This window comes from Phalangium opilio, unplaced genomic scaffold, assembly GCF_054372755.1.
Source record: "Phalangium opilio isolate 3A_F unplaced genomic scaffold, DU_Popi_V2 ptg000390l_1, whole genome shotgun sequence".
In the NCBI taxonomy this organism is placed as follows: domain Eukaryota; kingdom Metazoa; phylum Arthropoda; class Arachnida; order Opiliones; family Phalangiidae; genus Phalangium; species Phalangium opilio.
The window spans coordinates 9,887,344-9,959,432 of record NW_028324234.1 but is presented as its reverse complement, the minus strand read 5'-3'; the positions used below and the strand labels follow the sequence as shown (position 1 = coordinate 9,959,432).

The window sequence follows — 72,089 nt, the reverse complement described above, 5'->3', positions numbered from 1 at the left end:
TCTGTACAGTGCCTCACCAGACTTTAAGAGAATCTTTGACGTTTCACCTACGTCACTTCATGACAAGCTCTCAGAAATCAGTGACAAACCTGTGGAACACATATGGTATTAAATAAAAGTATAAAAGCTCTTCAATGCTCCTTTACCAAAACAAGATTATTTTTGATGAGATTTTTACGTTGGGGTATTCACAGGTATTATCCCATTGGACCGAATCCCATTCGACCGAAACCGCTTTTTGGTTTTTTATGGAGAATTTATTTAAATTTCCAGCCCAATGGCGGGTTTCTGCTGAATGGGAATTTATTTGAAAGAATTAGTTAATTAAATGTCTGTGAGGATTTCGAATCACAGCAGCAGCATGGTAGAATATCAGGCTTTTAATTCAGAGGCTCGGGTTCAAACCCAGAGAAGGAAATTGTAAGTTAAGTTAGGTTAATAATATTTTATAAATCATTTAACTATTCTACGCCTTTTCTAAAATATTTATGTTTAGCTTCATTGACTTCTCAAATAATATGCCTTTTCCAAAACATTACTGTTATGTTTGGTTAGGTTTGGTTTGGTTAAGTTAGGTTAGTAATATTTTATAAATCATTTAACAATGTTACGCCTTTTCCAAAATATTGATGTTTTATACCTTCATTGACTTCTCAAATAATATGCCTTTTTCAAAACTTTACTGTTATGTTATAGGTTTGGGTTCGTTATGTTAGGTTAGTAATATTTTACAAATCATTTTACTATGGTACGCCTTTTCCGAAATGTTCATGTTTAGCTTCATTGACTTCTCAAATAATATGCCTTTTCCAAAACATTACTGTTATGTTAGGTTTGGTTAGGTTAGGTTAGGTTAGGTTAGGTTTGGTTTGGTCAGGTTTGGTTAGGTTAGGTTAGGTTTAGGTTAGGTTTGGTTTGGTTTGGTTTGGTTTGGTTTGGTTTGGTTTGGTCAGGTTTGGTTAGGTTAGGTTTGGTTTGGTTAGGTTAGGTTAGGTTAGGTTTGGTTTGGTCAGGTCAGGTTTGGTTAGGTTAGGTTAGGTTTGGTTTGGTCAGGTTTGGTTTGGTCAGGTTAGGTTAGGTTAGGTTAGGTTTGGTTAGGTTTGGTTAGGTTTGGTTAGGTTTGGTTTGGTTGGGTTAGGTTTGGTTTGGTTTGGTTTGGTTTGGTTTGGTTTAGGTTTGGTTTGGTCAGGTTAGGTTAGGTTAGGTTAGGTTTGGTCAGGTTGGGTCAGGTTTGGTTAGGTTAGGTTTAGGTTAGGTTTGGTTTGGTTTGATTAGGTTAGGTTTAGGTTAGGTTTAGGTTAGGTTTAGGTTAGGTTAGGTTAGGTTAGGTTAGGTTAGGTTTGGTTAGGTTTTGGTTTGGTTTGGTCAGGTTTGGTTAGGTTAGGTTTGGTTTGGTTTGCTCAGGTTTGGTTAGGTTAGGTTAGGGTTAGGTTTAGGTTAGGTTAGGTTAGGTTACTTCTATTATTCGAACCTTACAGGAGGGATTTCTACAATTATAGTAACTAGTTTTATCCTTTTTCTTATTCAATTGAAACAAGTAGCCATTATTGATGTAAAGAAAGCCGCCTTTATTAGCAATTCTCTCCGTTATCAATCACTCTTAAAGTTAAATTTTGCATTTCAAACATCAATATATATATACAACGAAAACTGTAGGGTAAAAAAAGCCTTAAAAAAAGTGAAAACGTTTGCTTTTTAAATTTTGATATATATTTTCCCCACACCGCACATTTGGGCTGTTTTCGATTGAATGGGAAACGCGTTCGGTCGATTGGGATTCGGTCGAATGGGACACAAGCGTTGATTTAGGACAGGTTAGATTAGGTTAAGTTAGTAATATTTTATAAATCATTTAACAATGCTACGCCTTTTCCAAAATATTGATGTTTAGCTTCATTGACTTCTCAAATAATATGCCTTTTCCGGATTAATAATATTTCCGTACACGTTTACCTTGTTACAAAAGACCTAGGAATGGTTTAAAGTTACACGCTGGGCTAGTCAAAGAAAGGGATAAAATACATACATTGAGAGAAAGGATGTGTCTCGATTAAAAAAAGCACCCATAGATTGTTTACCTGTCCAATTTTTTATATTACAAGGAATCCCAGCTGAATATTATGCCAGAGGTAAACCTCTGAAATTGATGCCAATAATAATTACGTCAATCATAGAGGTGATTAAATTGAATATGCTGTAGAGAATGGAGGGTGTCTTAAAAAACTATTACTTAGTGGCTGATTTTTTAAGCTGTAAAATTAACGTGTTAAATAAATCTGCTTCCTTTTCTATGTTTATACTAGAGCTATCTTTAGAGTCTGTAATAAGTATACATGCCTCTAAGTAAAAAATATTATAGGATAATTCATTTACTGTTTTGTGACTTAATTATAGTCCTTCTAGAGATAATTTTATAAATTTACCGAAAATGAGCAAGCGTTACTCTTCCAAACAAAAAAGAAACATGACTAGAAGTGTAGATAAATATTAAAATAAGCTAGCAAATCATTTTTGACAAGTTATGTATTTTGAAATATTATTCTAAGGTAACGCAAAAGAAAAAATCTAATGTATTTGTGGTTGAAAGGTGAAAAAAACAAAGCGACTATAATAGAGAAAATTCTTGACATGTCCTATATGACAAATTAATTGTAACACTGTTTCGTGTGTTTCTCAGGTTTTCGAGTATTAACTCACACATTTTGATTTATCGCAAGCAAAAACACCTTGTATAATGGGAGGAGAAAATCCTAAACTTTCCGCTAACAAATTCATAATTGACTTTTACATATATATATTTATAAAGTTAGAAATCTCTATTTAGCTCAAGGTCCTAGTTTTTTGTACGCAGAAGCTTGTTTGGGTGTGTTTCGAATAATTAAATTTGAATAAGCCAATACTTTCAAGATTCTAAAATTCAAAATAGCAAAAAACTAATTAGGCCTAAAATTAGAAATCTCTCCAAGGTCTAAGTTTCTTTTTTGTATGCAAAAAAAATTGTCTAGGCATAATTTAAATAATTTAAATGGCATTAAATTTGAATAATTTGCATGAGATCGCTTTATATAAGAAAAAACAATTTATTAGTGAAGGTTAAAAGTAATTACTTTAGGAAGAACAGAAATTGTTTTTTTAACATGAGTTAAATCTAAATAAATATATATTAATATTGAAATATTAGAGTTATTTTTTATATAGGTACATATACTAACACCCTTTATAATCTTTAGTATCAACTCCACAATAAATAAAAATGTATTTTTGGGGCGTAAATAATATCAATTTTTTGGAGTATTTAAAGACCAGAGTCTCGTTACTTTCTTCATTCGAAAATTTTCTAGTAGCTCTCTTTCGCTTTACAAGCTCTTAAACACTTGTAAGTAATGTCTATTTTAATTCCATACGGTCGCTCAATGATATGGAGGGTGAATAGAAAGCTCTATGACAATCCTGATTTAAAGAATTTTACTTGGGATGATTTATTTAGAGATGTTTGGGATAAAAATACTTTCACGGACGCTCAGAAAAGGAACATTTGGCGTAGGGTGACAGGGGCATACAATGCCTCTTTCCTAGTGTTTACGATTCAAGACGTCTATAATCACCATTATAGACCTGACGCGAATTTACTCCACGCTCTCGTTAGAGGTTGTTCCAATTACACGGACCATATGTTTTTTAAAGTCGAAAACGATGGTATCTTTACTAGCTGGTGGTTTAGCCCCAACGCAGACAAATTTTGGTTTTTAAACCCATTTTGCGTACAGGAGAGAGAAGAGCGCAATAGAATAGAAAGCTTCGAAATACAATACGATATGGCAGTTGATTATACCTTCAATGCGCTGGAGGATCTATGCTGGCTGAGACTATTTCGCCAACATAGAATCCTGGAAAAACCCCATGTCCAGTATGCATTGCGTTTAATTTCTAAACACCTTTTTAACGGTCGCGTTTTTTTTCAAAACAGTTAATTCTATACAAAAAACAAGTTGGGAAAACCAAAATATTACCTCTCCGAGTCAAGAGGTCTACTACAACAAACTTATTTACATGGATATGGAATTATTTCTCTTTTTTGAAGTAAAAATTTACGAAATATTGAAGCAGTATTCCAAGCATAGCGAATAATACAGTAAAGCAGACGATATTTTACATCCAATAAGGATAAATCTTGGACACATGGAAATCAGTCAATGGGGAATAAAACTGGAAATGAAGTCTACGCTTCAGCTGTTTACCCTATATTCTGATAGCTACATTAGTAGTTAACCCACCGAAATATGGAGAGTTAATTAGGTCATTTAAGTGTGCCGCCAGCCTTCTAGCGCGCTAGACCCGCGCGTGTATACTCGCGTGTGTCTAGAGTGGGGGAACACCGGTTTTTTATCCGGGGGGGTTTCTCTGAGTTCGTTTATTGGTCGAGAGTGGGTTCGCCAATTGATTAGGTCTTTGTTAATTGGTTAAAGGGTTAAGGGCGTGAACTTGTCTCTCTTTAGTCGTGACGTAATCGTCAGTTAGAGTTTGTCTGATAAGACATTACTCTCTTTATCTCGGTTATTCGCCTTGAAGAGAGCAGTGACTTCTAATGGATCTCTTCTTACACACTATGCGTTATATAGTGACGTATCAACGATTCAAAGGGCGCGAGGATTTCCAATATATGGTCGCGTATCTTTTAGATCAATGCACTATGTATACAATATGTTTCGAACACCGAGTATCTGAAAGTGGGAAAATCGCTCGTGTTACTAAGAAATGCACGATATATGAAGATAAACCTCCTGAACATCAAGATATCGAATACCAGAATCAGGTGGAAATTTTGAAGCGATTAATATTTCATAGTAGTGACATTATTTTGGAGGATTTACATGACGGACTTTTATTTACCCGATTGGGTCACGGTATAAATCAAACAAGAGCCAAAGCCCCGGAAACGGATTCACCGGCGCCATTGTGTTTAGAAGAAAAAGCCGAATTTTACGGAAATGACTTTATAAAATGTTTACGGGAAGAATTGAGGAAATTAGGGACTCTCGATAGTATCTACGAGGAATATTTATCCTTTTTATTTCCCGGTAGTCGTTAATGTAATCTATTCTATAACCGTCAATTGATTAGGTCTTTGTTAATTGTTTAGGGGTTTTTAGGACGTGTCTGTACTTGTCTTTAGTCATGACGTAATCGCCAGACTTAAGAGAGTGTTCGCTTATGTATTATCTGTTAACGTCTCGAATTTCACTCGAGACAATTTTCTTTACTCCTACATATTATCCGTTACTCGGTCGTTGCGCTAGAAAGATATTACTATCAGAAAATTGACTAAACAAGATGTCGCGAATACGTTTAATGGTATTAACAGCGCTGTGTTGAAGAGAATCCCTATTTATCATATATAATAACGTAAATAAAGGCCTTTTTTCGGCGATAGGACAAGTTAGTTATAAATTAACAAAATTTAGCCCTATGGTTATAAATGAACAAGTTGGATAAAATAAAGAGATATGGTTGAAGACTTTAAAAGATGAAATTTAATATCACTGTATATGTACAGATATAATGATGAAAAAATAAAGGCGTTCATCGGCGATGGGAAAATTTTATAAATTGTTTATAACTAAGTTTAATCTTGACCCAAGGTTTAACTCGAACTAGTTGGATAAAACTAAAGAGAAGCAGATATGGTTGAAGGTTTAAAAAAATTAATATTATTGAATCCATACCCCCACAGTAGCGATAATAAGTAATATGACTCCGCTTAAGTGTAATCAGAAAGAGCTATTCATACCCTTACATTAAAGGATAGATATCTTTGACTTAAAGCTAGAAAAGAAAACGCTCATTTAGTATAAAAGATCATACTTAAAGGACGAGATTCATTCGTACCGAAAAAATACTTTACTAACAATTTGCGATAACACATTTCTATAAAAAGGTGAGTACTTTGTTCTTTTCAAATGGACTGGAAAATTTAGTAAAAGGGAAATAGTTAATTTATACAGCGAATCAAAGTAAGAGACCGAAATGGAAGAAGAAAATATAATAGAATCCCCGAGAAAAAAAAAAAAATAGAAGACGTTAAAGTAACATCTTTACAAGATATAGCTATAAATAATTTAATGCATGTTTTTAAATATAAGTTTCATAATGAAAGATATTTTAATTTTAACGATGTAAAAAATTTCATACCGAAAACCTTTTGGGGACACATAGAATCAGTCTTTTTTAAAGCCGCCGAAGTAGATAAACATCGAGCACCTGGAACTTTCGAAGATTTGGATATAAGTATATCAAAATCGTCTATAGAGAGAGAAATAGTGTTCGACGAATTCAGTCCCTTAACGTTCGAAGAATTTGAACTAGTGCATCGCAACCGGATAGAAACGCCACCATTTATCTTATCAAATGAACAAAATCATTTACATTACCAATATTACGTAAAAATATGCTATTGTGGTTGCCCGCAAAATTATAGACGAATATGTCCCGCTTGCTATTTTCATCATAGTTTAAACGATTGTTTAAACGCTAAATATGAACAAGTAACTGATCACTATCAGGTTAATAGTAAAGACGTGCTACGCAATTATATCTGGAACTATAATAAAAGCTGGTGTTCCAACTGCATTTTACAACCATTATTCTCATTAAAAGATGCTGACGATTGCGAACAAACTACTGATTGGCATAGTCCCTCAAATAATTATCCCTTCGAACACGGTTTTATCGGGGAAGACATTAACCGTAACACTGTTCCAAGACCTACAATAGAAGATGCGTTCTAACAGTTAATCACATACAGGCTCCGCTCCAACTTGGTGCTATTTTAAATATCTTAACAATGGATTCATTTTTACGGTTCGAGCCTCGTAACCAGAAAAGGTTCCATTGAGGAGAAGGAAAAAGCCTGGGTTTTATTATTGGTTAGTAACGCCCACGCTTTCTCTTTCTCCCATACGGTTCTATAATCATCTCTTCGAAAACGGTTTTATCGGGGAAGATATTAATCGTAACATTGTTCCAAGATCTAAATAGAAGGTGAGTTCTAACGGTTAAAATATATAAAAGAGCGGTTTTAACGGATGAAATTCATTCGTGTCGAAATAACGATACTATCAACTATAGTTTTTAAGATTGGTGAGTACTAAATATTTTCATTGGATCATTAAATTTCTGGGAAAATTGGTATTCATTTGCTTTCGGAAAGAAATATAGATTTGAAGTTTTTTCCCGCTAAAAAATGTCGGACACTTCATCGTCGGACACTTCATGGTCAGACGATGAGGTTAAACCAGTCGATTTAGCTACTAAATTTCGACCAGAGCTATATTATACGATAGATAAAACATCAAACCGGGTATCTAGGAAATATAGATGCGTTACAACCGAATATAACGTTAAATTCCGCAACTTAGAAGAACTTAAATTAATAAATATTCACGATCAACTTTCCCAAATTTTGAATTCTCTCATAACTCATGTTACGCGAAATGCTGAAGAATATAATTTAATAAGATTCGCCCTGAGCTCTGACGCTTTAGAGAACCCTATCAATTTAAGATTCATGGCTATAAATGAATTAACTTCTGATCGGTTACTAGCTAGTATTGAAAAGGTGGCGCAGTCTAAGCGTAATCTTATACTTGAGGGTACCCTAAAAATTGATGTTATTCTTCTAAAATGTAAAGTTCCAATGGCAAGTACCTTCCTTATCTAGTTTTTGGGCTTATATGTTAAAGATATTTAAATCATCAAGACCCGTCTGCCACGTCAAATGAGAAAACGGACCACTAAACATCGGGTCACGTTTTCCCACCTTGTTAAAGTGAGAGTGATACCGTACGAAGATCGAGTCAACTACGAGTTCATAGACGATATTAGAGAACGTTTTAAAAATGGAGAACGGGTTAGAGTATCGCCTCCGCTTAGAAACACCGATGACCATTTTACTGGCTGGTCCAAGCAGCTCGGGGAAAACAACGTGGGTAATAAATTTACTCAAATATAAAGACATTATCATGGACAAACCTCCTGATAGAATAGTCTATTGCTATAGCGTTTATCAGGACATTTTTGATGAACTGAAACTCTTTTTACCTATTGAATTCCACGAAGGACTAATTCCTAATGATTCTGATTTTTTTGATAAACGAATAAATAATCTTTTAATCCTAGACGATCTAGCTAACACCTGTACCAAACAGGAGTTTATAAGTAATCTTTTTTGTGTCGGGAGTCATCATTTATCTTTAAGCATCGTGCTGCTGTCTCAAAATGTCTTTAACCCAGGTAAATATTCTAGAAATATATCATTGAACTGTTCTTATATCGTTATGTTTAAAAATCCTAGGGATAATAACCAGGTTCGCTATTTAAGTCGTCAGCTTTTTCCTACAGACACCAAACGCCTAACGGAAGCGTACGAAGAGTGTACCGAAAAAGCGTATTCTTATATCTTAATAGATCTAAAACAAAGTACCGATAATAGTTTAAGACTTAGGTCCAATATATTCCCTAATGAAGGACCGATGGTAATCTACGTTAGAAAATAATAATCCATAAAATATAAATCTCAATTTATTTAACCTCATTTCGAGACATGCCTTTACCCGTATCGGTTAGGAACCAATTACCCTTTTTAAATCTCTTGCGTAAAAGCGGTGTGAAACAAAGAAAACTTTTAATATCAAAGTGTACGCGACCCCAATTGGATTGTATAAGCGGTATTTGTTATAATTTGAAGAACGGAGGTATTCCATTGAATCGACATAAAAAGAAAAGACTTCAACGTTACAAAAACGTTATAAGGTATTTATCCAAGAGAGGTTTAAGCGACAAAAAGAGGCGACAGGTGTTAATTAAACAGGTAGGAGGATTCTGGCCGGCGTTGCTTTCAATGTTAATACCGACAATAGCTTCGGTCTTTACTAGATAATGAAAAAGTGCGTTTTAGTACCAGCGGCTTTACTGACGGACAATCAAAAGGAAGTTAACAGTTTAGACAACGCCATTAAAGAGGTACTGAGAAAACCTGGTACTGCCGAGGAAAAATTGAAGGAGTACCTTTTAACTCTTCAGAAATATTTATCTTTAAAGAGTTTAGCGGAGCCACCAAGCGTTACTATCTTGCCACCTACAACGAGTTCGTCTTTTCCAGCACCCGGAGTGTCGAGTAAAATACAGCCTCTAAGTCCTTCATCCTCGTCTTGGATTCCTCCATCGTGGCCTACCCCTATCCAGAATATACCTATTAATATCTCTACCCCCTCCCAAATTGTCCCTACTAATGTCGCTACCCCTTCCCAAAGTATCCCTTTTAATATCTCCTCGAGTCTGACTACCCCACAGCCTATAATGAGTAGTACAGCAATGGGTCAAACACCGGCGATATCGTTTACTACGCCAGCGTCTCTCTCTCGAACGACCAGTATGCCAATTTTAACACCCATGGGACCCGTGGTACCGAAACAGTCCGGGACGTCTCAAACGCCGAGTATGCCAGTTTTAACACCCATGGTACCGAATCAGCCCGTGACGTCTCAACAGGCCTTATCAACGAAGGGCGCTTCTGGTTCAAAGTTCCGGAAACTTAACCCTAACGATGAGACTTCGCCGAAAAAAAGACTCGCGAAAATTCCATCTACGAAATCAAAACCGTACCCTACACAAGCCAAAATAAAAAAAGATCGCGAAGCTAGTTTGAAAGAACTTCAAAAGCCCGAATCTAAGATCGAATGGGTAACTTATAGAAAGGCAAAAAAATAACCTTAATAATGATTATTACATTAAAAGCATCTAACTCATTATATTGAAAAACACGTATCTGATTATATAAAAGCATGTATTTGAGTATATAAAAAAGCTTGTATCTGATTATATATAAAAGCATGATAATTACAATTTATATAAAAGCATGATAATTACAATTTATATAAAAAATTATAATCGAATAATAAATATATTTATTCTCGCATTCAATACAAGTGTATCTGATTATTAAACATTACAACTTTAATATTTTATTGATTACATTTTTCATATCTATGTCTTAACAAGTGAATGCAGATATTCCATAAAGATAAAGCGTCGTTAATTTCCGTTTTATTTTCATACATTTTCAGAACTCTATGAAACGAATTTCCTAGACATCTTTGAATAAGGAAGAATATACAATGAGGTCCGCAACAAAGGGAGAACATATCTTGAATTAATTTATCGTTATATATCCATCTGGACGCGTATTTGGCCAGGTTAATTTTATACGTATCCGGGCTCTGCCCGTAGCTGCAGAAAAAATTACCTTCATTGTTTTCAACGTAAATGGCTACCCAATGAAGTCCAGGATCCTCGGCTCTCTCCGTGTTCAGAACAAAACAAAATTTCTTCTTTCTAGGTTTCCTGGGAAGCATGTCTCTAGGAAAAGTACCTAGGTAGTAGGGTTTTGTCCTCTGGTCGCATGATAATATTTGATTTATTTGTAACGTATTCATATCACTTTAGATAGTTCGTATTCGTAAAACGTTCCTTTAATTATCTCGTTATTTTTGTCTTTAACGACGTATACTGGAGGATTACGGTATAAAACCTTATCAATAATAAAGATCTCTTTTGTAAAGTAGCCTTTATATCCCTTTGAAAAGGTTTTTTCAAATTTACTCAACCTTACTAAATCACCTTCTTTTAGCTTTGGTTTTGTCCCAGGTTTAATGGTACCGAAAAGACGGTACCACACCTTATGCTCATTTTGTAGATTAACATTGACTGGCGCGATACCAGTTGAGCGGTGTATCGAGTGATTGTAAGCCTTAACTATTTTTGGTAACGCACTCAGATAGCTACGAGTATCAGCGCTAGTTATGAATTTGTGTATTTTCTCTTGAACCGTTCTGTTAAATCTCTCGCAGATCGCAATTTTTTTATTCCCGTAAGCTACGTAGTGGTGAATACCTTTCTCTTTAAAATATTGCTGAACTGGTTTAGCTAAAAATTCAGAGCCAGCGTCCGTATTTATATTCGTGGGTACAACATCTTTATGTATTATTTTAAAAGCTCTTATAACTTCCGCGGAAGTCTTGTTTTTAATAGGTATAACGTAGGCGTATTTACTCAAAACATCTATATTACTTAACAAATATTTCATACCCTTGTTGTATCTGGAAAGTTTATCTAAAACTATTAAATCAGCCTGATGAGTCTCATCCATAGATGTCACTGTAATTTTGTTGCGAGGAAACTTTAATCGACGATAACGATGAATAGTATAAGTGGGTTGTTTTAATAGAAAACTCTCAACTTCTTTCCTCGAAGACTGAGGAACTCCTTTCGTTAATTTATCCAATCCCGAAAAAGAGGAGGGATTTTCGGGGTCGTAGTACGCGTTTGAGAGAGACATTTTTTCTAAACAAGATCGAAAATGATATCTGATAATATAACGTAGTTGTAGGGTATTATATAAGAGGGAGAGATATAATTTTCTGGAATATTTTCTAAATAAGAAAAAAATTGATATATAACGTAGGTATAGGAAACGCAACAATAAGAGTAATTTATATTTTATTCGGTTACTTAAAAATTAACAATACATTGTTTTTAGACCGACAAAATTTCCAAGAATATATTTTAAATAGATACGTCATTAAACACTGGATCATTTAGGACATTAGCTTCGGTAGTGGTTGTTCTCTGGCGAATATCTCCTGGTCCCTTGGCACCGTTTATCGAGTAATTTCGATATTAAATTCATTTTGCTCTTCTCCGAGGTAACGCATTCCAACGATTTCAAATCCTCTCGGAATATTTTCAGACGCCTTAGAGTAATCCATGACCCAATACACGCGAGATAAGAGTGACATATATTTTAACCGTACATTAGTTCAGTTTTTAGACCGACAAAGTTTCCGAGAATATCGTTAAATAAAATTGAGACGTCGTCTTCGTAATCTCCGTATTCCCCGACAAAGGATTCTAGAATTCTTTCGTAGTTAAGCAACGGAATAGCTCTAATTAGGTTTTTCTCCACTCTCTCGCTGCAATTAGTATCCGTGGGTAAACAAGTGATATCGTGGGCGATTTCGTTGTGACAGCTGATATTTTCGCACGAATCAGTGAAATTAAATAAAATATTGGTCAAACTGTCCAAGATAATTTTCTTCATTATTTCTCTGGCCTCTTCTTTTCGCTTTAATTCGCTACCAATAACATTTTTCAAGTTCTTTAACCTTAACCAACTGTCTTTATTTAATGAAAATCCTTTCGATGTTGAGAATAGAATATTATATCTATTATTCGATCCTCTAATATATTGACGAATATCAACTATTTTTCCTCTCTGACATACGAAGCATTCTAGCTTAACTCTCTGAGTACCGTCAACTAACCAAGTCAGAAATCGTCCCGTTATTCCGTTAAAGAAAGCGTCAATATCCGCTTCGAAAGTCCATATACTATTCCAAATACAACTGTCGAAAGACGCTTCGGTTTTAGTATCGAGTCGTTTGACATTGAAGACGGGAAGAATTCCGCTTCCAACGTAAATGTTTTGCTTCTCCGATAGGTAGTGTACTTGATTCATCTCTAACCGGTTATGAGAGAATGCTTCTTAAATCAGAGGTTATATAGAGCCTTTTTACTCGGGATTAAATAACACCGAGCGATCCCTAGTTATCATGATAGAATTTTCAAATTCGGAATAAATTATGCACGTGACATTGTGTGGTAAATTGTTTTTAAATTTCATATTGATACGTAGATTTCCTTGTCGGGGCAAAGAAAGATGACTAGCCCCCGCATTTTCATCCGGGCTTAAATCTAGGCAATACAAAGCGTAACCTTTTTTGTACTCTTCGTACGTGATAAAATTTCCCTTGTTTTTTCTGTATGTGTTTAGAGAGGTGAATAACGACATGTACTCTCGAGTGTATAGATTGTTTTCGTAATCAGGCGTAAAGGCTTCCGAAGGATAGGTATCGGTACCGACGTTGACGGATAGGTAATTAAGATCAAAGGTTTCAAAATTAAAGGGGTTTAAAGAATGATTACCATTAAAGGCCGAGGTTCGAACTAGACCTATGATTACTCTTTGAGGTATTTTACCTAAGAAGACGTTTTCTCGATTAACGTCGTTCATTCCAGCTGGAATTGAAAAGGTTTTCACGACTGTTTGATTCAAAGGATAGATGGCGCTGGTTTGCTCTAATACCGTAGCGTGGGCTAACATTATTTCGGGATTTATTTTTAGTCTTTTAACGTACAATGAGGCATTATCGATAACCACTTTATATTTCTTATCAGCGGCTTCTTTCGATATTACGCAAAACTCTGGTTTGGATCGAATAAGCCTAAATCTAACGTCTACATTATTCAATAGGAAACGATTTAAGCGACAAATATCAACGTGTAACGGGGCGTATAAATCTATCGTACTCGATACCTTGGCTCTCTCGGCTCTTCTTAATATCCCATTGGTAGTAAGATTTTTATTGGCTGCCACCCAGGCGGAATCGGGATCGATCGGATTATCCTTATAATACAACCCTAGATTTAGTTGGCTTTCTTTAGCATCTATACCGTAATTTAATAAATTCTCGAGATAAGCGATATAAGGGGCTCCTTGGTTAGGGGACTGAACGCTCGTGTTTCCTAAAAAGACGTCTATTTGGGAAAAGAGGGCGGCGTGTAAAAGATTAACCGGAGCTACTTTGGTTTCAGCGGCTGGTACTTCGGTGCCGTCCAAATGAAGCACCCTGACCTTCAGCCTTAACCTAGTTTTAGAAAGGTCGACATAATGTTCGCTCGTGCCAGGGACAAAAAATTCCAAAGGTCCACTATCCGTTACGGAACTTAAAGGTTGATAACTTTCGTCGCTACTAGTTATAATATTAGCGTTCAAAGGGGGTGTCGCGAATAGGTCTAATTCCCCCATCATCCCTTCGAATTGGGCCATCTTGTTTTATGATAAAAAATCGGCCTTTGATCTACTTTTCTTCTTGCGTATCTTCTGACGTTTCCGTCGAATACCAGACCCGTACTGAGAATTAGCCAGACTATCACCCGCTTTATGAATTAAATTTGAGCCGGCTATTTTTAGATTCCTTTTGAACGCTCTCTTGGGTTCTTCTCCAGCGCTTAAATCTTGAATAAACCTACCACCGAGTCCTAAAGCTTCTTTACCCACGCTCTTAGCTATCGGTTTCGCTAGAGGAGTTAACATTCTCATCAAAGCTCTAAAAATTCCGCCCAACCCAGATCCCTTTTGCACTAATACACCTGGTGGAGATCCGAGGAACTGATCCTGATAATAGGACACGTACCTATTAGGTCGAGACATGTCGTCTAAAGTGAATTTTGATAATGATGCGATCCGATATAAAGGATATAGGAGCGTCGGCCTCGTCTCTAATATCAATTTTGATAGTTTCTATTTCGTTGGATCTTATAGGATAATAGTCTATAGTATCGTATGTGATAATTTTCTCCGACGTATCGTTTTTAGTGGGAATGACGCGTAGAAGAGGTTTGAAACCAGAGCCTATAAACTGGGGGTATATCAGATCAGTGTAAACGTATAAATATTGACTGACTAAATCCGGTTTGAAGTTGGCGTTTGCAGACCCTAATAGACGATTAGTTTGGTCACCGAATCCTAACATAGAACCTAATTTGTTACGAACGCCTCTAAAAAGCACGGTGCACTCCTTATCAGTCGTTATTCGAACGGTACCGTTATCGTTTAATGAGAAATTAAACCGAGATTGATGAGCTTCGGGTATCGCTCTATTCATAGCTTCCAATAGGGCGTCGACGCTATAGGGTCCCTCAGGAATCTTTACCGTTACCATACGATTTTGAAGTTTTAATGTTTTTTTCAATTTTATCTCGATATAATTATTGGTGTAGTTTATCGTAATATTTCTAGCTTGTTGAGACAATGGAATGGGACAAATGTATTCCCCAGTAATGTACTCGTCCGTTTCGAATCCTAAAACCTGAGCCAGAGGGCCAGGAGCTAGCCTGGCCTGGTGACCGGCATCGACTGATAATTTAACTCTCTTGATAGGAGGCCCAGTCGGGACTGACATATCTATAACCTGTATTTTCACGGGAAAATTCTGTTTTTCAAGCTGAACGGTTAAGTCACGCACCAGTTTATTCTGCATTGAAAAAAATACGGCGTTTCCATTTTTATCTTTCGAACCTTCGTACTTTTGCGGTATTAACTCCACTCTTCTAACGTCCCAGCCATCATTCGTTAAATATCGTTCAGGTACCTGTATTTCGAAAGAGTTACAGGTATTGTCTATTACGGTTGAAATTTTCGGTGTTAATATTTCCGATAAACCAATTTCCCATTCGTTTGAAAGAATAATTGGTTTACCTAATTTGACCGTGAAAGACGATTGTGAATTATCGGGATATTCATCAGTTTTATCACTTAACAGAGTAACGAAAAAAGAATTTACCGACATAATTGATATTTTATTTAAAAATGAATGAGGATTTACACGTTATCCAATTTTATTTAGAAATAAAAGGTTGAACTCGATGTGATGGTTAGAGCGGGGTTCGATCTCGCGATCTATTGATTGGCGAACAAACGCGCTAACCACTACACCGAGAGCAACCTTAATGGCTTCTTACGTTATAGAGGAGATTAACAAATACTTGGAAATAAAACGGGTAAATGTTCATGATAAAAACTATCGGGAGTACCGAATTTACTCATTTCTTCCTGTATATATTTTATGAAGTCATTTCCGTAAAATTCGGCTTTTTCTTCTAAACACAATGGCGCCGGTGAATCCGTTTCCGGGGCTTTGGCTCTTGGTTGTTCTATACCGTGACCCAACCGGGTAAATAACAGTCCGTCATCTAATTCCTCCAAAATAATGGTACTTCTAGGTAATATGAATCGTTTCAAAATTTCCACCTGATTCTGGTACTCGATATCTTTTACTTGAGGCTCTCTATCTTTAGACATCGGAGATTTCTTCGTAACACGAGCGATTTTCCCACTTTCTGATTCTTGGTGTTCGAAACATATTGTATACATAGCGCATTGATCTAAAAGATACGCGACCATATATTGGAAATCATCGCGCCCTTTGAATCGTTGATACGTCACTATATAACGCATTCTGTATAAGATATCCCTCGGAAGTCACTGCTCTCTTCAAGGCGCTCGTCGAATAACCGAGATAAAGAGAGAGAGCGCTCTCTTATCAGACAAACTCTTATCTAGCGATTACGTCACGACTAAAGACCAGTACAGACACGTCCTAAAAAACCGTTTAACCATATAGAGGGAAAATTTTTAAATTATTTCCAAATTTTTGGATTCATTATCGCAGAATTTAATCATGATGTAATCAGTACATTGTTTTTAACATTTTATTTCAAAATTTGATTTGTTTTTTACACCATTGACATTTTCGTTTGTTTATATATATGTCAGGAAATAGTGAATATGGTAAAAGTAAAGGATAGAGACCAAAAAGAGCAACTACTGGGTTCATCGTCAACATTCCCAAAATAATTCCTACAGGTACAGTTATAGGAAGTAGAATAATATATGTTCCAGCTATAAAAGAATATTTGATTCCAACCTGTAAAACCCTCAATATACAACATCTATTATTACAATATTCTTTAGTCTTGGATTTGTTTGTACTTGAAACGTATTTCTCCGTTACTGACACATCTCTCCCAGACTCGTCGTTAGAACAATTTATAGGTATGTTACATGTTGAAAACCCTTTAACAAGCGGACATTCCGGGGAATATTTTCGATGCTCCTCATTCTCCATTAGAAGTCACTGCTCTCTTCAAGGCGAATAACCTCTTATCACTCTCTTATCAGAGAAACTCTATCTGGCAATTACGTCACGACTAAAGAAGTTCACGCCCTTTAACCAGTTAAAAAAGACCTAATCAATTGGCGACCCCCACCCTCGACCAATAAACGAACTCAAAGAAACCCCCCCGGATAAAAAACCGGTGTTCCCCCACTCTAGACACACGCGAGTATACACGCGCGGGTCTAGCGCGCTAGAAGGCTGGCGGCACACTTAAATGACCTAATTAACTCTCCATATTTCGGTGGGTTAACTACTTACATTAACAACTGGTTTGCAGTGTAAACACTATCGTCTCGTCTCACCTCAACAATAGTCTTTGTTTGCCAACATGAATGTTAACGTTAAATAACACCAAAGCTAAATTGTAGCTAGACGCACTAAAAGTCAATGCGCACCATAAAGAGAATAATAAGTCTGTAGCTACTACCCGTTTACCATTAGCCCTTTAACTAATCTAATTGCCACCATGATCTTTAATTCTATTATAAAATCTTAACCTGATTATTTAAGAGTGTATTTAACTTTCGGCTCACTCTGAACCGTTGATGTCTCTTCATTTCAGACACGAAAATCAAAGCCAAAAGTTTACTTCACCTTAGGCCTCAAATATTTACTCTTTGTTTCACTAAGCCTATTGCGGATAATGATTGATATACCCGCTGGAGTCTAGGTCTTAGCTTTCTTCAAGAAATCATTAAACCCAGGGTTATTCTATATACAGATGTAGTATAGCTTAAGTAATATATAAACAGTCATTTCAAATAACAATATTAAAATAAAATCTTTGGAATATCAAAATGAAACAGAGCTTTAAAGCTACAAAAGTACTAAATGCACCATAATTATCAAAAATATTTCCACATATTCACTTTATATTAAGGAAAAAGGGAATATTAAGGTTCTGTAAGATTTCTTAACACATCAACACAAGGCTAACTGCTAACGCGACGCACTAGTGTAACAATGGACGGACACACACAGACAAAAGCATAGACTGATTTTTAACTCTTTCCGTATTAATTTTGAGTTGAGAAACAAGATTATCTTAAATATTAAAATAAATATAATTAATATTAAATATTTTCTTCGTTAGTTGTTTGCCTTATTGAGCGTTACATCATTTTGATAAAGAACAATTAAACATTCTTGAGAGACTTGATTAATATTGGCGTTTGAAATGAAGCATACGCCTGTTGCTTCGCCTTACTCAAATAGGTATTATATAAGGGTGTCGAACTACAGTTAAAAGCAAGAACAACCGCAATTGCGAAAACCTTTGGTGGACAACCCACCCTAGGGAGGCTAGACGTTTCTTGTAACCCTAAATGATCGCCACGAATGTCTTAAGCCAAACGTTGACGATGGAGTTAGAAGCCAATGAGACAGATTGGTGTCTATGTGGAATAGACGGAAGACCAGTAGTTGGTGGTGTTTAGAAGCCAGTATGTACAGACTAGTGTCCAAGTGGGATGGACAAAGACCAGAAGATGGTGGTGATTAGAAGCTAGTATGTACAGACTAGTGTCCAAGTGGGATGGACAAATACCAGAAGATGGTGGTGATTAGAAGCCAGTATGTACAGACTGGTGTCCAAGTGGAATGGACGAAGACCAGAAAATGGTGGTGATTAGAAGCCAGTATGTACAGACTGGTGTCCATGTGGGATGGACGAAGACCAAAAGATGGTGGTTATTAGAAGCCAGTTAGTACAGACTGGTGTCCGTGGGGGATGGACAAAGACCAGAAGATGGTGGTGTGAGAACTTAAGAAGAGGAGCCATTTCCGTGACTGTGAAAGCAGTTCGGAAATGGCGAACACGTTTGCTCCGATTTGGAAACTGCGAACGCGGTCACGTGGGTGTAACAACAGACACACATACAGACACACAGACACACACGATCGTTACAGAACCTCTTCGTGACATACGTCACTCAGAGAGGTAATAATATTGTTAATATGAACTTATATTTAACGATTTTTTTAAATATATGAATATAGAATGTATTTTTCTGTAAATAAACTTTGAAAAACACTATAATTTATTGAAAATTTATTGAATATCTTGAATACATGAATTCTTTGATCATCTCATCATTTCGATTTTTATTTTTTGAAAATCTAGACACGATATTAAACATTTTAACACGTTCTACTAAGATTTCCTTGTAATTGTAACGAGTTAAAAGTCACAGTTTTACTATTTCTTTCGACAAAGTCATTAAAACGGAACATATCAGGTGGATTTCCCGTACGAGTCGAACATTTCGGTAAAGGCATTTCTGGAGAAATACAAGGCTACCCAGTGCTGACCAGCACCGTTTGACGTATCGGTGTTCACGATATAAAGAGACGGAAAAGTCGTCACAAATTTTGGTAGTTGGTCAGCGGCAAACACACCCCGAAATAAATTTCTGGTGAACTTATCTTTCCCCAAAATTCTCGTTAGTTGTATCGTATCCATTCTAGTCGAAGATTACGGTTCTGTTTTTATCAATTTCAATCAAACTCTGGAATTCGGCGTATACAATAACGCGATGGTTTCTTTTAACGCGGAAGCGAATTTCATTTCTAGTCTCAAATTTCCATTTTTAACGAGATGAAAATGGGTGGCATTGTTTATTAAATCGGCCGTCAAATCAAAGACAAAAAGACAGTTTCCCCCAGGGTAATCGTCGCGGCTTATTTGATTTCCTTCGTCAATATTCCACTGACCCGTTTGAAGAAATAAATTAGCGTACGCTTGGATGTAGCTATGTTCTGTAAAGTTTGGCGTCAGCGGTTTATGTGGTACGCTACTTCCGTCGGCGAACAAACCAATGTGATTCACATCAAAGGGCTGGAAATTATATGGTGACAATTTTAGATCACCCAAAAACGCACTTTGTTCGACCATCCCTATGACGACTCTATTCGGTTTCTGCCCATTAAATAAATGATCCTGCACGACCCTCATGTTGCCTTTTGGGATCGAAAACGAAGTAACTTCCGTGCGGGTAATTGGATATTTCGCTCTCGACATTTGTAACACCTTCGCGTGTGCAAGCGGGATTTCAGGTGTCAATTTGACTTTCCTCAAATATAACGATGCCGCTTCAATGTTCAATTTACACACCAATCATATCTATAGTTCCTTTTTGGGCGAATTTAGCTCTCTTCAAGAGACCCTTGTTATTCGCAACATCGTTGAACTTGCACGATAAAATAATGAGCTCGTTAATTGACTATTTTTAGCAGAGTCTCCAAACGTTAACAAAGTTTGAATCATACTTTTGTACGGGTAATTTTGAGCGGAAGGGGTAACCGATTTCTCGTTTAAAAATAAATGCACTTCGGGAAAGAGACTATGCAAAAACAAATTAACTGGGGCTACATTATCCGCCGAAGTAGTAACTGTACCATCCGCGGCAATCACGGCTGCTTTCGGGGAAGATCCATCGTCCATTTTCACATCCGCTTGAACATGAAGCAGAGTTTGGGACAAATCCGTGTAGGATTCGGAATTTCCACTAATACAGAAAACTAAGTTTGAATTGTTGCTGATGCTGGAAATGGGAAGGTATTCGACCCATTCACCACTGATAATTGCCGTTTGCGTTAACGGGACTTGGAAAATATCCAATTCGGAATTGACGCAGCCACTAGAGTTAGGATGCATCAACGCCATATTCTTGGGCTTCAGGAAAATATATCGGAATAAGAACGACACGATGTTTTCCTCTTCTTAGCTTTAACCCGAGAGACTTTGCGATGCACCCTACGCCTCTTTTTAATTCCGGATCCTGTCATCTCCTTAACCACATTCGCAGCTGACAATAAGGTTTCTTTACCGGCGCTCTTCGATCCAGTCACTAGAGACTTTTTAATTGGAACACCACTAGCAACGTCCGTCACGACTTTCGCTCCGGTATCGAGAAATTTTCTTCCAAGAAACTGAGCACCACGTTTAAAAAGGGGCATGGCGCTCCGAAAGGCCGAAGCCAGTATGTTCCCTAATTCATACCCTCTTTGCACGGGAACACCCCGATATACAGGCATAGATCCGAAACCAGCTTGGTTTAAATAGTAGTTCTCATAATCGCTTAGGGCGGAAATGTAATAGGGTCGTCCCATGATGTTTGTCATTCGCCGCTATTCACTGAACTGAAAGTCACCCGTTCCAGCTCGTATTATTATAAGGCGAGCCAGGTTCTCCGCGGTCTGAAGTGTAGAGTAACGTTCACCTTCCCTCGTTCGAATTGTATAGGGTTTCCAGTTCATCCATAACGTTAATTTCAATAGTTTGTATGTCCGAAGAAGGTACAGGCAGATAATGAGGTCGAGCAAATTCCACATCGACAGTTTCTCCGTCTTTTCCTTTCACGCTGATTATTCTCAAATGGGGGACTTTACTATCCCCTACGATCGTATTTGTAACTACGTCAGAGTAAACAAACAGAGAATGTAAGCCAGCATCCAAATCCACGATATAAGGCGCCATCATGGATTCCGTAATTACGTAATCTTCATTTGAGTCAAGCGTAAATCCCATCATAACCGCGATATCACCAGGTATATTTATCGTGTAATTATAGTCCATAAAAACGGATACGCGTTTTAAACTAGCAGTATACTTGAATTTGATTGTGCTATCATTGAATAACAGCATTCCGAGTAAATCTTGAATTGATAAGAAACTCCCTTTTGGAATAACAACTACCGTTTCCATAGTTTTAGCGTCAGTGGACCAAATTCTTATAGATCTTTCTCCCCTCACATTATTCCAGGTTCCTGGATAACTGATTTCCGTCAATCCAACTTCGTAATGGCCGATAAGTTTTACTACTTCTGGAAGATACGTCCTAAATTTACTCGTAGTATTGTTGGGAAAGTATTTTGTGGATGAATCGGAAGGTAAAGTGATATAGAAACTCATTGTAAGTCAATTTCCTGCACCCAACTGTCAAATTGAGGTCCGTATCCACTCCAACGCACCACCAATTTTACGGTATTATCAGCTTTTTTTCTCTTTTTCAGCACTTTTTCAATTTTGAACGCGCACGTCTCGAGATCTTTTCCCACCTTTTGTACTTCCTCTTTGTAAAAAACTCCCAAATGGGTTCCGAATTTAACGCCTCCAGTTTATATACCGGTGGCTGTCTCGGTATTTGCTTAATTACTCGAAATAATTCTTCCGAAAAATTAGGGACGTATCCTTTCTCAAAAAGCCCTTTGTTTTTGTTTATTCTGATAATGTCTCCGATTTCAAAATCGTACTTCACAGGGGGACTAAAGTCAATATCTCCGTATAAATTTTTCCAAATGATTTTGGAATTTTGAGGTGTTACTTCTATAGGTTTACATTTAATTGAACGACGGTAACTGTTATTATAAGCCCTAACTAATCTGGGGAGCACATCAACGTACGTATAAGTATTTTTCGATACATCCTTGATTTAAACGATCTGATAAATCGCTCGACAATGCTGGCTTTCACTTCCGAGTTTGTCGCGATAAACTCAATTCCTCGTGATTTTAATTCAGCTTGAACGGCTTTACACACAAACTCATTCCCATGGTCACTCTGTATTCGCCTTGGTTTTCTTTCACCATCCAGTATCTTTTTCAACGCCTTTACTATAATATCTCCTTTCTTATCTTTCACCGGTTCAACGAAAGCGTATTTACTAAAAATATCTATACAAGCAAGTATATATCGATGCCCTTTGTTTTGTTTCGAAAGTTTCTGGAGGTCAATGAGGTCGGCTTGCCATTGATCGTCTATACCGTATGCTATCGTCTTATTTCGTTTATATCGCCACCTGGTATTTTTATGTAGAGTATAGGTATCCTGCTTTTGTAAAAATTCCTTGACGTTTTTTGTCGTCACTTTGAGACCCTTCTCTTTAGCTGAACGAAACAATCTACGAATACCAGCGTACCCACCAGAGTCAGATACGTCGTAATAAATATTTTCTAGCTTATCCATAAATGGTACTTTTTCCGGATGTGCGTGTTGCATAGTACAATATTAAGAAATCGAAAACTTCGATTATTACGAAACAATATTATTAAGACGCCGGTTAATATTTTTGGATTTTTTGAAAAGGATTCAAATAATCTGGACATGATACCTTCCGCTACAACTTCTGCACAACCATCCATATTGAGATATGAAACGGAAATAAATATTCATAACTAGTGATAAACGTTTTATTTGTAATTATAATCAAACCGTCACCCATTGATTAAGTTTGGGTGGTGTCGCGTTAAACAATAATGATTTCAATACACGCGCTTTAGTAGGGTTTTTGATAAATTTTTTCTGTTATTTTGCAATATTTCGTAGAAGCTTTTGTAACCCGTTGGGTCGGTATTTGGTATGGTTTTTCTAACCGCATCGTAACTTAAATCGACTACGTTTGATCCGGGCACGACCCTTCCCCCAATTTCCATTTCACCAATTTCGTTCCACGAAATATACCTCAATGTCCAAGTATACAACGATATCGCGTCAGGAAGCATGCTCGGTGGGATAGACGTTGCAATTTCTTCGTACCAGGTTTTTTTAACCGATGTCTGTTGTTTTTCAACTGGTTTCCTATTAGATGCAATGTGTCGTTGCAAAGTTTGATTATATAAAGTTAATTTCTCCGATTCGCAAATACGAGGGTTGTCGAGAATAGTTTTCATTTCTTAATCCAAGGATGGTATGTCCGATTCGAGAGCGACATCTTCGGTGGTAGTATTCTTTATTCGACGTAAAGCGTCCTCGGACACCAAAATTATTTTCCGAGCCATTTATTTATTTATGGCACGATTTATGGCAGAGCCTGCAACTGAATTAACGATTGAGAGTAACGGTGCTAATAAAAGTGGGACAAAAGCTCCTTTCTGAACTAGAATCTGTTTTCTCTTAGCGAGAGGAATTTTTCTACAAAGTTTATGCAACACATTACGGTGTTTCTTCAATTGTATCTTTTGCCCGTCTGTTAGTTGAATGTTACCGCGTAGTACATTTATACAACATTCGACTAAGGCTATTATAGCGTCACGATTCGATAGTTTGATGATAGCCTTCCTCTGTTTCGCGTTACAAGTGCTCAAAAATTTAAAAAAATTCAAGTTTTTACACACCCGTTTTGATGTTGATATAGTCATTTTATTTCGGTACAAAAATAGCGGCTTCTTCCCCTGGTATTATTCCCATTCGCAGTCGATATTCATCTGCAGTGTTTGGCTTCAGGTCGATGAATAAATAACCGTATGGTTTCGCCACGGCTTGACGAAATGCATCGACAACAAACTTGGTATTAGAAGGGGAAATTTGTTTAGCGATATTTAAGACACTGGAGACGTCTCTAGCCGAACGAAAAATTACGAGGTATTGGGAATTTAAATTGAGGGTCCTAACTTCTTTCCCGTGATAAAACAAATTTTGCATTAAAATGAGTACCGAAGTGTTACGGTTATGGGAACCTCGAATAAATAAGTTAGTGACGTCTTTGTTTTTAGCTATTTCGCATAATAGATCGTCGAGGATTATAAAATTTCTAACCTCGGGATTCAAATTGCTCGGGTCTAATAAACCCTCGTGAAACTCAACGTTAGGATTATTTTCCAACACGGAGTTAAATAATTTCTCTTGGTGCTCAGTATAACACCAAACTATTCTTTGGGGAGGTGGAGAAATGCAGTACGCATTATGCTTAATTAATTTCGCAATGAAATGGGACTTGCCACATTGCGTGGGACCTGAGACCAGATCAGTGAATGGATGCTTCATAACTGGGTCCATGATTTTAAATGATCTACGATTTAGAGAATTGAGACTTTAATACTAAATATTTATTGTTAAATTTAAAAATCTTCAGTTTTATACAACATCTTTTTAGCGTTACATACAATGTAAGACATAATCGCATAGCGAATATTTTCATTTAAAAAGGTGTCAATTTTATGGGTAATTTCGGAATAACTAATAGTTTCCATCGCGTCTACAAAATACGTGTCTAAACGGGTGTTCCAATCAATCATCAGACAATCGTGTTGTTTTTGTGAAGGATGATCAATTTTGCAACCATTGCATTGCTTATCCACGTGTTCAGTAATATGGTCCAGTACGTCTCGTTTGATATTTTTGAAGACCCGTTTCACTTCGTTGTAATACGCTATGACTTCGTCGTATTTGTCCATCAAGGTCTTCCAAGGGTATTGCGAAATGGTAAAACCCCTTTTGGTTAGGTACTGCTTTCCATAATTCGTCACAGTTCCGAGGATGATTTCTCTCACGTCCACCACTCTCCGATTTTGGAAAATGCTTAGCTGGACTCGTCTTGTTTCTGATCCTTCGAAGAAAAACGAAGTGTTTTCAATGGAATCACTTCCCAAAAATGAAGATATTTGATCGTTCTTGTCCCGAAGTTGTTTGAAATGATTTTCTGTTAAAGCGATGCCCACACGTCCATCCAAAGTTCCGATAAAAATGTTACAATCTGGAGTAACCGTTACCCCTTTGGTGGTAGAAATAGGGAAAGTCTTGAGAGGATTCCTATTAGTTTCGAAAATATCTTGTAAATACTGTAAAATATCAAGGCATAGACTACCATACTTACATCATATTATTATGTAAATTCTGAGGTGTAAGAGACTCGCAGAAGGTATTATTATTATTATTGATGAGGAGGGTACGCGCCCTAGCACCGATGCCAAAGGCATATTGTACATCCTCATATTCAGGCCTTGAATAGGCCCGTAGCTGCAGCGTAGCGAAGAATTCGCTCCACCGTAATAGAGGAGACCCTCGAGGGTTCCAAAGTATGTGAATCAAAATATTCTAGTCTAAGCGAGGCGAAGCAGTCGCACTCGCAAAGTACGTGAGCGGATGTTTCTTCCTTCTCCTGACACGACCTACAGAGAGGGTCGTCGGCAAAACCCATCAGATGGAGGTGCCTATTAAGCCGACAGTGCTCGGTCAAAAGACCGGTGGCCAGCCTAATATCCCATCTGCGGAGCGAAATTAGGTCTCTGGCACGAGACCTGCAGGGACCATTGACAAAAAGTTTTGTCTGTCTCTGGCCCTCCAAGTTATGCCAGAGCTGGTTTTGTATGACAGTCAACCTGTCATGCAGACACCGTTTGACGTGCCTGTAGGGGATGGGGATGGGGACGGCCGGCTCCGGCCCCAAGAGCTTGGCCTTCGCACCCCTTTTCGCAAATCTGTCGGCTTGCTCATTGCCATGATATCCGCTATGCCCTGGCACCCAATACAACAGAACCCTGTTGCAGGATGCCAGTCGCGCTAGCAGATCAAGGCAGCTGCGCACCAGTTGAGAGGTAATCTGACACTGGTTCAGCGCGTTCAGGGCGGCCTGACTGTCAGAATAAATTCTCTCAGTCCGTCCGGTATACCCTTTGTTAATACAGTAATCTGCGCAATAACAGATCGCGGCAATTTCCGCCTGGAACACACTAGCGAAGGTGCCGAGGCAAGCAGAAAAGCCGACCCTTGTGGTTTGGCAGTAATAGCCGGCGCCAGCGCCGGAATCAGTATTGGAACCATCGGTGAACCAAATAGTTTCACCCCCAGTGCCAAGAGGCAGCAGGTTAGTCCACTCTGCCCGACTGGGGAAGTGGATGCTGAAAGGCTTAGTGAAATCAAAACTGGTAACGGTTTTGTCAGAGCACATCGTAAGCGACGGCTCAAGTGCGGCGTACTCCCGAAAGAGCTTCGTATGGCTGTAATCCCAAAGTCTTGGAACCCAGCAGCCACTAATGTTGAGCCTGTAGGCTCCCATGACAGCCTCCTCCTCAATGAAGAGATGGAGAGGAAGCATGTCAAGGAGCACCTCCAGGGAAGCAGTTGGGGTTGATCTCATGGCCCCCGTAACACAAATGCAGGCAAGCCTTTGAAGCTTGCGCAGGGCAGCCTGCACCGTCTTAAACCGGACCCTTGTCCACCAGACAAGTGCCCCGTAAGAAAGTATGGGTCTGATGATCCCAGTATAGAGCCAGTGTACAGCCTTGGGGTTGAGGCCCCAAGTCTGGCCGACAGAGCTCCTGGTCCTCCAGAAGAGCATCTTGGCCTTCTTAATACACCGATCAAGATGCGGCTTCCATGTGAGTCTGCAATCAAAGGTCACCCCCAGGTATTTCACCTCGGAGGACTTTGTCAGGACCTGGCCAAAGAAAGAGATATCATTGAACAGATCCTTAGTATTCTTCCTTGTAAAAGGAACAAGGACAGTTTTATCAGGATTAACGGTGAGGTTAACCGCCTGACACCATTGCTCCACGCTAGAGAGAGCAGATCTCATAAGCGCGGTAACAGTATCCGGGAACTTCCCGGTAAAGACTACCGCTACATCGTCCGCATACCCGAAGCAGCTACAGCCCCCAGCACCCCCGAGCCTCCCCAAGAGTTCGTCCACCACCAGGCACCACAACAGGGGGGAGAGCACTCCACCCTGAGGGCAGCCCCTGCTGGTAGTTACCCCTAGAGAGTCCCCAAGGAGGGACGCCGACACCTCGCGGTCGGTAAGCATGGACTTGATCCAGCGGCCAAGAGTGTCGCTGATGCCAAATCTCTTGACAGCTTCAGTACTAACCGAGCTAGAGACCTTGTCAAAGGCCCCCTCAATATCGAGGAAGACGGCCAGTGAAATTTCCTGAAACTCGAATGCCCTATCCAGGCAATTCGTAAGGCCGTGAAGGGCCGTCTCAGTGGATTTGCCTATTTGGTAGGCAAATTGTGAAGAAGAGGGAGGAGTTACCGAAAATACCTCGTCTCTAATGTACCTGTCCACCAGCTTCTCCAGAATTTTGAGGAAGAAGGAGGTCAGGCATATGGGCCTAAATGCCTTCGCCTCGAGATAGGAAGCCTTCCCGGGCTTGGGAATAAAGATGACCCCTTGAAATGACTAAATTGGTACGAGCAAAGAGCGTTTGTAGTGCGGACCTGACAATGTGCGTGCAGATATTTTCTATACCAATGATTTGGAGAAGTTTTCTAGGGGCCCGAACCATTGCCGTTCCCGGGGCCCGCAAAGTCTCTCGACGGGCCTGCGCTTCTGACACCATGTTAGGCCTTGAACTATGCAATATGCGAGACTACAAGTAACAGTAGTTAAGAGATGTTTATTGCGGCTAAGCCAGAGCTCGAATGAATTAGTACAATCTATGTTACTATACAAGATAACTCGGGTGCACATGCGCGCCCTCTATGTACACGTGACTTTTTATGTAACAGATGGATGGTATGAGGTTGGGATTCCAGTGACTCAAGGACTCGTGTACATCGGACGTCCGCGTCAAGCTGGGTGTCAATATGGTCGACTTCAGGTAGCTCATGGACCACCAGGTTGTTCTAAGGAGGGACAAAACGACTCAGGGCGGTAACGCAGCAGGCAAAGGTTCCCGCATTCGGCAGTGACGGGATAACGTCTGAGAGCGAGCTTCGAGTCACAACGCAACAAATACGACTGTACACGATTCTTATGTCAGTTTTTACACTTCAGATAGTTATTTTAGCTTCAATGTTGTTATCCTTGCAAAGTTTGAATTGTTTTATTCGAGATAACTTTGCAGCTGGGAGTTGTGGCGTCCCCAGTAATCCAGCCCTTTGGAAGATAGAATCTATGGATTATGGATGAAATGAGGTTGGGATTCCTGTGACTCAAGGACTACTGTACATCGGACGTCCGCGTTAAGCTGCATGTCTATGTGGTCGTCTTCAGGTAGCTCATGGACCACCAGGTTGTTCTAAGGAGGGACAAAACGGCTCAGGGCAGTAACGCAGCAGGCAAAGGTTCCCGCATTCGGCAGTGACGGGATAACGTCTGAGAGCGAGCTTCGACTCACAACGCAACCAATAAAACCGTTCACGATTCTTATGTCAGTTTTTACCTCTCCGTGTGACGTAGTCCAGGAGAGGTTCTGTAACGGCTATGTCTGTGTGTCTGTCTGTCTGTCTGTCTCTCTGTGTGTCTGTCTGTCCGTTGTTACACCCAAGTGACCGCGTTCGCAGTTTGCGTATCGGAGCAAAGGGTTCGCCATTTCCGAACTGCTTTCACAGTCACGGAAATGGCTCCTCTACTTGAGTTCTCACACCGCCATCTTCTGGTCTTTGTCCATCCCACTCGGACACCAGTCTGTTCTTACTGGCTTCTAATCACCACCATCTTCTGTTCTTTGTCAATCCCACATTGACACCAGTCTGCACTTACACTGGCTTCTAACACCACCATCCACTGGTCTTCCGTCTATTCCACATAGACACCAATCTGTAACATTGGCTTCTACTCCATTATCATCGTTTGGTTTTAGGATATACGCGGCGATCAGCTAGGGTTACGAGAAACGTCTAGCCTCCCTAAGGTGGGATCGCCACCAAAGGTTTTCGCAATTGCACTTTTTCCTTACTATTATAATGGAAACAAATCGTATATATACCCCAAAATTTGAAAAAAGCGGGCAAGAGGGTACCCTTCACTTTAAACGTCAATATTAGCAAAGTTTCAGAAGATAATAGGTATAACTTTATTTTAAACGATTTAACTATTATTAATGTTAATTGTTGAAGATTAAAATAATTAAAAATAATTAAAAATAATTATATTTATTTAAATATTAAAGATAAAACTCTCGTGCAAAGAGAGAGATTATCATTGCCTCCTATATCTACCAAGGCCTGTGCATGCGATATATTTCCTTCATTGCCCGATATATCTATCAAGGCCCGTGCATTGTGATATATTTCATTCAGCGCCTCCTATATCTATCAAGGCCCGTGCATTGTGATATATTTCATTCATTGCCTCCTATATCTATCAAGGCCCGTGCATTGCGATATACTTTTAAAAACAACAACAAAAATGGGAAACCCCAACTCAGAAACATAATAACGTTTTCATTGGATACTTAAGTTTAAATAATCTTCTTGACACGGAGAGGTAATATTTTGGTTTACCCAACTTGTTTAACTTCAAATAGTGATTTTAGCTTCAATGTTGTTATCCTTGCAAAGTTTGAATTGTTTTATTCGAGATAACTTTGCAGCTGGGAGTAGTGGCGTTCTCCTGTAATCCAGCCCTTTGGAAACTAGAATCTATAGATGGTATGAGGTTGGGATTCCTGTGACTCAAGGACTACTGTACATCGGACGTCCGCGTTAAGCTGGGTGTCAATGTGGTCGTCTTCAAGTAGCTCATGGATCACCAGGTTGTTCTAAGGAGGGACGAAACGGCTCAGGGCGGTAACGCAGCAGACAAAAGTTCCCGTATTCGGCAGTGACGGGATAACGTCTGAGAACGAGCTTCGAGTCACAACGCAACCAATACGACCGCCCACGATTCTTATGTCAGTTTTTACACTTCAAATAGTGATTTTAGCTTCAATGTTGTTATTCTTGCAAAGTTTGAATTGTATTATTCGAGATAACTTTGCAGCTGGGAGTTGTGGCGTTCTACTGTAATCCAGCCCTTTGGAAGCTAGAATCTATGCATGGTATGAGGTTGGGATTCCTGTGACTGAAGGAATACTGTACATCGGACGTCCGCGTTGTTGGGTGTCAATGTGGTTGTCTTCAGGTAGCTCATGGATCACCAGGTTGTTCTAAGGAGGGACGAAACGGCTCAGGGCGGTAACGCAGAAGGCAAAAGTTCCCGCATTCGGCAGTGACGGGATAACGTCTGAGAACGAGCTTCGAGTCACAACGCTACCAATACGACCGCACACGATTCTTATGTCTGTTTTTACCTCTCCGAGTGACGATGACGTCAGGGAGAGGTATTAAACTGGACGTGTTTGTCTGTCTGTGTGTGTGTGTCTGTCACACCCCACGAGACCGCGTTCGCAGTTTGTGTATCGGAGCAAACGTGTTCCCAATTTCCGGACTTCATTGACAGTTCACGGAAATTTGGAAAATTGTGTTTGTCTCCGCAGGCTATTTTACTTGAGTTCCCACACCACCAGTTTTGGTTTTCGTCCACCCACATGGAAACTAGTCTGTACTTGCTGGCTTCCAAGCACCACCATCTTCTGTTCTTCGTCAATTCCACATTGACACCAGCTTCTATGCACCACCATCTTCATGTCTTTGTCCATTCCACATGGACGCCAGTCAGTACGTTCTGGCTTCTTTTCCTTCGTCACCGTTTGGTTTCAAGATATACGCGGCGATCGGCTAGGGTTACGAGAAACGTCGAGCCTCCCAATGGCAGGGCTTCCACCATCGGTTCACGCGAATGCGTTTTTTATCTATTATGATAAAGGAAACGAAACGTATATATACCCCAAAATTTGAAAAAAAGCGGGCAAGAAGGATACCCTTCACTTTAAACGTCAATATTAGCAAAGTTTCGAAAGATAATAGGAACAACTTTATTTTAAACGATTTAACTAATTTAAAAGTTATTTACTGGCGATTAAAATAGTTAATATCATTTATATTTAATTAATTATTTAAGATAAACTTATTTCTAGGTAATGACACAAGTGAGAGTTTATATAGAACGAGTAATGAAGATTGCATCCGAATCGAAACACTACACGCATATCAAAATTAACTTAAAGCGAGTTGGATTATAAGATCTCTTACAATACGATAACATTTCCTTTTTGCAGAATATTAAATGGAAATATTTTAAATATTTTTCGGCATTACGATTCTTTTAGTAGTTGTGTAGCTATAAAGCTCTGTTTCATCTCAATATTCCAAGAACATCTTTTGATATTAACATTTCAAATTTGGTATTTACTTTTTAATTCAGCTTTACTACATTTATATATAGTGTAAACGCAACTTTTAATTACACTACATAATATGGATCTTAATACATCGTCTCTCTATAAGTGTTGAAGCGATTGGATCAATGAAATAAGATATCCTAGATTTAAGCCTGAATTGGCCTTGTTTCGTGTCCTCTTACAAGAGGTGTTAACGGTTCATAGTGAGCCGAAAGATAAATACACACTTCAGTGATAGATATGAGGTCCTCATTAGAATTATGAGAATACACAGGGATTTGTTAAACGATTAAACCTTTAAAAATGACCTTCGCAATATCCCGCCAATTTGAGATACGTATTTCCGGTTTTTCTCATTGGTTGGTGAACCCATGGACGAAGAAATACTGAAGAACCAATGGCAACCCATTACTAAGCGACTAAACAACCAATGTAAAGCTTACTTCCCCCTTTTCAGCCCAAAAATGGAGGGGGTTATGAAAATTCGGAGTCAAATCCCGGAAAACGCTAGCGCCATCTAGACAAAATAAGACATTAGCTGCTTCCCTCGTTAGAAATTTGATTCACCCACTATCCGGTTTGCTACTATCTGCCGCTAGAAGGCGAATTAACAAGTATTTCTCAACTTTCTCCCTCTGCCATCCGTCCTTCACTATTGGTTCGTCCATGGTGGACCTGTGTTTGGAAAGTAAATTCGTCAAGACTCGGAGAGGTTTATTTTGGTTTCCCAACTTGTTACACTTCAGATAGTGATTTTAACTTCAATGTTGTTATCCTTGCAAAGTTTGAATTGTTTTATTCGAAGTATCTTTGCAGCTAGGAGTTACCCCTTTGGTGGTAGAAATAGGGAAAGTCTTGAGAGGATTCCTATTAGTTTCGAAAATATCTTGTAAATACTGTAAAATATCAAGGCATAGACTACCATACTTACATCATATTATTATGTAAATTCTGAGGTGTAAGAGACTCGCAGAAGGTATTATTATTATTATTGATGAGGAGGGTACGCGCCCTAGCACCGATGCCAAAGGCATATTGTACATCCTCATATTCAGGCCTTGAATAGGCCCGTAGCTGCAGCGTAGCGAAGAATTCGCTCCACCGTAATAGAGGAGACCCTCGAGGGTTCCAAAGTATGTGAATCAAAATATTCTAGTCTAAGCGAGGCGAAGCAGTCGCACTCGCAAAGTACGTGAGCGGATGTTTCTTCCTTCTCCTGACACGACCTACAGAGAGGGTCGTCGGCAAAACCCATCAGATGGAGGTGCCTATTAAGCCGACAGTGCTCGGTCAAAAGACCGGTGGCCAGCCTAATATCCCATCTGCGGAGCGAAATTAGGTCTCTGGCACGAGACCTGCAGGGACCATTGACAAAAAGTTTTGTCTGTCTCTGGCCCTCCAAGTTATGCCAGAGCTGGTTTTGTATGACAGTCAACCTGTCATGCAGACACCGTTTGACGTGCCTGTAGGGGATGGGGATGGGGACGGCCGGCTCCGGCCCCAAGAGCTTGGCCTTCGCACCCCTTTTCGCAAATCTGTCGGCTTGCTCATTGCCATGATATCCGCTATGCCCTGGCACCCAATACAACAGAACCCTGTTGCAGGATGCCAGTCGCGCTAGCAGATCAAGGCAGCTGCGCACCAGTTGAGAGGTAATCTGACACTGGTTCAGCGCGTTCAGGGCGGCCTGACTGTCAGAATAAATTCTCTCAGTCCGTCCGGTATACCCTTTGTTAATACAGTAATCTGCGCAATAACAGATCGCGGCAATTTCCGCCTGGAACACACTAGCGAAGGTGCCGAGGCAAGCAGAAAAGCCGACCCTTGTGGTTTGGCAGTAATAGCCGGCGCCAGCGCCGGAATCAGTATTGGAACCATCGGTGAACCAAATAGTTTCACCCCCAGTGCCAAGAGGCAGCAGGTTAGTCCACTCTGCCCGACTGGGGAAGTGGATGCTGAAAGGCTTAGTGAAATCAAAACTGGTAACGGTTTTGTCAGAGCACATCGTAAGCGACGGCTCAAGTGCGGCGTACTCCCGAAAGAGCTTCGTATGGCTGTAATCCCAAAGTCTTGGAACCCAGCAGCCACTAATGTTGAGCCTGTAGGCTCCCATGACAGCCTCCTCCTCAATGAAGAGATGGAGAGGAAGCATGTCAAGGAGCACCTCCAGGGAAGCAGTTGGGGTTGATCTCATGGCCCCCGTAACACAAATGCAGGCAAGCCTTTGAAGCTTGCGCAGGGCAGCCTGCACCGTCTTAAACCGGACCCTTGTCCACCAGACAAGTGCCCCGTAAGAAAGTATGGGTCTGATGATCCCAGTATAGAGCCAGTGTACAGCCTTGGGGTTGAGGCCCCAAGTCTGGCCGACAGAGCTCCTGGTCCTCCAGAAGAGCATCTTGGCCTTCTTAATACACCGATCAAGATGCGGCTTCCATGTGAGTCTGCAATCAAAGGTCACCCCCAGGTATTTCACCTCGGAGGACTTTGTCAGGACCTGGCCAAAGAAAGAGATATCATTGAACAGATCCTTAGTATTCTTCCTTGTAAAAGGAACAAGGACAGTTTTATCAGGATTAACGGTGAGGTTAACCGCCTGACACCATTGCTCCACGCTAGAGAGAGCAGATCTCATAAGCGCGGTAACAGTATCCGGGAACTTCCCGGTAAAGACTACCGCTACATCGTCCGCATACCCGAAGCAGCTACAGCCCCCAGCACCCCCGAGCCTCCCCAAGAGTTCGTCCACCACCAGGCACCACAACAGGGGGGAGAGCACTCCACCCTGAGGGCAGCCCCTGCTGGTAGTTACCCCTAGAGAGTCCCCAAGGAGGGACGCCGACACCTCGCGGTCGGTAAGCATGGACTTGATCCAGCGGCCAAGAGTGTCGCTGATGCCAAATCTCTTGACAGCTTCAGTACTAACCGAGCTAGAGACCTTGTCAAAGGCCCCCTCAATATCGAGGAAGACGGCCAGTGAAATTTCCTGAAACTCGAATGCCCTATCCAGGCAATTCGTAAGGCCGTGAAGGGCCGTCTCAGTGGATTTGCCTATTTGGTAGGCAAATTGTGAAGAAGAGGGAGGAGTTACCGAAAATACCTCGTCTCTAATGTACCTGTCCACCAGCTTCTCCAGAATTTTGAGGAAGAAGGAGGTCAGGCATATGGGCCTAAATGCCTTCGCCTCGAGATAGGAAGCCTTCCCGGGCTTGGGAATAAAGATGACCCCTTGAAATGACTAAATTGGTACGAGCAAAGAGCGTTTGTAGTGCGGACCTGACAATGTGCGTGCAGATATTTTCTATACCAATGATTTGGAGAAGTTTTCTAGGGGCCCGAACCATTGCCGTTCCCGGGGCCCGCAAAGTCTCTCGACGGGCCTGCGCTTCTGACACCATGTTAGGCCTTGAACTATGCAATATGCGAGACTACAAGTAACAGTAGTTAAGAGATGTTTATTGCGGCTAAGCCAGAGCTCGAATGAATTAGTACAATCTATGTTACTATACAAGATAACTCGGGTGCACATGCGCGCCCTCTATGTACACGTGACTTTTTATGTAACAGATGGATGGTATGAGGTTGGGATTCCAGTGACTCAAGGACTCGTGTACATCGGACGTCCGCGTCAAGCTGGGTGTCAATATGGTCGACTTCAGGTAGCTCATGGACCACCAGGTTGTTCTAAGGAGGGACAAAACGACTCAGGGCGGTAACGCAGCAGGCAAAGGTTCCCGCATTCGGCAGTGACGGGATAACGTCTGAGAGCGAGCTTCGAGTCACAACGCAACAAATACGACTGTACACGATTCTTATGTCAGTTTTTACACTTCAGATAGTTATTTTAGCTTCAATGTTGTTATCCTTGCAAAGTTTGAATTGTTTTATTCGAGATAACTTTGCAGCTGGGAGTTGTGGCGTCCCCAGTAATCCAGCCCTTTGGAAGATAGAATCTATGGATTATGGATGAAATGAGGTTGGGATTCCTGTGACTCAAGGACTACTGTACATCGGACGTCCGCGTTAAGCTGCATGTCTATGTGGTCGTCTTCAGGTAGCTCATGGACCACCAGGTTGTTCTAAGGAGGGACAAAACGGCTCAGGGCAGTAACGCAGCAGGCAAAGGTTCCCGCATTCGGCAGTGACGGGATAACGTCTGAGAGCGAGCTTCGACTCACAACGCAACCAATAAAACCGTTCACGATTCTTATGTCAGTTTTTACCTCTCCGTGTGACGTAGTCCAGGAGAGGTTCTGTAACGGCTATGTCTGTGTGTCTGTCTGTCTGTCTGTCTCTCTGTGTGTCTGTCTGTCCGTTGTTACACCCAAGTGACCGCGTTCGCAGTTTGCGTATCGGAGCAAAGGGTTCGCCATTTCCGAACTGCTTTCACAGTCACGGAAATGGCTCCTCTACTTGAGTTCTCACACCGCCATCTTCTGGTCTTTGTCCATCCCACTCGGACACCAGTCTGTTCTTACTGGCTTCTAATCACCACCATCTTCTGTTCTTTGTCAATCCCACATTGACACCAGTCTGCACTTACACTGGCTTCTAACACCACCATCCACTGGTCTTCCGTCTATTCCACATAGACACCAATCTGTAACATTGGCTTCTACTCCATTATCATCGTTTGGTTTTAGGATATACGCGGCGATCAGCTAGGGTTACGAGAAACGTCTAGCCTCCCTAAGGTGGGATCGCCACCAAAGGTTTTCGCAATTGCACTTTTTCCTTACTATTATAATGGAAACAAATCGTATATATACCCCAAAATTTGAAAAAAGCGGGCAAGAGGGTACCCTTCACTTTAAACGTCAATATTAGCAAAGTTTCAGAAGATAATAGGTATAACTTTATTTTAAACGATTTAACTATTATTAATGTTAATTATTGAAGATTAAAATAATTAAAAATAATTAAAAATAATTATATTTATTTAAATATTAAAGATAAAACTCTCGTGCAAAGAGAGAGATTATCATTGCCTCCTATATCTACCAAGGCCTGTGCATGCGATATATTTCCTTCATTGCCCGATATATCTATCAAGGCCCGTGCATTGTGATATATTTCATTCAGCGCCTCCTATATCTATCAAGGCCCGTGCATTGTGATATATTTCATTCATTGCCTCCTATATCTATCAAGGCCCGTGCATTGCGATATACTTTTAAAAACAACAACAAAAATGGGAAACCCCAACTCAGAAACATAATAACGTTTTCATTGGATACTTAAGTTTAAATAATCTTCTTGACACGGAGAGGTAATATTTTGGTTTACCCAACTTGTTTAACTTCAAATAGTGATTTTAGCTTCAATGTTGTTATCCTTGCAAAGTTTGAATTGTTTTATTCGAGATAACTTTGCAGCTGGGAGTAGTGGCGTTCTCCTGTAATCCAGCCCTTTGGAAACTAGAATCTATAGATGGTATGAGGTTGGGATTCCTGTGACTCAAGGACTACTGTACATCGGACGTCCGCGTTAAGCTGGGTGTCAATGTGGTCGTCTTCAAGTAGCTCATGGATCACCAGGTTGTTCTAAGGAGGGACGAAACGGCTCAGGGCGGTAACGCAGCAGACAAAAGTTCCCGTATTCGGCAGTGACGGGATAACGTCTGAGAACGAGCTTCGAGTCACAACGCAACCAATACGACCGCCCACGATTCTTATGTCAGTTTTTACACTTCAAATAGTGATTTTAGCTTCAATGTTGTTATTCTTGCAAAGTTTGAATTGTATTATTCGAGATAACTTTGCAGCTGGGAGTTGTGGCGTTCTACTGTAATCCAGCCCTTTGGAAGCTAGAATCTATGCATGGTATGAGGTTGGGATTCCTGTGACTGAAGGAATACTGTACATCGGACGTCCGCGTTGTTGGGTGTCAATGTGGTTGTCTTCAGGTAGCTCATGGATCACCAGGTTGTTCTAAGGAGGGACGAAACGGCTCAGGGCGGTAACGCAGAAGGCAAAAGTTCCCGCATTCGGCAGTGACGGGATAACGTCTGAGAACGAGCTTCGAGTCACAACGCTACCAATACGACCGCACACGATTCTTATGTCTGTTTTTACCTCTCCGAGTGACGATGACGTCAGGGAGAGGTATTAAACTGGACGTGTTTGTCTGTCTGTGTGTGTGTGTCTGTCACACCCCACGAGACCGCGTTCGCAGTTTGTGTATCGGAGCAAACGTGTTCCCAATTTCCGGACTTCATTGACAGTTCACGGAAATTTGGAAAATTGTGTTTGTCTCCGCAGGCTATTTTACTTGAGTTCCCACACCACCAGTTTTGGTTTTCGTCCACCCACATGGAAACTAGTCTGTACTTGCTGGCTTCCAAGCACCACCATCTTCTGTTCTTCGTCAATTCCACATTGACACCAGCTTCTATGCACCACCATCTTCATGTCTTTGTCCATTCCACATGGACGCCAGTCAGTACGTTCTGGCTTCTTTTCCTTCGTCACCGTTTGGTTTCAAGATATACGCGGCGATCGGCTAGGGTTACGAGAAACGTCGAGCCTCCCAATGGCAGGGCTTCCACCATCGGTTCACGCGAATGCGTTTTTTATCTATTATGATAAAGGAAACGAAACGTATATATACCCCAAAATTTGAAAAAAAGCGGGCAAGAAGGATACCCTTCACTTTAAACGTCAATATTAGCAAAGTTTCGAAAGATAATAGGAACAACTTTATTTTAAACGATTTAACTAATTTAAAAGTTATTTACTGGCGATTAAAATAGTTAATATCATTTATATTTAATTAATTATTTAAGATAAACTTATTTCTAGGTAATGACACAAGTGAGAGTTTATATAGAACGAGTAATGAAGATTGCATCCGAATCGAAACACTACACGCATATCAAAATTAACTTAAAGCGAGTTGGATTATAAGATCTCTTACAATACGATAACATTTCCTTTTTGCAGAATATTAAATGGAAATATTTTAAATATTTTTCGGCATTACGATTCTTTTAGTAGTTGTGTAGCTATAAAGCTCTGTTTCATCTCAATATTCCAAGAACATCTTTTGATATTAACATTTCAAATTTGGTATTTACTTTTTAATTCAGCTTTACTACATTTATATATAGTGTAAACGCAACTTTTAATTACACTACATAATATGGATCTTAATACATCGTCTCTCTATAAGTGTTGAAGCGATTGGATCAATGAAATAAGATATCCTAGATTTAAGCCTGAATTGGCCTTGTTTCGTGTCCTCTTACAAGAGGTGTTAACGGTTCATAGTGAGCCGAAAGATAAATACACACTTCAGTGATAGATATGAGGTCCTCATTAGAATTATGAGAATACACAGGGATTTGTTAAACGATTAAACCTTTAAAAATGACCTTCGCAATATCCCGCCAATTTGAGATACGTATTTCCGGTTTTTCTCATTGGTTGGTGAACCCATGGACGAAGAAATACTGAAGAACCAATGGCAACCCATTACTAAGCGACTAAACAACCAATGTAAAGCTTACTTCCCCCTTTTCAGCCCAAAAATGGAGGGGGTTATGAAAATTCGGAGTCAAATCCCGGAAAACGCTAGCGCCATCTAGACAAAATAAGACATTAGCTGCTTCCCTCGTTAGAAATTTGATTCACCCACTATCCGGTTTGCTACTATCTGCCGCTAGAAGGCGAATTAACAAGTATTTTTCAACTTTCTCCCTCTGCCATCCGTCCTTCACTATTGGTTCGTCCATGGTGGACCTGTGTTTGGAAAGTAAATTCGTCAAGACTCGGAGAGGTTTATTTTGGTTTCCCAACTTGTTACACTTCAGATAGTGATTTTAACTTCAATGTTGTTATCCTTGCAAAGTTTGAATTGTTTTATTCGAAGTATCTTTGCAGCTAGGAGTTGTGTCGTTCTCCTGTAATCCAGCCCTTTGGAAGCTAGAATCTATGCATGGTATGAGGTTGGGATTCCTGTGACTCAAGGACTACTGTACATCGGACGTCCGCGTTAAGCTGGGTGTCAATGTGGTCGTCTTCAGGTAGCTCATGCGCCACCAGGTTATTCTGAGGAGGGACAAAACGGCTCAGGGCGGTAACGCAGCAGGCAAAGGTTCCCGCATTCGGCAGTGACGGGATAACGTCTGAGAGCGAGCTTCGAGTCACAACGCAACAAATACGACTGTACACGATTCTTATGTCAGTTTTTACACTTCAGATAGTTATTTTAGCTTCAATGTTGTTATCCTTGCAAAGTTTGAATTGTTTTATTCGAGATAACTTTGCAGCTGGGAGTTGTGGCGTCCCCAGTAATCCAGCCCTTTGGAAGATAGAATCTATGGATGAAATGAGGTTGGGATTCCTGTGACTCAAGGACTACTGTACATCGGACGTCCGCGTTAAGCTGCATGTCAATGTGGTCGTCTTCAGGTAGCTCATGGACCACCAGGTTGTTCTAAGGAGGGACAAAACGGCTCAGGGCAGTAACGCAGCAGGCAAAGGTTCCCGCATTCGGCAGTGACGGGATAACGTCTGAGAGCGAGCTTCGACTCACAACGCAACCAATAAAACCGTTCACGATTCTTATGTCAGTTTTTACCTCTCCGTGTGACGTAGTCCAGGAGAGGTTCTGTAACGGCCGTGTCTGTGTGTCTGTCTGTCTGTCTGTCTCTCTGTGTGTCTGTCTGTCCGTTGTTACACCCAAGTGACCGCGTTCGCAGTTTGCGTATCGGAGCAAAGTGTTCGCCATTTCCGAACTGCTTTCACAGTCACGGAAATGGCTCCTCTACTTGAGTTCTCACACCGCCATTTTCTGGTCTTTGTCCATCCCACACGGACACCAGTCTGTTCTTACTGGCTTCTAATCACCACCATCTTCTGTTCTTTGTCAATCCCACATTGACACCAGTCTGCACTTACACTGGCTTCTAACACCACCATCCACTGGTCTTCCGTCTATTCCACATAGACACCAATCTGTATCATTGGCTTCTACTCCATTATCATCGTTTGGTTTTAGGATATACGCGGCGATCAGCTAGGGTTACGAGAAACGTCTAGCCTCCCTAAGGTGGGATCGCCACCAAAGGTTTTCGCAATTGCGCTTTTTCCTTGCTATTACAATGGAAACAAATCGTATATATACCCCAAAATTTGAAAAAAGCGGGCAAGAGGGTACCCTTCACTTTAAACGTCAATATTAGCAAAGTTTGAGAAGATAATAGGTATAACTTTATTTTAAACGATTTAACTATTATTAATGTTAATTATTGAAGATTAAAATAATTAAAAATAATTAAAAATAATTATATTTATTTAAATATTAAAGATAAAACTCTCGTGCAAAGAGAGATATTATCATTGCCTCCTATATCTAACAAGGCCTGTGCATGCTATATATTTCCTTCATTGCCTCTTATATCTATCAAGGCCCGTGCATTGCGATATATTTTTAAAAACAACAACAAAAATGGGAAACCCCAACTCAGAAACATAATAACGTTTTCATTGGATACTTAAGTTTAAATAATCTTCTTGACACGGAGAGGTAATATTTTGGTTTACCCAACTTGTTTAACTTCAAATAGTGATTTTAGCTTCAATGTTGTTATCCTTGCAAAGTTTGAATTGTTTTATTCGAGATAACTTTGCAGCTGGGAGTAGTGGCGTTCTCCTGTAATCCAGCCCTTTGGAAACTAGAATCTATAGATGGTATGAGGTTGGGATTCCTGTGACTCAAGGACTACTGTACATCGGACGTCCGCGTTAAGCTGGGTGTCAATGTGGTCGTCTTCAGGTAGCTCATGCGCCACCAGGTTATTCTGAGGAGGGACAAAACGGCTCAGGGCGGTAACGCAGCAGGCAAAGGTTCCCGCATTCGGCAGTGACGGGATAACGTCTGAGAGCGAGCTTCGAGTCACAACGCAACAAATACGACTGTACACGATTCTTATGTCAGTTTTTACACTTCAGATAGTTATTTTAGCTTCAATGTTGTTATCCTTGCAAAGTTTGAATTGTTTTATTCGAGATAACTTTGCAGCTGGGAGTTGTGGCGTCCCCAGTAATCCAGCCCTTTGGAAGATAGAATCTATGGATGAAATGAGGTTGGGATTCCTGTGACTCAAGGACTACTGTACATCGGACGTCCGCGTTAAGCTGCATGTCAATGTGGTCGTCTTCAGGTAGCTCATGGACCACCAGGTTGTTCTAAGGAGGGACAAAACGGCTCAGGGCAGTAACGCAGCAGGCAAAGGTTCCCGCATTCGGCAGTGACGGGATAACGTCTGAGAGCGAGCTTCGACTCACAACGCAACCAATACGACCGTACACGATTCTTATGTCAGTTTTTACCTCTCCGTGTGACCTAGTCCAGGAGAGGTTCTGTAACGGCCGTGTCTGTGTGTGTGTCTGTCTGTCCGTTGTTACACCCACGTGACCGCGGTCGCAGTTTGCGTATCGGAGCAAAGTGTTCGCCATTTCCGAACTGCTTTCACAGTCACGGAAATGGCTCCTCTACTTGAGTTCTCACACCACCATCTTCTGGTCTTTGTCCATCCCACACGGACACCAGTCTGTTCTTACTGGCTTCTAATCACCACCATCTTCTGTTCTTCCGTCTATTTCACATAGACACCTATCTGTATCATTGGCTTCTACTCCATTATCATCGTTTGGTTTTAGGATATACGCGGCGATCAGCTAGGGTTACGAAAAACGTCTAGCCTCTCTAAGGTGGGATCGCCACCAAAGGTTTTCGCAATTGCGCTTTTTCCTTACTATTATAATGGAAACGAATCGTATATATACCCCAAAATTTGAAAAAAGCGGGGAAGTGGGGTACCCTTCACTTTAAACGTCAATATTAGCAAAGTTTGAGAAGATAATAGGTATAACTTTATTTTAAACGATTTAACTATTATTAATGTTAATTATTGAAGATTAAAATAAATAAAAATAATTATATTTATTTAAATATTAAAGATAAGCCTCTCGTGCAAAGAGAGAGATTATCATTGCCTCCTATATCTACCAAGGCCTGTGCATGCGATATATTTCCTTCATTGCCCGATATATCTATCAAGGCCCGTGAATTGTGATATATGTCATTCATTGCCTCCTATATCTATCAAGGCCCGTGCATTGTGATATATTTCATTCATTGCCTCCTATATCTATCAAGGCCCGTGCATTGTGATATATTTCATTCATTGCCTCCTATATCTATCAAGGCCCGTGCATTGCGATATATTTTTAAAAACAACAACATAAATGGTAAACCCCAACTCAGAAACATAATAACGTTTTCATTGGATACTTAAGTTTATATAATCTTCTTGACACGGAGAGGTAATATTTTGGTTTACCCAACTTGTTACACTTCAAAATGTGATTTTAGCTTCAATGTTGTTATCCTTGTCAAGTTTGAATTGTTTTATTTGAGATATGTTTGCAGCTGGGAGTTGTGGCGTTCTCCTGTAATCCAGCCCTTTGGAAGCTAGAATCTATAGATGGTATGAGGTTGGGAACGACCAAAAGTTCTATTAATTAAACCAGTCAAGCGCCTGGCTTTAGAGGTAATATATAAGACATGGTCAGCCCATTTTAAATCACTTGAAATAAAAATCCCAAGTAACTTACATTTAAAGACCCGAGGCAAGATTTGATTAGATACACAATAATCAACATTAAATACATTGCGACGTCTAGTTAAAATGATATATGAACATTTCGATACATTTAGAGACAAGAGATTTCTAATTCCCCAGTCAACGATTATATTTATATCTCTCTGAAGTAACACAGTGTCCGACATAGAGCGCACAGCTCGAGAGAGAAAGGAATCATCAGCGTATTGCCAAAGGTTAGTATCAGGGGAAATACCAAGGTGAAGATCATGGGCGTACAGAATAAACAGTAAAGGACCCAAAATTGATCCCTGGGGTACGCCAGAGGTAACAGGTTGATAACCCGAAAACTCACCTTGAAAGACAACTCTCTGTTCACGATTCCTTAAGAAATCAGCAACCCAAGCTAGGATAGGACCGCGAATACCCACACCATAAAGCTTAAAAATGAGGCGATCATGAGGAACAGAGTCAAAGGCTTTTTTCCAGTCAAAAATTATGACATGTACATCAGATGGTACACGTAAGTCCAACAAAGAAGCCCATGAATGGAAAGCCTGGACTAACTGCGTTACGCAACTGAAACCCTTTCTAAAACCAAACTGCTTTTCAGGGAGCACGCCAGGCTTAATACATTTAGAATTAATGAAATCAGATACAATTGATTCCATAATTTTACAGAAAACAGAGGATAAGGATATAGGACGGTAGGACGCCATATCAGATCTGTCTAAGGAAGAACCCTTAAATAGAGGGACAACATTAACCCTTTTCCAAGCAGCCGGAAGTCTGCCTACTTTCAACGAGTAATTTAAAAGGTCAGACAGAGGATACGACACACTATCACGACAAAGCTGTAACATTTTTGGGGTTATCCCATCTGGACCAGGGGAAGAGTTACATTTCAGGTTATTGATAGCAGTGATAACCAAAGATGGAGTAAACAATAAGTTTAGCTCATCATCGACTGGTAGCGGAAGATCATACAAAGTGTCAGCTGGGTTAGAAATTGGGCCAGATTTACAGAAACAAGAACAAAAGTACTCATTGAATTTAGTAGCAATGATAGCACAATCAGTAATGCTATCCCCATTGTTCTTCATAAAGTTTGGAATTGGGAGTTTCGATTTGAGGGCCACAAATTTCCAAAATTTTTTAGGCTCAGAGCGTAAATTATTAGAGAGTTGCCTAACATGATTCGCATAAGAAGTACGAGATAATTCCTTGATCTTATTTGTCAGACGCCTGAATTTAGCTCTATTAAACTCGGTGAAATTGGATTTGAGTTTTTTAAATAGTGTTTTTTTCACATTGGCTAAATGAATTATCTGACCCGTTATCCAAGGATTTGATTTTCGCTTAGGGCGAGAAGTAATCTTAGGAATACTATCATCAAGACAAGCAGAAAACATTGATAACCAATTGTCCCAGGCCTCGTCAATGTCATTTTCTAAATTAAAAACCATGTCCCAAGGAGCGTGACTTATAAGTCCATTTAGCGAGACAATATCAGCATTGCGAAAATCAAAACTTGAACGCTGCACCACCTTATTCTGAGATACTGTACAAATTAATTCACCAGTCACAGCATTATGATCACAACCAGGTAAATTATCCACAGAGACTACATTCTTAATAAATCTTTTCTGATTAATATACACAAGGTCAAGAGTATTATTATTCCTCGTCTTGTCAGAGACAACTTGATGCAAACCAAGATTCGAGACACATTCGAACATGTCAAGTGATGAGAGGCAATCGGGGGTTGGTTTCGGAAGACCAAGACTAGCCATATTAAAGTCTCCCATTAAGATGAAAATATCATGTTTGTTAATCTCATCAACAATACTATTAAGTAAGGCACAAACCCCAATTACATAATCATGGATACACGGCGGAGGGACATAAAGACAACCAATCAAGATTGACCTATCATCCGCCTTAGCAGAAGCAAACACAGCTTCAATTTCAATGCCACCAGGAGAGACACGAACAGCAGGGTCAATATCCAACAAAACCGGAGATAAACTTTGGTTTATGGCTAGCAAGACACCACCGCCCCTAGTAGCACTATCACGTCGAAACACAATGTAATTACTTTCGAAGAGTTCAGTATCGCAAATATCAGGACCAAGCCAAGTTTCAGTTAACAAAAAAATATCCGGATACATATTGCGAGCTACCACGTCGAGATCACGCAATTTTTGTCTAATACTACGAACGTTAGACAAATAGAAGGATATGGATTCCAGTTTTTTTCGTCGCTTAATTTTAGTTTTTTTGACACCCTGCATCTTAGGAATTTTTATCCCATTAAGAGAATTTTCCTCGAGAGACATACTTGAATTAACAAAAAACGAATCGTCGATTTTCGGCATCCCGCAGTCAAAACAAAATAAATTTTGAATCGCACGATAATTTGAAATTTTTTAAATTGTTAGAATAGACACAATCTGAGTGAAAATCGATTTCACACTCATGACAACGAATACTTTTTTTGCTACGACGGGCGACTTTTAAGCAAATCTTACACGGAATTTTTCTGGCTGGACCAGGATTTAAATTTATATCACCGGCGAGAAGAATTACGGTGCAAACACCCCTAAGGCTAAAATTACGCGACTTAGGCAATCTAGCGTTAGATTTATGCTTAATAAAAGCAAACTGTTTAGACGGTGAAAACACATCGAACGAGTAAGACGAGGATTGTCTCGCAAATTCGATATACGAATAATCAGATACATTTGAAGCACAAAAATCGACATAGCACCCGAACGCAAATAGTCTCGAAGTAAAAGTCAGAAATAATAAAGAGTAAACTATACCTACGAGACCAGGCAGATACGAAACCTTCATTTTGAGAACTACGGGCCTCGGCAAGCACACAAACACGGAGCAAAATTCAATGCGACCGCACAGTACGACGAATTTTTCTAATTGGTCATGCAAGTTTTCAATTTTTAACTAACTTTAAAGTAATATATTTCTGTTAAATGAATAATTTTTAAATTGCGATTGAAAGATCAAATATGCTATAGTTTTGCGATCATCAGGCCACCTGGTTAAGTGTATTTCTCAACAAATCGAGAACAGTTTTAAAAGAAAGTACTAGCTTGTGGACCAGGATATTACAATTATAACCTAAGTAAGTTTATTGAAGTAAAGATTATGGGTCATAATTTTTTGTTAGGGCATAGAGGAGCTCCTCAGTCTTATTCTCAGTACTTCTTTTAATAGGTATATAGTTTTACCAATGTCAAAGGATGCTCATCGTGAGGGTACTCACTCAAGTTTTTCCGTTCGTGTCACAGTATTATAATTGTAAGTAAAATAAAAATTAAATAGTCATTTTAAAACAGTTAAAGGTAGCTCATCGAGGACTATTCACTGAAATTTTCTGTATGCCTGATGTGGCTACTATTACGGGCCCAGCCCTCGGGTCGTCTTGTTTTTGTAAAATCTATATCTATACAAATTAAATTCCTGACTGACTGACTGATAATCAACGCCCACCCCAAACCGCGTGACCTAAAAGGCTGAAAATTTGCAGGAACGTTACTCATAGGTAGGTGCGTACTAAGACAGATTTTTCGAATCCGCCGCCATCTTAAAATATGGCGCCCAGAAATATAAAATCACCATCTCTATGCAACAAAGTCCGCGCGTTTCGACCGATTTCAAAAATATTTAGTACACAGGTTTCCTTTAACCTATAGATGGGCTGAATGGTCGATTTTTTGCCATCTTTTTAAATGGCGGCCAAAACCTTAAAAACCCTTCTTTATAGAATAATGTCCGCGTGAAAAGTAATAAAAAAATGTCCCGACGGGCTCACGGGCAACGCCGAGTGGCTTCGCTCCTAGGGTGCTACAAAAATATTAGTCATCAGTAAAATCTACTTATTCTTTATATCCTTTTGATGGAAGTTCTTCTTATTACACGCAGAATAAAAGCAAATGTTCTATGTTCAATAGAAACAAAAATTATTTTTGTTTTCGTTTAGGCTTGAAGTGCAGTAAATGTTTTGGAGAGCCCAACGAAACAAAAGGTTCTTATTGTCTCTTTAGGTAACTAGCAGAATACAATACCTTATGTTTATGACGTTTTTCATGAAAGTGGTTGCATTGGTTGACATAAAAAAATATGTAAAGTTCGGTAAGAAAGTGCTTTTTCCGTAATGTAAGGGCTTTCCCAAAGTCCATGAAGTAGCAGTCCTTTTATAAAAGAAAACAACGAAACTCATCCTACATTTGAAACGTCACCACCTATTGCTACTTTTAGGTACTTCTTGTTCACCGGCTACGGATTACGCGTAATAATTTTAGCACTGTCAAAGGGAGGGTTTTATAGATTACGCGTAATCTTTTTCCAATGTACCGCCGTGTACAACGACCACACTTAGTGACTAGACCCTCGAATGTAACGGATGTCAAGCCATAATCATGGCAACGATATCATTACTCGTCCTTAATTAATATTTTCCATGATTTGTAAAGCTATAGTGACACGTCTTAATTACTTGCTTTATATTGACTATGAATTATGTCGGTTTTTCTAACAGTGTTAAGGGGTCTACATTGTCACACGAACAACTTAGTCTAATCGAGCGTGGGATTCAGATTTCAAAAATTGGGAAAGAAACGTAACCATTTCAATCGAAAGGGGGATCCGATTCATCCTCGCTAACATTATTGGCGAATAACCGCTGGAGTTAAAGCATAGCCCACTCGATCATGATGGAACATAAATTTTGGTAAATAATTGTAGACATTGGTTCCAAGGTGGACTTTGAAATATTCCGTTTTCTTAATGACTTCTTAACAAGATTAATGTTAAATGTGACGTCACGCATAGTAGAACTCCACCCCTTTGTCTCGGACCTATCAGAAATTTAGAAACTCCCTCCTCCCTTTGGAGTGTGACGTATTTTACGGACCATCCCTCGATGGATTTTTGAAAAGTCCATCAATAATGAAGGAGCGTGTTTATTGGGCCCAACTGAGTGGAAAATATCAATGAACATGGGGTGCACAACATATGGCTACAGAGATATGTCCCCCATACAATTTCCCCTATAACAAAGAAAATACCTGCATTTTTAGTACGACTTTAAACCGAGTAACCAGCTTGTTCAGAACTATTAGACAATTTCAATAGCCTCCAAAGTTCAATCAAAAAACGTTTTGCATCTTATCTGCGGAAGGTAATTAAATGTGTAGAAATATGCCTACAACGGGAATGTTAAGTTTCATGGTGTTTAGCTAATTAATTACCGTGCAACAATGAATTCAAAAATTGAGTAATCGTTGCATCAACAAACGAGTATTTTCTGTACCTCTAGAACCTAACTATTTCCTTAGTAAAATTTAATGAGTATAAAAGTCACCATCTTCGCGGTCAGACTTTCTCTCCAGTTCAGGGCACCGAAAAAATAAGAATGCGCTTAACAAAAAGCGACTTTTTACCTTAATGGAATAATAGAGTTCGAAGTCAGTAGAATCAAAAATAATGGGCATGTCGGGGTATTTTAAGATATCGTTTAAGTTATTTATGTTGCGATAAATGTCCACGGTCAGTTTTGTCGACAGCTTGGCTTTAAAGTTTTCCACCAAAATGAAACAACCCATAAAATAGATGGCCAATACAATGTTCTTGACAGTTTCGCATTTGTTCTTCAAAATATCAGAGACACCAAGGGACACCCGGGGTAGTAGCGGCACGAATTGTTTTGCAATCGCAAACATGAGTTTCCAAAGTGTGTAATTGAACAAGACAATAAAAATTAACACCTATTAAGTAAAAATACACCATTTTAATGTAAAAATGTTAACTTTTGCGGCCTACAGGTGTGAGACTTGACTTTTCGGTTTCGTGGCAAGTTCGCGAGTCGTCATAATTTCTGAATTTTAGTATCAAGTAAATGTGAGGTTGCGTACTCGAACCTTACTCACAAGTCAAAATATTTTATTCGGGCCGTAAAGTGAATTTAAAATTTAACAGAAATTTCTTATTTTATTATATTAGATGTTTCAAATTCAGTTTCGTTGTCAGTACAGGCAGAAGTCCATTAAATTAGCCTAGGAAGTAAATAAAATTGGGGCTTTCGTCTCCCCTCTCTTGTGTAGCAATACTGAAGAAGGGCGACACATTCACCAACTCGCGATAATTTTTCTCAGATCTCCGTTTTAGGTGCGACTCGAACGCCAACATTTCCCCTTTTGGGAGAGAAACAGCTTTTGACTGAAAATTAACGTTGGATCTCTAAAGGGACCGGAAAACGCCCCCTTCCACTGTAAAACCGAGCCTTCAGTCAAGGCATTTGAGTTTTTTACAATTCTTCATAAACCAATTGAAGAAAAAACAATTTAACGACCTTCCTTATTTTTTTAAAAACCAAACTTGCTATATATAGGGATCCACCCCCTTTTCCGGTCCTATTAGAGATACAGCGTTCTTGGGTTGAAGAAGTCACGGCCCGCTCTCGTGAAGAAAGACTTCCAAGAGAGGAGCTCGAGATTTTTTAACGGTGTTTGGAAAGGGGTAATGAAACTAGCCCCCATCCATGGAGTTAAAAGGCGTTCTTTGCCAGCAGAGACGTGCGCTATAGCAGCTATTGTAATTGTTTACTTCCTAGGCTAATTGAATGGACTTCTGGTACAGGAGACTCGTTTAGAAGCTAGAAATTTAGAATTATTTCCGTGAGGACAATATTCACATTTTTCATAAGTCTCATTCATTTTCAACTTTTTCTGCTCTTATCATACTTGTACTACCTTTTTCTAGAGTCTTTGTCCGTTCCTTTTTTTTAATCCTTTGATAGCTCAAACATTATTCAGCATAGAGAATTAATACTTGAGAGTATGATACATAATATAGTTGCCCATCAAAATACGTTCAATTTGTAGTCGAAATTCCAGGCACGTTTCATAAATATTATCTTTAGCAGAAAATTATTATGATTTTCGATATCAGTGGTGCCGATTTATATCATAAAATTTTCTATGTTTATGGGATATTTCAATTCATTGAAAGGACCTCGGACGGTTAACCATAAAAATGGGTTTCACTTGATTTTCTCCATACTGGAAAACCGGATAAAAACTATGCTTTATTCGTGGACCGAATCTTGAGGAACTTATCTAAACAAAATATGAGACCTTCCTATGATGTAAATGGTGTAAAACACGCAGTTTGTCAAATTGTAAACGAATTGTGACTGTGCGTAAAGGAAAAATACAAACAAGCAAAGCTCGTTTTTAAGTATTTGTTTAAATAAACTTTATTACCTGTTAACTAATTTGTAATAAAACTAGATATAGGAAGAATCATCCTGAATGGAAAAATCGTTTAAATTTTCACTTTTTGTGGTGATTCTCATTTTTGCAAATGTAGACATTGCGTACACTATTAAAAATACAAAGAAACCCTAGTCACTATCCACGTAGAAATCCCCTTCGCTGATATCCATAATCATTTTCAAATTATTCTAAAGTAAATATTTAATTATTAAAAATATTTAATTATTAGGAAAATTTCATATTTGGGAACATTTCTTGACTTCAAATTGGTTTTCTATTGATGGACAAATATATTAAGAATCATAGCCTCAGGTACCATTTCTTTATGCTGGAGAGGTCTTGAATTAACAAAAATATTTAAAAAAATAAATAAAAACAACGGAAATACATTTGAAATAGAGTGTACGTAAAATTTAGGAAATTGAACTACAATGGCATTGGGCGAAGATCTCGATGCCTTTGTTATCAAGATCTACCATCTAGTTTCCCTTAACAAAAGCCACTAAATATCGAAGTAGTTGGCTGGCTAGTGACTGTACCCTCTGCGCTTAGGAATTTTCCTTAAAAGAAATATACGAGTACTCAAAGCACCTTGAACTTTGTCTTCGAGTCCTATTCGAGCCTAGGCTTATCTTTTTTTAAAGGCTCGATACCTAACCCGAGACTCGAGCTGAGTATTTGCGCAGTCTTAATTGAAACTCTAGATCGAGATTTAGGCATGCGCATCGACCCTCTGACCGTCAAATAAATTTTAGCGAAGATACATACCTGAGGATGGAAAATTTCAAACAGTCCGGTTAATGATACTTGGTATTCAGCTTCGCGATAAATTGACAGAACGTTGCGTTCGTAGAGCTCAAATGGGTGAGTGTAGGATTTGTTCGGGGGCATCGCAAAGTTTAAGGCCGTAGAATGCATCCAAAGTGTAGAGGCTAAATCGCCGTACTAAAACAAACCAAACCTTAAACCAATATAATATACCGTGTGTCGTGTAGAAAAACAATACTTGCCAAGTCGATATGATCGACAACAGGTGAGTACGTTATGTTAACCCTAAAAAAACTAATAATTTATCTCTTATGTTTACATTATTTTGGAAAACGCTGGAAAAAATTACCGGCCTGTCGGATACAAGAGAAACTCATAGCAAAGGGTCTCTCCGTGTCGGTATTTGCTGAAATCATGAGTTAATAATACGTTAGCTCCCTATAAGTTACTCAAGCTCCATAGGCGTAATGTATCCAGCGATTTCTTCCCATTTCGCCCGCGCGGGAAAAAAATCCGAATGTTGCGCTCTCTCTAGTCGAAAAAAAAAATCCCGCTCGCACGGCTCCTCGACCTCGAGTCGTCGGCTGCTTTTTCACCAAGGGAGTGTTTTAATCGTGAATGGTTATGTTTTAACAATTTAACATTAAATCATGGCGTTTGTATCTTTACTGAGACAAAAAAAAATGCAGGAACTCAATGCAGTTTGCCGAAATTGATAAAGAATGCTAAAGATATGAGTTGTTATTGTGACATGAAACCAGAAAATTATACAACTGACCTAAATCCAATCCATTGATCTCTTAACTGCTTTCTTAACCAAGGCTACTGAGCGAAATATTCGGCTGCTTAAATAGCTCCGATATCATTGGCTAGCTTCCACTACACGCGCTTCCGGGGAAAAACCGGAATGAAGAGTAAATAAGATTGTCGTTCACGTGGCGGCCGCAGAGCGTCGCATATAATTGGGACGCGGGCGACGCGGGAGAAAACGCTGGAGTATAAAAATGAATTGCCTGAGTAACTTATAGGGAGCTATCATATTATTAACTCATGCTGAAATCTAATGTTTTCGTAATAAAGTTGAAGTGATTCTAGAAAAACCAAAAAGAGACAACAAGTATTGAAACCAAAATTTAAACTCTTCAAGCCGAGTCAAAACTAGCCTCCCAATAGTTTTACCCGAATATGCAACACTTTCTGCTATTTAATAATAAGGAACTGTGGTTATTATTATTCATGCGTTATATATAGATCTCTTTACAACTAGTAGCTTATTTACACACCATTATCTAGCCATATTTAATAAATACTCCAAGTTTTTCAACGTGATTCGGTTGGAAAGTGTGTGTTATTTTTTCATGTATTTGAAACTAAAACGCCACGTGATATTAACTTAGCTAGCGACCCTCACCGCGACTCGCGTGACCTCTGAGCGCCAAACCCTAATTTAAATAAATTCTCTTTGCGTGTGCTGAACTAGTAGAACTAGGGTTTTTAAATAAATTTTTTTGTTCCTATACATGTGAAGAGCGAATGAACGGCGAGGAAGGAGGCGCGGGCTGTTAAACAAATTTTCAAGCCCTTCCCCTTACATTCACTCAGTTATTAGTATGCGGTCTATGGTCTCTTAAAGATTCCAAGAAGAAGATATCTATTCCTGATGGAACTAATAGTTCTACGTTAGTAGCAGTATTAGAAGTATAAACAAAGGCAAATAGAAAGAAACGGAAATGAGGAAGTAAGTCGGGAATCGGCGACGTGTGGTTCACGTTGCCACGTTGCTAAAGAAAAATTATTCCCCTCTCACTGGTGTAGTGGGGGATTTTTCACGAGAAGTAAATTTATTAAAGTAGGTATAGCGAGAGTACGTAAACAATGTGGCCTAATTATGGGCTACGTTATTTTCAGGTATATTATGTGATATTTACAAATATTAAGATTTCGAATTAAAAGCCTCGGTTGTCAAATTTAAATTTATGCCATATATACAGTGTGGTCGAGATCAGACCAACACCTTCCTTTGTGGACAACCCTCAATACTGCCAACGGATGACGTCTCTATACTAAATTGCACAGCGTGTAATAAAATGTTTGAATTCATTTTTTATTGTATGCAGGTGACAACAAGTGACAAGGTACGAAAGAATACTGGAGAATGTGTCTGAATGCAAAAAATGTTTTAAATCTCGGTCCTACGATTAGTCTTAGAACTTAGGCCTCAAATCACAACCTCTAATCTGTCTATAAACACTTATATACAGAAATATTTGGCTTCTTGAGTTACATTTAGTAATTTAGAAAATTTCAAATTTTAATATCTGTTTTTTATTAATTTTGTCTACTTCATTCACACTTCCTTTTTCATATTTTCTTCTATTACTATATTCTGGAATCTTTAATTCTCTATTGAATCTGGCTCACAGATACAAAATAGGCTATTTATGATCTATATGAAAAAAAATGAACGTAATTACGTTCTTAATAAAATATAGCGCAGTTTTACTATGGTCAATCTCGATAAGTTCAATAATTCAGTAGAGTACTTACCATTAACACCAAGACTTTCATTAGAGTTCTGGGATCCATGATGTAGACAATAATATATAATTATATATGTTTCTAAAGACGCAAGTATGACGGACACATTAAATTTGGAAATAGAAAATTTAAAAAAAAAAAAACACTAATTTATAGGCTTCGTAGACAATTTTTAAAAGCTTTGGGACACTGAACAAGATGGTTGAGGCACACCGTAGCATTGTTGCACACCTAAAATATTTATAGGCAGTGACCCCCATAGGTTTCTAAAATTTATCTTATTTCCGTCCCTGTTTAGAGGATTACCGACACAATAACTCACTCAGTAAAACAATCCTAAGGTAGCAACCCTTTCTTCAGCCCTTTTTGCTCATTTGCGCGCATTCTCTTTTTCTCTATACTCTATATTTTATTTTATTGATTTTCTTGCAAATAAATTTTCTTATATTTAAAAGTTTTCATTATTTGAAATAATAGACAACCTACTAAAAGGGACATTCTATTTGAGCGCGGAAAACTTGTTAATTTTCCCTTAGCATTTGCCTAAAGTTCTTTCAGATAATCGGTAACATTTCAGTAACACCCTGCCCTTCCGTTAGGTAAATGTGAGTTATTTTCATCAAAAATCTGTTCTATTTATCAACCTTGAGAAATCAAAATTTTAAATGAAAAATATTTACCCTTACTTAAATCCTGGTGGTTCAATTTGGTAATCGAAAAGAAGTACCAAGATCTCTCACAGAAAATTGGCATTGATTAAAATTAATAATCGAAATTCTAGTTCTATAATGTATTGACGAAATAAAAATTTATCAGTTTTTTCTTCTATGTTTAAGCTCTGAACTGTTACACTCGACTGTAAAATATTCCTATTCGCGACTTAATCTCGAAATGCGTAGTTACACGTATGCGTTAAAATATCAAGTGTCGGAAAGATAGCAATCAGCTTTTAAGTGCTATAAAACACGCGATTTAACATTGCCACCTTTCAAGCTGGTTCGCATCTCATGAATGTTTTCTAGGTTCGTCTTTTTCTTCTCTAGTATTCTCACTTGTGCAGGGCTGAAAGATGAAAACCAGAACAATCAGTATTCATGATGTAAATTAATTTATCCACTAATCAGCAAAGGAATCATATCTGAACTCGTGTTATTATACTTGTGATTTAAACCTTTGCTAATCATCATTTTAAAACACGGAGTCCTCAAGCGATTTCCAAAACATTACCTAGTAGAGGAAACGAATACATTACAAATTGGATCGATTTTCTAAACCCCTTCTAGTAGAAGAAAAACAAGTTTGAGAAACGAACATTTTACCTCACCGATTCAAAATTAGAACTATCTTCTTACTTATCTACCAAACTGAAATATTGATAAGCATTTGCCTGAGCTATAGCAAAAAAACAAGTTATTCAAGTGTTATAAAAAGTTCAATTTACAACTCGGATGCTATGAAAACACTTTCCTCTCATTATACCTCAATAGACAGAATAATTGCCAATTTTTCTAAATACTTCAGCTGAAATATCTCTTGCCGCAAAAAACGAGAATATAAATAAAAGAATGAGTGTATTGCTTGATCAAACCTTTCACTACAGCCAACAAGTTATGGTAACGTCCCATGACTCTATTAATAAACCTAGAACTATTTATTTAACACCTTTCAGTGTCACATAACACCTTAAAGAGTGTAGCATAACACCTTTAAGAGTGTAGCATAATCAGGTGGGTACAGGTGGGCCAGGCCCACTCTGTAGTTGGTTTGGCCCTCCCTAAGAAATTCATGGGGGAAAAATATGGAATAGCTGGCCCTAAATATACTTTTGGTAGAAGACAGAACATCTAATTTCTGGGATAAAATGTTAAGCGTTTGAGTTTAAAAATGGTTGTAGAACCCGCATTGACAATATCCTCAGGTAAAATATTACACGGAATGATCACTCAGTGATAGAAGGAATATTTGACCGCATCACTTCTGGAATGCGAGAGATGGAGTTTCCGGCTATTGCCACGCGTTCTTTTCGTTGATGCCATATTTGTAGGGGGTGTGCGAATGCCACTTTTTACCTCTCCGTTTGACGTAGTCCAGGAGAGGTTCTGTAACAGTCGTGTCTGTCTGTCTGTCTGTCTGTTGTTACACCCACGTGACCGCGTTCGCAGTTTGCGTATCGGAGCAAACGTGTTCCCAATTTCCGGACCACATTGACAGTTCACAGAAATTTGGAAAATTGTATCACTCTCCGTTGGCTACTCTATACGTTAGTTCTCACGCCACCATGTTTGGTCTTCGTCCATCCCACATGAACACCAGTCTCGTATTTTTCTGGCTTCCAACACCACCATCTTCTGTTCTTTGTCAATCCCACATTGACACCAGTCTGAACTTACACTGGCTTCTAACACCACCATCCACTGGTCTTCCGTCTATTCCACATAGACACCAATCTGTATCATTGGCTTCTACTCCATTATCATCGTTTGGTTTTAGGATATACACGGCGATCAGCTATATATTGGTACGAGAAACGTCTAGCCTCCCAAACGTCGGATCGGCCACCAAAGGTTTTCGCAATTGCGCTTTTTCCTTACTATTATAAGGGAAACGATTTCCATATATATACCAAAATTTTAAAAGAATCGGGTAAGAGTGGTACGCTTCAATTTAAACGTCAATATTAGCAAAGTTTGAGAAGATAATAGGTATTACTTTATTTTAAACGATTGAACTATTATTAATGTTAATTATTGAAGATTAAAATAATTAAAAATATTTATATTTATTTAAATATTAAAGATAAACCTCTCGTGCAAAGAGAGAGATTATCATTGCCTCCTATATCCACCAAGGCCCGTGCATGCGAAATATTTCCTTCATTGCCTCCTATTTCTATCAAGGCCTGTGCATGCGATATATTTCCTTCATTGCCCGATATATCTATCAAGGCCCGTGCATTGTGATATATTTCATTCATTGCCTCCTATATCTATCAAGGCCCGTGCCTTGCGATATATTTTTCAAAACAATAACAAAAATGGGAAGCTCCTCTCAGAAACATAATAATTTCTTTTCTCTGTATAAAATATGCATAATATTACGCTCCTTCTTTAATGGTATGAATCCTTGCCTGTCTATTAATATTTTACGTAGGAGTAAAGGTGGGTTTCCATACGCGCTTGAACAGCTAAAAGATTGAGCTTGAGCGTTTCAAAATCCGCGTGTCTTTAGCGCTCCTATAACTAGTGCCATCTTGCGCCGTAGCATAAGTATAAGCACAAGCGTTACCTGTTTCCAAAGAATCTAAAAAAAGCTGCTTAGCTCGCGTTGCATAGTTCAAAAAATTCTGAAATCAAAATGGCGATTATCAACCAGCGGAAACGACGTTCGCTTATTAAACGGAATATGTTGCTAATTCAGTTCTATAATCAACTAATTTCAAAGTTAAAGCCAAACAAAAATAATTTACACGTGTCCTCAAACAAGGCAATTTGAATAGCAAAATGTATAGATAAAACATATATTGAACCTACTCTATAATTTCATTTCAGTTGCAATAAATTTGCAGTGGCATTCCACAGTATCTATTTTCTTCGTCTATCCCAAATTGCTGGCTTATTTATAACAAGTGCAACGGTGTCTAGCAGACACCGCTGCAGACGACGCCTGGCGGAGCTGAATTTTTTTGCTTATGTTCTGCCAGCCGTCGAGCTTATATTTTTTCACCCCTCCCCTTTTTAGTATGCGCCGAAACCGAGGTGATAAAACACCGGGTTTTTCTCTAAGCAACAGTTGTTGTGTTACGCTTTCTTTCCGTCGCGGTCATTTTTCTCTCGCTCTCCGCTATCAGGGACCAGGCTCGGGTCCGTTCGACAAATTCCGCGTATTCAGTCGCGTCATCCTTTTGGAAATTTACTTTAAAATCGTTTTGAATAAATCGTTTCAATAAAATCTTTCACTGAGAGCATAAAAGGTATGTGTTTCCTGACTTATATATTTCTTCCGCTCGGAATGAGGTAGGCCTATTTTCCCTATTTCTAATTTCCCGCGGCTTGTAACGATTCCCCTTCTTAAGACCGGCCACTTATACTTTCCCGGGGTTATCCGTTGCACAAGATAAATAAATATTTCTTTCACCACCACCGTTTCTTTATTTCCCTGCTATCTTTTTAATTAATTCTTTCAATTCGCGTTGTGTAGGCATCTTCATTTCTCAATTCGAGTCCAAACTTATAAAAACTTGGGCCTTGGCCAAATGGAATTTGATTCTCATTGGCCGAAACGTCTATGACGTCAAGCTTGAAATGTCTAAGCTCAAGGAAATATCTACTCGCGACAGATACAAGCTTGACGCGATTTTCAAGCGCAAGCGGGCTAGTTTTCAATCGCAAGCTACTTAAAAAGCGAGTTTGGAAATGGTACCGACCTGGAGCTTAAGCGTAAACTTGAAATTTTCAAGCTTGAGCTCAATCTTTATATGTTCAAGCGCGGATGGCAACCCACCTTAATACGTTTTTAGCGAAGTCTAGAGAGGATAAACATAAGCGAGATTGTTTCGGAAAAAAAATTCTGCTTCCACTTGTTACTGTTGTATAGAGTAATCATGATAAAAGCTTAAAAAATTACGAGAGAACAGACCTTTTTTATCCTCTTCTTTTATTCTTAATAAGAATATAAAACATTTATTTTGTATCAAAAAATATTTTTGGTGCTGAGATTGCTTTAGAAAAATCCAAACGGTTAGGCATTGGTAAAAAAGACATGTGTAAGCTATTTGCAGAGAAGATAATTGTTTTACATGTTTTAAATAAGACTGAAGCTTCCACTATTGTGTTTATGCTCCTTGTTTGTTTGACTTAAAACCATCTAGGGATAGATAACAGTCAGACCAAAAATTTCAAAAATATATATTTTAAATCTAATCAGATACGCCCACTTAGTTCAAAATAGACCTTTTAATTTGCGGGAGCCATTCTTGAGAATTTCTCTTTGCTTGTAGGTTGTCAATTTATCTACCAGTAAATATTTGTGTTTGGAAGTTGGATATTAAAATCAAATTAAGTGGTTGTAATGAGCCAGCAGGTTTTTGCGGCTTCTTTTTGTGAGTATTTGATTTTTGTATGTAAAATGGAGGAAGATAATGTTGAGAGTAAGGATGAAATGCGGAAGCGCAAAGCGCGGGAAAGGATGAGGGCAAAAGGTCGACGTTTTCATTGGATACTTAAGTTTATATAATCTTCTCGACACGGAGAGGTAATATTTTGGTTTTCCCAACTTGTTGAGTATCGAACCGGTTACCGAATAGCCAAAAAAATTTCCTTATAAAATACTGAAACGAACAGTTTATTCCAAATCGAATACCGAATAGTTAGGCCTTGCTAATTTTTTTTATTTCCCGATTTATCGCGAATAGTTAAGCCTAGTTTTCGCGAATAGTTAACCGTAATACTCGCGAATACTAGGCCTAACTACTCGCGACTAATCGGGTAGTAACCATATTATTTGCGAATAGTTAATACAATGCAAGGAAAAAACATTTAGAAGCTCCTAAATTTCAAAATACCTCTCCTCATTGGTGGCCAAGTATTTCTTAAAATTTTCCTGGGCACTTTCTGGTAGTTTTTAATAGTCTCTTCGGTATTCAATATTCGTATCGAATAGTGAAAATGAGCTTTTCGAATACCGGATCGAATTATTCGATTGAAAAGGTTAACTGCACACCTCTAAATATTTGTAATGAAATCACGGAAATTCACCAAGTATCCTGTACGGTAGGATTTCACTTTGCGGTACCCCATCAACTAACAATTGGTTCTGACTAATTAGATCACCGGGAGGTCATAAAATATACTGAAAAAATTCCTAGCATGTCGCAAGTATTTTCGAACATTTTAAATTTTATGTTGAAACTAAAGGCAATACTATAATAAGTAGGGGGACTTCAACTGATTGAAGGACTCGCGACGGTAGTATAACTATGAAATATTAAAGAGCTACTTAAGCAATAGAAAAAATATTTAGAAAAAGGGGTCAAACTCTTGAGTGAAGTATCAAAATGAAAGCAATAATATTTAGAAAAGGTTTCATTTATTGCTTTAAGTTACGATATGTGAAAACAATATATTGGAAAAGGTTTCAACCTAACCTAACTTATTTTTGCTTACTTAAACCAATAGTTTGACATCTTTTCCAAACGATATGTAAGAAAAAATATTTTGGAAAAGGTGTCAAATTATGATATGTAAGTAATGATATGTAAGCAAAAATAATTTAGGTTAGGTTGACACCTTTTCCAAAATATGGTTGCTTACATTTCCTTACGTAAAGCAATAAATTACACCTTTCTTAAATATTATGATTGCACTTTGTTTCTTCCACCATGAATTTGACCCCTCTTTCAAAATATTTTTTCTATTTTCTTTCAGAAATGAATTGTTTCAGTAGGTCTTTAATATTTCATAGTTATGCTACCGTCGCGAGTCCTTCAATTTGATCAGTCCTCAAACTTTAATTGTAATATTGAGTGCAGTATGCCTTTAGTCTCAATAGTGGTAAGTACATGAAGTTTAAAATTTTCAAAAGTTTATTAAAAATACTTGCGGCACGCTAGGAATTGATTCATTATATTTTATTAACTCCCATTGTCTAATTCGTCAGAAACTAGTGTTTGTTGAGGGGTTATCGTAAAGTGAAATCCTACCATCTGGACTCAGCAGTGACACTTTCACAGGGGCTTAACAGAAAAAACTAGGGTTCTAAATCGGTAAATTGCCATGGTAATTTACCCGCGTAATTCTAATTTACGATTTTCTCGGGTAAAATACGAAAACGTAATCACCAACCTAAAATTTTTAGCTGGTGACCGCGCTGTCAATACTACTACATAAAACTGATTCCAGTCATTGGTAAATATTTCCATTTCTAACTCTAATTCTGGTCTTATTACTGAAGAATTGATTAGATTGTACGACATGTTTCATAAAACTTTGATTAATTATTCATCAGTTTCATTGAAGTTACCCTGGCAACTAAAACACTAGCGGGAGAGTGTGGTTAACAAGAAGAGTAGTTAAAATGTTATTACTGGCTTGTTCATAGAACTCTGTACGGCTCGAAACTGGAAATACCCGAGGCCAAAATGGTACTCAAAGGAGAGTACCAAATTTTCTTTATATTCTATTGAATTAATTACGCGCAAAAATTTGAGACATTTGACATTTTAAATGATTGATGTACATTCCGTCTTTTTCTTTTGGATTGAAGAAGCTATGGTTTAAGTGGAGCTTAAAACGGCGCTGAACGAAATGGAATTTCTGGGAAATAATCGATATTTTAAATACAAGTACCTAGAATTTGCATTCTGAAATCTTAAATGTAATTTGCCGATTTATAATTTAAATAAAATTATAGGTACGCCCAAGAGACTCCCACGTGAAAACACTGGAGGTGAGTTTATGAAGGTTCGGTGGCTTTTTCTTAATTCAACTTTTAAATATTAATATAATAATTTTATGTTACGTTGTATAATTTTTTCTGTGGTGCTTAGGTTAATTTACGAACGGAATAAAATGGATTTTGATGAATTTTCCAAATTTATGGCTACGCCTGAGGCTTTCAGCGTAAGTGAAAGAGAAATGAGACCAAAATTTATGTCTACTTCAGGGCCGGCGGATGCTGTGGGTATGGTGGGTAAGCCTACCCACCCGGCAAATTCCGGGTGGGTAAAATACCCACCCGGAATCTCACGGGACTTATGGCAGGGAAAACGCCGAGACTCTGAGTATGTGTTTAATATTAAAAATACACATTTCATGAAATTTTCCAATTTATTTTTTTTTACAGATGGGTAGTTAGAATAAAATCTCTTAAATCGGTAAGAGCGAATTATCAGCAGCTTATGGCATTTTAATACGATCGTTCAGTGGACTAATCCGACTAAATGTATTTTCTCCATGGTATTTATGGGGCGCGTCACTACAACGACTGGAAACCTTTTCGATGTAGACAACCCTCTGTATTGGGACATACTAGGGGTTCATACACTGCCGTCTCTGAGCATTCTCATGATTCAAAAGGGTTATAGCGCCGGCGTCAAAAAGTGATACGGAAAGCAAAATTTTAGCCCTTACTCTTTCTCTTTTAATGTTGAGACGAAATTCAAGATTAATATTAAGTAAATATTATACATTTTCCTCGTTAGTTATTCACATCATTGTGCGTTACATCGTTTTAAAGAAAAACAATTACAAATATTTGAAACACTTCTGTAAAATTGAGGTGTGAAGTGCAGCGTATGCCACTTGTTTCCCCTCACAGAAATTTGATAGTATAAACGGGTTTCGAATAGTAGTTAAACCCTGTACTTTAAGAGAAAAGTAAACAACTACGCCCCCAAAGTAAACAAGTGTCGTGTTAGCGAGCCCACCTCCCCGGGGTAGATATTTTTCCCGACTATAAAACCTTCACTCTTTCACCATTCTGACTCAGTATTCTTCAAATCTCTTAATTATGGAAGACTCTTTTAACGTCACTTTGCCCAGTAATGCGTCTATGGACGATTTCCCCGAGAACAACCAATCATCTTTTAAGGTAAAGTTGCCGCAACCTATTAAACTCTTATCAAACTGGAAGGTTGGTTTGGCTGAAGTGGTTTTACCACCAGTTTGGGATAATGTTACTCAGGGTTATGATACATTTTTAACCATGGCACCCTCTATCGATGATGATGCTAATTGGTTTACTTACAAGTTAGAAATACCACCAGGTGATTATGAGTGCAAAAGAACGAAAAAAGGTCATACGGTTAAATATTCTTTACATAAAACTTTAATTGATATCCTGCGCGATCAAATAAAACAAAAATATAGAGATTTATTGCAAATGAAGGTCGATCGCCATCCGAATGTCGTTGGTCGAAAATCGGAAGAAAGGTTTCTTTTGATGAATATACACCCGGATGTGAAAGTAAGAATCCAGGAAGGACCTCTCTCTCTCGTGCTAGAGTTTCGAGAGAAAAATTTCGTCTCGGGTCGGTACGTTTCCCGTTTCCCCTTATCGCGTCACGCCAAAACCTTATCCAATTCCTACAAGGATAATTATATCGAAATAAGGTCCACAAAAAAGGATTTCAAAGCCGTTAATCTACAAAGGACGGGAAGCGTAGACGATAAAGATGACCATCCGATTAATGCACCCAAAACTGTCGATGACGAGCTCAAAGCGATTGATATTAACGTAATACCAATTAGAAACAGAGGTCTTAGGGAAAAAGATGAAGCTCTTAACGATGCAAAAGGTGAGGAATATCTACCTGATGATCATCCCTCTAATGATCAACCCGCTAAAGAGGGTGATACGTTTAAGGATGAATTACTTGAAGATCAGCCTATGATGGATTCCAGTGACGACGATTTGCCAAATGATCAAGTCATCAAGCCAAAGATTAATCAATTGACGCATACCCGCGGGTGTTTATCACGATATCGAAGATATTTTAAGAGCTATGAAAAAAACGATTCCCGATGCTTATAGAGAAAAATTTCGATATTTCGTTAATGAAGACCAAACCGTTACTATTTAGTGCGACAAAGGGTATAGCCTGGCTTTTCCCGCTGGTTTTCTCAACGCGGGAGGGGTCTTGGAAACTTGTTTCGCAAGCTAATTAAATTCATTACACCAATTGTAAAACCCGTGGCTAAGGTTGTCGGACGCGAGGCTTTAGGTATCGGTACCAGAATGTATACCGATATCCAGTCTGGAGAAGACCCGAAAAAGGCTTTTAAAAAGAATCTAAAACTAGCTGGAAGTAATCTTTTACATAAAGCTGGTGATCACGTAAGTGCTTCGCAGTTCGGTTCGGGTGCTCGTCGAAAAAGGAAAAGAAATACACAAGGCAGAGCTAGAAAGAAAAGTAAACGCGTTAAAAAAACTCGCAGTAAGAGAGATTTTCTACCATAATCAAAAACCGTGGAGGTGAGAGAGGGGATGCGTGACGAGCTAGACATTTTTGAAATTCCAACTGAAAACAGCAATGTCATATCATCTACCGAAGTAACCTATCAACCGATTAGCGCGATTACAGACTCTGGACCGATAACCTTTTACGTTAAATCGAACGAAGAAGAGTATATGGATCTTGCCGAGACAAAGCTTAAAGTTAAACCTAGAATTCTTCACGAAGACGGAACGGCACTCGAACCTATCAAGGTTAACGTTGGACCAGTCAATCTGTTTTTATTCTCCCTATTCAGTCAAATCGATGTTTTGGCTCAAAATACACCAACTCAAGCATCGAGCAACTGCGCTCAGTACGGACCGCTTATTGAAACAGTTTTAAGCTGTTCCGAAGATGCTAAAAAATCTCAACTCGGTTTACAATGTTTTTACAAAGACTCGCCAACTTCCCCTGACGAAATTTTACTCAACAAAACAAAACAAATGAAAACGGAATATTGAAAAGAGCCGCTTGAACAAAATTATCAAATCAAATTGAAATGATTGGACATTTACCGGCCGATTTATTTCGTACGAATAAGGACATGCTTCCTGGAGTTGACCTTATGATTCGACTTTTCCGAACTCCTAAACATTTCCCTATTATTTCCAAAGTACCCAATTTTGTTATATAAAGACTATCAGTTTGTCTCACTCTCTCATCAGTCTGTATGCCAAGATTATCACAGGAAGAACGTAATAGGCTCGTTGCGTTACATGAGGCTGGTCGGGGTGTTCCTTTTATTGCGCAGCAACTGGGCTGTTCAAAGCCAACCGTGAGGTCATGGCTAGCCGCTTATGGTGAAAATGGGCGATTGACAGACAAACCAAGACCTGGAACTCCACGCGTTTCCACTGCAGAAGAAGACGACGTTATTGCTGCTCTTGTTGTGAATAATCCTACCATCACTGTTCGATCTGTAAAATCCATCATGGAATTGGAAGCGTCGGAAACAACGACTAGAAACCGATTACGTGACGTTGGGCTACACAGTCGTATCGCCGCGGAGAAGCCATATCTCAAACCAGAGCACGAACAAGAACGCCTAACATTTGCGCGCGCTCACCTTCACTGGAGGAATGAATGGAATGAAGTTGTCATCAGCGACGAATCAACATTTTGTTCATCTACGGACCATCACGTAAGACTGTGGAGAGAGAAAGGGACTCGATATGATGCGGCTAACATTTATTCAATCCAGAAGAGCGGACGATTTTCTGTGCCAGTGTGGGGTTATATTTCAAAACATGGAATTGGCACCTTAGCGCGAATAGAAGGGCACCTTAATTTCCATAAATATATTGATGTATTGGAACATACGTTTTTCCCTCATGTCGTAGACAATCATTTTCCGGACGGTAAGTTTATATTTCAAAAAGATAATTCGAGTATACACAAGTCACGTGCAACCATGGCGTATTTGAAGGAGAATCATCCGGAAATAGATCTAATGAACTGGCCAAGAAATTCACCCGAATTATCTCCAATCGAAAACGTCTGGGCGATTATGAAAAGGATTGTATCCCAGAACAATATAATTCCCAATGATAAGGACGAACTATTCACCATCATCCAGGCCGCATGGGAAGAGGTTGGCGAGCGGCCCGATTACATAAGCAATCTGTTTTCATCAATGCCGCAGAGAATGAAACAGGTTGTAAACGCCAACGGGAAAATGATCAAATATTAATCGCATAATGAAATTAAAAATGAAAACGTATAAATGTATTTATCCTAATCATGTTCATAATTAAGAATAAATGTTGGATAGTAATTAGCAAAGTTTCTTTATTCTTTATTTAACTTGTTATGTTGGTTGGGTTGTTCTTAATAAAATATATACACACTCTGCATTAATTGTGTCGTTACTTAACCTTCAAGGATTTAATACTTGTGTAGCTCAACAGATTCCATTGATTGTCAAAAAGACCGTAATTTGCCATCGGATACACAGCTAAGACTAGTGGAACTTTAGTATAATACTAATTTCGCGTTGTAAATAAAGTGTTTCTTGAGAAAGGTTCGTCATCTTGATTATGGCGAATCCAAATTAGTTGAAGACAATGAACACAACCACTTTCTCAAATGTAGGCACCACTTTGTGACCCATGCTATGTTGAATGTGGGTATTCTCCTTTTCAGTGAACCTTTATTTCCTCCACCAAGCGGTTTTCAATGGGTGACATATTGAGGGAATTGGTTGGTCATTGAATTTCTAGATGGTTCTCTCCGAAATGCGTCGTTTTCAACCAAACGTTCGTGCAGACTTATGTTGAATCTGACATCAAGAATCGCCCACTAATCTAGATAGAAATCTTTCTCTACCACCTGGCATTTGTGAACCATAGTTGAACAGAATGTCGCACCCGTGGCCATATCTTCACCGGAGGAAGATTTGAAGTTTCATTCCACAATTGTTGATTATATCTTTGTGCAACATTAAAGGGTATCTCTATCCATAAGAATATGGCTCAAGGCATTGATTCCGTGGGGGACGTGTATTCCGAAAATTGCAATTAACATCACTCTCTCTTTACTGGAATGTCATTCGGCAATTCGGACGAGCTATGCTCAACTGTTCACCTTCTCTTTAAAATCATCCCAATCATTCAAAACCCCCTATTTAGCAGTTGAAAATGGAAAGTGGAGAGTGTAAAAATGCGCTTAGTAAAACATTTATTGAAACAACAATATAAGATACGTTTTTTTATACCCATTGTATCAGATCAATAATTTGCGGCTTATGATTGAAACAAGACGTCGCGAGAGAGAAAGTTTTTAATTGCGGCGACTGTACCTTCACAAAGCGACGCGCGCGAATAAACTTCCACTTAGGACAATTTAAACTAACGCAGGAATTTCACATACTTCCCTCACTGCCGAACAATTTTATTTTAAAAAAAATTTTGTTTATAAACATCTCGCCATTTTCGACTTTGGTACAAAAACTTATCAGATTGACGGAACGTTTCCATTTGTAATTAATCTCCCTGGGTTGAAGAAACCAAAATTTCCAGTTATAGAGGAAGTTGAGCAAGCTGTCGCGTCTCCTACACTTAAGGTGCATTTTCACGCTCGCTAGTAGCGGGTAAAACACACCAAATATCCGCTACAGGCACAACCTTGTGTCGTTTTCATGCGTGATCAAAACGAAAATAACCGCGGATATCGCAGAGATTAAGCGGGTCTTCAAATATTTTACGCTTCCACTATTCGAATAAGCTTAAGCTCAATATCACGTGACTTTTTTTATCGAATCAGAGAGATTTTCAAACGTACGATTCTTTTTGGGCGGGAAAACTTTGTTGCCTGTTTTTAACTTGGCGCTACTCTTCTCACAATTTTTAGTAATCTATATTTAAAATACCAAGAAATTTGTTAAAAAAACAAAGAGAAGAGAAACGGCGTTTAGAAACAGAGCAAAAAGAACAAGTTGGGGAAACCAAAATATTACCTCTCCGTGTCAAGAAGATTATATAAACTTAAGTATCCAATGAAAACGTTATTATGTTTCTGAGTTGGGGTTTCCCATTTTTGTTGTTGTTTTGAAAAATATATCGCAATGCACGGGCCTTGATAGATATAGGAGGCAATGAATGAAATATATCACAATGCACGGGCCTTGATAGATATAGGAGGCAATGAAGGAAATATATCGCATGCACGGGCCTTGGTAGATATAGGAGGCAATGATAATCTCTCTCTTTGCACGAGAGGTTTATCTTTAATATTTAAATAAATATAATTATTTTTAATTATTTTAATCTTCAATAATTAACATTAATAATAGTTAAATCGTTTAAAAAAAGTTATACCTATTATCTTCTCAAACTTTGCTAATATTGACGTTTAAAGTGAAGGGTACCCCTCTTCCCGCTTTCTTCAAATTTTGGGGTATATATACGATTCGTTTCCATTATAATAGTAAGGAAAAAGCGCAATTGCGAAAACCTTCGGTGGTCGATCCCACCTTAGGGAGGCTAGACGTTTCTCGTAACCCTAGCTGATCGCCGCGTATATCCTAAAACCAAACGATGATAATGGAGTAGAAGCCAATGATACAGATTGGTGTCTATGTGGAGTAGACGGAAGACCAGTGGATGGTGGTGTTAGAAGCCAATATGTACAGACTGGTGTCCAAGGGGAATGGACGAAGACCAGAAGATGGTGGTGATTAGAAGCCAATAAGAACAGACTAGTGTCCGTGTGGGAAGGACAAAGACCAGAAGATGGTGGTGTGAGAACTTAAGTAGAGGAGCCATTTCCGTGACTGTGAAAGCAGTTCGGAAATGGCGAACAGTTTGCTCCGATACGCAAACTGCGAACGCGGTCACGTGGGTGTAACAACAGACAGACACACAGACAGACAGACACACAGACAGACACACAGACACGGCCGTTACAGAACCTCTCCTGGACTACGTCACACGGAGAGGTAAAAATTGATAGATGCGGTGAGGAAACAGAAAGCAATTTGGGATAGACGACTGGATTCACATAGGCTTCGTGATGTTCTTGATGGAGCTTGGAATGAAGTTTCAATAGAAACTGGACTACCAAGTACAATAAACTGTTTTTGATATTATGGCAAAGTTTTATAATTGTTTCAATTAAATAGAGGAAGAATGTAAAAAGTGCTGGAAAGGCCTTGTAGACAATTTTCGAAACATATTCCACAATGCAACGGTGAAGAAAAGGGGTGCTGCATATGACGAAGGCACTGAATTAGGAAAAATTAAATGGACTTTCTTCAAGTCAATGCTCTTTCTGAGAGACATTGTTGCTAGAAGAGAGTAAGTGCTACTTACTAAGTTTTTGACACACAAATTATGAACAAGTAATATATTTTAGAACAAGCACCAACTACAATCCTACCGATGAAGACTCTGGAACCGTTGATGTATATGACTTACATTCCCCTAAATAATTTTAATTATATTAAGAGTTTTATAACAATTTAGGTGATTGAATTAGCTGATGGGCGTGAATTTGAGGTGAAAGAAGTCCTTCAAACTACTGACGCGAATGAAGGGGCTTCAAAAACTAGCTGCACTTTTGATAATGATGTAGTGGATATCAATGAAGTGAACCTTAATGAATTTAATGAAACTGGAGTTAATTGCCAAGCCTACGCTTCGTCATTTCGGGAAAATAATAGAGCACGCTATGCAGGGAAGGATACCCCCAATAAGAAGAAAAAGCAAGCAGAAAAGGGAGACATTAATGCACCAATAATTAGACAGTTGAACTCGTTGAATAGGTTAAAATTCGTTTCAATAACATAGAATTTCTGCTAGGGCTTGGAGGAAATTACAATGGAGGAGAATAGACAAGCTCTAGGTGGCTTTTGATTCAGGGAAAAAGTTTGTTGTTCTGAGCCTGATAAAATGAAAACATGGCAGCTCCCTCGAATGTATATGAGGATATTTACTCTTCCACTAGTGGGTGAAAGCACTGCCGGATAGGTAGAAAAAGGGTGCCCTTTTTTTCCTCCGTGGCATTGCATGGATATGTAGGCCTAATATATACACAGTATACTTTAAATACAGAGTGGTTTCTATGTCTTTGAATACTTTTTAAGCATCCTCTTTCTTTAGAGAAATAGCTTTACTTGCGGCTGCTGATAAACCCGATCAGTGCGGTGTTTTTGGAGAGTATGTAATGCGTAAAATACGTGAAGCTCGACAAATTGAAACGCAAATGAAAATAATAAAAACCATATCTGATATGACCCGAGAAGATGACTAGAAAAGTACAATTATTGAAACTAGCTGGATGAATTTCAAAAAAGCATTTAATAAACATGTTTAACAATATATTTGATTGATAACTTGGTATAAATAATTATGAATTAGTTTCACTGGGAATAATTACAATGGCGGTACTAGTCAAGGAATGCTCCATTGCCACCATACTTAACTTTTATCATAGAAATACTCAGCGAACTTTGTTCTTATTTCAGTCGCGTCGAATAGTTTCTTGCTGCAGTAGCTTCGCAGTTTCGTATTCCAGATGCTGGATTTGCATCTTTTTCCCCACGCCATAAGCCCTCTTTTAGTTGACCAGAAGAAAATTGATTTTGTTCATAATCGAAAATTGATTTTGTTCATAATCGAAAGGATATTTGATAATGAAGAAGAGAATACCGCCAAAAATGTTTGCCGGAATTATACCAGTTCTAGCCACTAGAGTGCTCCGCAAAAGCATAATATGGCCGTCTCCGAAGTGACACAACCATGATTTAACGTTTAATCGTTAAAAAATGCGCAATCACGACAAAAACCCGTAATCCCTGTTGATAATGAAAAACAGATGACGTTTACAAATTTGTATGATAAAACTTGTCGTCAAATTCGGTTTTTTTCCTAGTTTCCTTTCCCAGCGCAAAATTGGAAGAAATCGCTGGATATATTCATGTAGCCTGAGAAAAGTATAGGGAGCTAGTATTTTATAAACTCAAGTTTATATAGAAAGTAATTCGGTAAGTATTGGCCGCAGGATCGGGTAGATAGGTTAAAGTTTGCCGCAAATGCTTAACACAATTGCCCTCCTCCTGTTGTACTTCTTGTGCCGTGTTGGGTTCAGCGTAGTCGCTTTGAGGTACTGTACCGAGTAGGTGTGTCGGACGTATTTGGTGGGGAGTTCTCCGCAATGTTTTTCCGTCATTTATCTTCAGGATATACGACAAGGGCTCTTTGCTTCCGTGTATTACTTCTGCAGGTTTCCATTACCGTGGTCCGACATGGTAATATACTGGTCTCCCGTCCTTAAGGGTTTCAGGTATTGTGCGGTGCGCGTGATTTTGACGTTTAACCATTGGGTTTTTTATCCAGTAAGGTTTGCGAATATGACAAGTTGAGAAGTGAGTTCGAAGTGTTTGTTTGGTTTATAGTTAACGGTGTTCTGGTACGGCGTCCTTTTAACATCTCGCTGGGTGACGGTAGCTTTCCAATGGGCGTCGAACGATATTCCATAAGAACATACTGTAGGTCACGACCTTCCTGTTGCGCTTTGATTGCCAGGTTTTTTATTGTTTGTATGGTTCGTTCTGTCATACCGTTGCTTTTTAAGGATGATATACGCTGGATGTTACGTGTTCTACTGCTCATTGTTGGAGTAAACCCTTGAAAAAGCTCCAGTTAAATTGAGGACCATTATCAGAAAACAATTTCTGCGGAGCACCATATCGACATAATTGTGGATTTAGGAACTTTATTATCGCATTATCATTAGTGTTTCGTAACTCTTGAGCTTCGACGCATTTGGAGTAATAGTCAACAAGAATGATCAGATTTGTATTATTGATGTGGAAGAGATCCGCACCAACAGTGTGCTAGGGTAGCTGAGGTACATCGTGAGGCGTAAGCGCATAGCGTGTTGGAACGGTCCCTTTTTTCGGGAAGTTGTACAGTTCTGGACATACTCCGTGATGTCTCTTTTCATTTGTGGCCAGTAGAGATACAGCTTGGCTTTAGATAGGCACGCGGTTATTCCTTGATGAGCTGAGTGAATTTGGGTCATGACATCACGGCGGAGCACTTCGGGACGTAAAGCGCATCCCCTCGGTAAATTAGGCCTTCTGATACATGAAGTTCTGCTTTTATCGCCCAGAACGGTTTTAACTCGGTGTGTAATTTTTCGTATGCAGATGGCCATGGCCATCCTTCTTTCATGGAGAAAATTATTGTTTTTGCAGCTGGCTCAGATGCGGTAGCGTTAATGAATTGAGTTTGTTTTCCTTGCAACAGAGCTGTCGTTGTATGCACTACGACATGGGCTCCAAGTAAGATGTATCAGTTTCTGTCGTGGATTGAGGAGCACGTGACAACGTGTCAGCCACTTGTAAATGAGTGCCAGGAATGTAGACCATCGTTATTTGGGAAGGAGATAAGGTTTACTTGGGAGGTGGCGGAAGGGGGTGTGAGGGGTCAAGTCACCTCTGTCGGACAAGGGGTTGTCGGCATCTATAGGGTAGGATCGCCGACAAGTGTATTATTCCGTCAAACTTTGCCACCCATTAGCTTGGTTTAAAGGAGTGCGCCACACTCCCGGCTCATCGGTTTCTAAGTAGGATGTGTCAATTTCTGTCGTGGATTGAGGAGCACGTGACAACGTGACGGCCACTTGTAAATGAGTGCCAGGTATGCAGACCATCGTTATTTGGTATCTGAGCAGGCGAAGAACTAAGCGCTGGATGCGTGGTGAGAGTCTTAATGATGACAATTAAGAAAATTTCTATTTATTTAAATCGTAACGTTAAACTCTATGGAGCTTAACATTATGAGGTGGAAAAGTTTTTGCGAGTTATACCCAAG

The 72,089-nt window shown here is 39.0% G+C and overlaps 1 protein-coding gene and 12 non-coding genes across 13 annotated transcripts; all 13 read left to right on the top strand.

Annotated features, from left to right (window-relative positions):
- The first annotated feature begins 8,599 nt into the window (after positions 1 to 8,599).
- On the top strand, positions 8,600 to 9,765 carry LOC149597135 (uncharacterized). Its single transcript, XM_089861459.1, has 3 exons — positions 8,600 to 8,866; positions 8,932 to 9,018; positions 9,097 to 9,765. The coding sequence occupies exons 1-3, from the start codon at positions 8,600 to 8,602 to the stop codon at positions 9,763 to 9,765; spliced, it is 1,023 nt and encodes a 340-aa protein (XP_089717585.1).
- Positions 9,766 to 28,029: 18,264 nt separating this feature from the next.
- LOC149597134 (signal recognition particle RNA) lies at positions 28,030 to 28,324 on the top strand. The gene has a single exon (XR_016379487.1).
- A 90-nt stretch (positions 28,325 to 28,414) lies between these two features.
- LOC149597133 (signal recognition particle RNA) lies at positions 28,415 to 28,719 on the top strand. Its single transcript, XR_016379489.1, has one exon.
- Positions 28,720 to 29,884: 1,165 nt separating this feature from the next.
- On the top strand, positions 29,885 to 30,184 carry LOC149597132 (signal recognition particle RNA). The gene has a single exon (XR_016379468.1).
- An 89-nt stretch (positions 30,185 to 30,273) lies between these two features.
- On the top strand, positions 30,274 to 30,571 carry LOC149597131 (signal recognition particle RNA). Its single transcript, XR_016379475.1, has one exon.
- A 4,519-nt stretch (positions 30,572 to 35,090) lies between these two features.
- On the top strand, positions 35,091 to 35,385 carry LOC149597130 (signal recognition particle RNA). Its single transcript, XR_016379486.1, has one exon.
- A 90-nt stretch (positions 35,386 to 35,475) lies between these two features.
- On the top strand, positions 35,476 to 35,780 carry LOC149597129 (signal recognition particle RNA). The gene has a single exon (XR_016379488.1).
- Positions 35,781 to 36,945: 1,165 nt separating this feature from the next.
- Positions 36,946 to 37,245, top strand: LOC149597128 (signal recognition particle RNA). The gene has a single exon (XR_016379467.1).
- An 89-nt stretch (positions 37,246 to 37,334) lies between these two features.
- On the top strand, positions 37,335 to 37,632 carry LOC149597127 (signal recognition particle RNA). Its single transcript, XR_016379474.1, has one exon.
- A 1,818-nt stretch (positions 37,633 to 39,450) lies between these two features.
- Positions 39,451 to 39,750, top strand: LOC149597126 (signal recognition particle RNA). The gene has a single exon (XR_016379470.1).
- An 89-nt stretch (positions 39,751 to 39,839) lies between these two features.
- On the top strand, positions 39,840 to 40,138 carry LOC149597125 (signal recognition particle RNA). The gene has a single exon (XR_016379480.1).
- A 1,066-nt stretch (positions 40,139 to 41,204) lies between these two features.
- On the top strand, positions 41,205 to 41,504 carry LOC149597124 (signal recognition particle RNA). Its single transcript, XR_016379472.1, has one exon.
- An 89-nt stretch (positions 41,505 to 41,593) lies between these two features.
- Positions 41,594 to 41,892, top strand: LOC149597123 (signal recognition particle RNA). The gene has a single exon (XR_016379479.1).
- The last annotated feature ends 30,197 nt before the right edge of the window (positions 41,893 to 72,089 follow it).

Coding starts and splice junctions, on each gene's coding strand:
- LOC149597135 (XM_089861459.1), top strand. CDS start 8,600: ATGCCTTTACCCGTATCGGTTAGGAACCAATTACCCTTTTTAAATCTC. Junction 8,867..8,931: donor GACAGGTGTTAATTAAACAG/GTAGGAGGATTC, acceptor GGTCTTTACTAG/ATAATGAAAAAGTGCGTTTT. Junction 9,019..9,096: donor TAGACAACGCCATTAAAGAG/GTACTGAGAAAA, acceptor TTATCTTTAAAG/AGTTTAGCGGAGCCACCAAG.